The sequence below is a fragment of the Lynx rufus genome, unplaced genomic scaffold (genome assembly GCF_022079265.1).
Source record: "Lynx rufus isolate CCGP_SWC_20201006 ecotype Redwood Valley unplaced genomic scaffold, mLynRuf1.p SCAF_17, whole genome shotgun sequence".
NCBI lineage: Eukaryota > Metazoa > Chordata > Mammalia > Carnivora > Felidae > Lynx > Lynx rufus.
The window spans coordinates 46,853,154-46,925,242 of record NW_025814831.1 but is presented as its reverse complement, the minus strand read 5'-3'; the positions used below and the strand labels follow the sequence as shown (position 1 = coordinate 46,925,242).

The window sequence follows — 72,089 nt, the reverse complement described above, 5'->3', positions numbered from 1 at the left end:
GGAGAAAAAATAGGCCACCTTTAGCGGTGGCCACAGGTTGAGCCCCCCCGCCGTTCCCCCCAAGGATGCTCCCCGGCCCCCTCTGCCCGGCTCCCCTCGCCAGGTAGCCTTGCTCACCATAGGTCCCTTCAGTAGCGGGCTTGCCAGCAGCAGCTCCCGGGGACCTCTGAACGGCTGCAGTGAACCTGGGCAAGGACCGAGGACTGGGGCGCTGCAGGCTCGAGACGGCGCGGACGGGAATCCCATCAGGGAGAGAGGCGAGCTACTCAGCCCCGAGCGGCCGCAGCGTCTCAGGCTCTCGTCCCTCGGCTCGGGTGCCACACTCACCTAGCTTCCGGACAGGGCTCCGCTCTCCTTCCCTCCCTCCCTCCTCCTCTGCCCTCGTGCATCTTCTCCTTCCCCCTCTTTCCCTCGCTCCCTTTCTTTCTTTCCTTCCTCCTCCTCTTCCCCGGCAGCCCCTCCCTTCTTCCCTCCGCCCTCGCTCGCCTCCCTTTCTGAGATGGGAGCCCCGCCCACATCCTCCCATCCAGCCGCCGGGCCTCGCCTCGCAGGCCCGGGTCCCGGAAGCCCGGGCTGCGCCGGAGCCCACAGCTGCTGCCCCGGCCCGGACGGTGCTGCCTCCAGCCCGGGGAAGCGGCCGGGGCTCACCTGGGGACCACGTGCAGAGGTACTAGAAAGCATGCACCGACTAGTCGCCGTTCCTTCCAAAAATACCCATGGGAGTCTGGGCTTCCCCGAGTTTAGAGTAACTGCAGCCCAAACTGATGATTAAAACACTGAGTAATCACCATTTACCCCGAGTAATTAGAGATAATGAAACACCTCTAAAATCAGGTTATGGAAAAAGGAGCTGTTGGATTGGCTTAAAGAGTGGCCTTCCATAAACTGTTAAAGGATTTCCAAACTGAGAAACAGGCTGTGCGCAGAACTGTGCGCGCTAAGAGGTACTTCTTTGGCTATTGAAAGGTCACCTTACTTCCAAAACATTTTTTTAAATGCTTCTTGTGGAAAGCCTTGGCGATGACCAAAACAAGATGGCCCCAATAAACAGTCTGGTTTCCCCTCTGCGACCCCAGGCCTAGCACTTTTGAGGACAGAGGTGGTGTGGAGACAGGCTGGGGCCATGTTTTTACAGTTAGAAAAGTCTGCTTATTGTAACTTAAGAACCACCACAGCAGTAATTTTTGTTGTTATTGTTGTTTATTTGTGGTGTGCCTAGGAATACTGTTAACCTCAGCAAACTGACCTTCTGAGGAGGTAACAACCACTAAAGCCTTTTTGGCCACAGGGAGACAAGAAAAGATACCCTTTGTTCTGTTTTTAAAGGAAGAAAAAGGGTGAAGAGTTGGCCCTGTCCTACGAGAAAGTGTTAGTAATTGTATTAGCAGGGAGGTGGAATGTGTGCTCTAAAACCTTCCCAAACAGGAGCCTACTTTCACACAGTGTCTCTGATGAAGCAGTGCGGGAGACAGCAGCAGCATCCCTCTGGTGTACGAACGCGGAAGGGGAAGGACAGCCAGGTTCCAGGAACTTGCCCACAGCCCTGCAGTAAATCACAGCCTCTGCTCTGGAGTCCTGAGCTAATACTGCAGGGCGGGGCTGAGGGTCACAGCCCAGAGCTCCAGGTAGCCAGGCAGTGCTGGAGGACTGAGCATTTCCTGTCCTGGATTTTTTTTTACCCTGGGATCCGTACTAACTTCGCTGTCTCAGCAAAATATTTAGATCTTTACTTAAACAGGTATTGGTCCTGTGTACCTCACTATAAAACTTTACATTTACACTGTACCTTCAATATTCAGAAAACAGGCACGACTTCCTATGTGGAACACAGATGACCAAGTGGAATTGCACGAAATCAGGGGAACAGCGATGAGGGCAGGGCCAAGATGTCCTGCCATCTTTTCCAAGTTAGGCCTGTGAGGTCTGTTAGCCCCATAATGCCCCAAACAACAAAACAATCTGTATGGCTTTGAGCACTTCCTTTAATTCCCATGGGTCTCAGTTTCCATACCCACTCTCAATTTAAAAATGATTGAACTTTTTTATTGAAATTCGTTAAACATCCATCTTCTTTCATTTTAAATCACTCCTGAGCCCACTTCTTCTAAGAAGCTCTGATTAAACAGGGCAGGGCAATACTACCACCCTGAAAGATGGCTGACAATATACCTCCAGCTTCCAGCATAATCAGAATCACACCCATAAACAATAACAAAATTCAAATTCCATTGAAGAGTTACCTAGTGTCCATCCGGGGGCATTAGGCTCCTTTAGCACACTGCCTAGAGGAAGGACAGAGCAAATGTTCACCACACCCCCTCAAATAATTAGTAGTGTTTAGTATTGTTTTAAATTATTTTTTTTTAATTTTTAACATTTATTCATTTTTGAGAGACAGAGTGTGAGTGAGAGAGGGGCAGAGAGAGAGGGAGACACAGAATCCGAAGCAGGCTCCAGGCTCTGAACTGTCAGCACAGAGCCCGACGTGGGGCTCAAACTCAGAGTGTGAGATCATGACCTGAGCCGAAGTCAGACGCTTAACTGACTGAGCCACCCAGGTGCCCCTTAAATTATGTTTTAACTTTATCTATTTTGAGAGACAGAACACAAGCAAGGGGTGGGCAGAAAGAGAGAGAGAGATTCCCAAGCAGGTTCTGCACTGTCAGCGCAGAGCCCTAAGTGGGGTTCGAACTCAAGAACCATAAGACCATGACCTGAGCCAAAACCAAGAGTCAGATGCTTAACCAACTAAGCCACCCAGGCGCCCCTGTTTAGCATTGTTTTAATCATCAATGAAATGTGTTCCCTAATATTTAAACTCAAAAACAACATGATATGCTGTGTTTAAAAGCAGGGCTTTGGGGTGCCTCTGTGGCTCAGTAGGTTAAGCATCTGACTTCAGCTCAGGTCATGATCTCATAGTTAGTGAGCTCAAACCCCACAATAGGTCTCTCTCTGGCAGTGAGCAGCCTGCTTAGATTTCTCTCTCTCTCCCCCTCTCCCTCTCTCTCTCTCTAAGTAAATAAATAAACTTAAAAAAAAAGAAGACTCTAAAAAAATGCAAGGCTTTATTTTAAGGCATGAGAAAGTGTGTGTGTGTCTGTGTGTGTGTGTGTGTGTGTGTGTGTGTGTGTGTGTGTGTTTTCACTCAAATGCTTTTGGATAACTGCTATTATCTCATGAGACCAAAGCCTAAATACTAAAATGGCCATTGGCCCACCCATGAGTGTGTGAAACTCACAGTCCAGGAGTTTCTAATTAAGCCACCTGACATACGTTGTTTAGACTCCTATAGGAACCTTTAGATGTGTGATGGAAGAACTCAGCTTCCATTCTCTCTGGACAACTTTATACCCAGCCCACATTGTATGCAGTGCAAACCATCTATTACCACCTCCCTTTATTCACTCCTCTTTTCCTTTTTACTTCCAATCTCTCGTGCCAAAGAAGAAATCACTCGTTGCTTAGAGAACTAAATCCATCACAGCCTAGTGATCAGAGTTGGTGAGGGAAATCAGTCCCTATCTGGAGCTTACTTGTGAATCTTGGTGTTTTTATAGAACATAATATAGCTGGGCCAAATGAAACTGTATCTGTTTGAGTCATTTAGATTAGGAGGAGAAATCTATCGTAATTCAAGAGTTGACTATTCCTCTTCTGCTGCTCCTGCTGAATGAAGGGCATTTGTTTGGGTTTTTCCTGGAAAGCATCAAGAAAGAGTAGCTCCACTGCAAGCCCTTAGGACAGTCTTTCTCAAGGTGTGTTCCGAGGACCTTAAACTTCAGAACGAGGCTGGAGGTGCTGATAAAATGCATATCTCCCAGCCTTGCCTGGCTCAGATGTACATCTTTCACAAGGTTTCCTGATAATTCTGAGCACACTAAAGCTTGAGAACTACTGTTGTAAAAGTTATTTCATGTAGGGGTGCCTGGGTGGCTGAGTCGGTTAAGCATTTGACTTCGGCTCAGGTCACGATCTCACAGTTCATGGGTTCGAGCCCTGCATCGGGCTCTGTGCCAACAGCTGGGAGCCTGGAGCCTGCTTAGGATTCTGTGCCTCCCTCTCTCTCTGCCCCTCCCCCACTCGAGCTCTGTGTCTCTCTCTCTCAAAAATAAATAAACAGTAAAAAAAGTTAATGAAAAAAGTTATTTCATGTATATTTTCAAGGCTGATAGATACCATTAAAAGGCTGATACCTGGACATTATTAAACAGGCAAGGAAGATGCCTGGCTTGTGCTTTATAAGCTGTTAAATATGGTAATTATGGTTTTCCTATGTCCAGAATACACCAAATAGGTCTTCGTAAGTGAAAAGATTTCTAACCCTGTCGGTGTAGTGGTCCTTACTTCAAGGCCCTTGATTAAGAACCACATCAAGTCATCAAATCTTTACCAATTAAGTGTCTGCTGAAGCTATGGAGGGATATTTTGAAGGACTCCCCAGTCTTGGTGACTTAAGAAGCAGTAAGATAGATGAATTGGAATTGGAATTGCAAGGGATCTCTGAAACTTTTCTCTTATTAATTCGTTCTTTTTTCTCTTATTAATATTTGCCATTTGTTACGTATTTGCTGTCTAGTCCTCACAACAGCCCTCATAAAATCCTTGTTACACAGAGGAGAATCTGAAATTTAGACAGGTCTTATAAGTCTCTCAAGGTCACAGAGCTAGTAGGTCGGGGACCCAAAATGCAGACCCTGTCAGTTGGTCTCCACCTCCACATGCAGTTAGCTGGGCTTGCGGAGGGATGGATCCCCATGGCCCATCTTCTGAGTAAATAAGTCTCGCCCTGGAGGCTTTCCCAAGGCCAAGGCATCAGCAGATGCTGTATCCTCACAGCATGCTGTTACAGAGAATTTCCGGGTATCTTCCCAGTTCTTAGAAGACAGAACAAAATCAAGACCCAGAAGCTTATCTCCTCCTGATCTTATTACATAGCCCACCTTAGGGCAAGACTTTATGTGACCTGCCCTGGGAGGAACAAGTTGTGATCTTGAGAAAGAAGCACTTACCTCTGCTGGGTCTCAATTTCCTCATTGTAAAATGTGAGGACTGACCAAGTTCTTTCTCAGGTCCCAGGATGGAGAAATCATATATCTACTAGTTAAATCATGGTCAAATGGCTTCACCTCCAGAGTCTTGGGTTTTCTCATTTATAATCTGAGAATAACAATTTCTATTTCTTAATATTCTTACTATAAGCATTAAATGAGTTCATGTAATAAACTGGCAGGCATAAAGCGCTCAGCAAATATTAGCTATTATTTTTCTTCACAAAGGTAATGATTACAGGAGCAAAGTAGGTGAAGAGTCACTCTGGTGCTGAGTTTTATTTACTGTTAGTGATGCACTTTTTAAAGGAAGGGGTTATATCTCACATTTATTTTATAATCATTAAGGGTGGACACGTCTCAGGTATTGATTCTATAAATCCTGTTAATGTGAATCAGCACTGCGCTGAGTTAACACTCATTATGGTTTGAATATATAGATCTGACCCATGAACAAATCTCTGCAAAGATGACTAGTGGCTGTCAAAGTGGACAGGCGTTAACTACTGAGAGCAAAGAAATAATAGGCTAGATGACATAGCTGAAACATTTTCCATCTCTAATTTTTCTGATCTCTAACGTCTCTGACTTTTCACAATTTTTCTCTCTACTTCTTATTGAAATGTAAACCCATTTCCTTTACCCTGGTGTGAAGAAGAAATGTAAGCCTCATTGCCAAGTCTTCCTTCTCTGGTTATTTGAGACTGTGGTCAACCCTTGATACACCTCACTCAAAGCTAAATAATACTGGATTCTAATATTTTCTCATGAATAAAACAAACTGTAATACTATTTCAGTTGCCTGTGCCTTAAATTATTGTCTTGCTACTTTCTGGAATACAGTTCTTTTTTAAAATTCCTTCAAAACAGACCATCAAATATGGACAGAGAATTCTAATCAAGACCCCAGAGAGATCAGACAGATGAAAAGACTGCTTTTATGTCTTAACATATTTAACATGTGGATGGCAGACAGGGCATGGATATTGAAATTTCTCTCTTTCCAAAGAGGATGGCATGGCAAACAATGAAGGATATTTGGCTTGCTGTTTTAAGCTTCCCCTGCTAAAAAGTCATCAACTATACCCACTTGCTTCTATAGCAGAGATGCTCTTTAGAAATAAATTATTATGCAATGTATCGAGAAGGTTAAAACTTTGGAAATTTTCTATCTCAGCATGTACATACTCTCTTTCTCTCCCTGTTGTACCTAAACAGCGTGACCTGGATGAAAATGCAGTGTCACTATGGCATGAGTTTTGGAAGCAGGGACATCACCCTGTACCAAATGAGTTGTTATGGTTTCCCAACCAGATGTCAATTGGCCAATACCATCTAATATTCTCTCCTCAATTCAAGCTAATAGCTTTCTACCCTTTTGCAAGGAAAGTTTTGTCCAAAGGAATATGTGATTCCAGTATTTTTTCTTGTACAAATAAAACTTGGGTGTGTTTACAAATAGTCTAAATATTGCATGAGGGGGGAATCCTTTTCACCAATATCCCCCTCAAGAATAAATGTATATCATTTGTAACCCTTCAGGGATTATGTATAGATAGAACAAACGTTCAAAAATGCTTGTTAATGTTCATTTTGTGAACATTCATCAAGTTGTACCATGAGATTTGTGCACTTTTCTATTCGTGTTATATATCAATAAACGTTTACTGAAAATATCCTTTTGAAATCATTCTTTAACGTTACTTTCTTTGACCATCGTCTGAAGCCCAGAAGAAAGAGACAACGTTTCTTGTCACCTCAGGTAACCAGGGGGTCGGGAAGGGCAAAGCTAAGAGAAGCACCATCTATAGTTCCATGGTGGCCACAGCGCCAAGGAAATGGACTTGTGGCTTCAGGGAATCCACTCTGGGGCCTCCCAAAGAAGAGCAGTTGAAGCAACCAGGGCCTGGCCTCTGGGGAACAGTGCTGCCCAAGATAAGAGGGCAAGATACCTGATGTGCCCCTGCACTCTTCTGAAGCCCAGGGAGGGCCAGAACGGCTGGGACAGAAAAGAAGCTCCTGAAGGCCTGTGCACTTTGGACTTAGCTCTTCCCCTCCCTGGCTTCTCTGGCTGAGAGGCTCCGACAGGGCATTACAATGCGTCAGTCTTGGGGTGGAGGGGCGGGGGGGAGGCAGGGACAGAAGCGCACTAAGCCCAAAGAAAAAATAACAGCTCTGGAGAAAGAAATGGGCTCCATCTCCAGATTCTGGGAGTCCTAGGCTTGGGGACTAGGCTGCAGAGACGGGCTGGGGACCGGATAGTAATGCAGAAGACGGGGCTCCGAAGGAGCGCCTCTCGTGATGCCCAGCTCGGATGCAGACATGGCTATTAGCTGCATGTGGCCTTGCGTCCCCAGGGCCAGGCACCGAGATCACGAGACCGCGCAAGCTCCGGTTAAGAAAGCGTGCGGTGAGAGGCTGCGGGAAAGGGACCAGCCTGCGTCTGCGGAGAGCGGAGACGCACCCGGCCCTCACCCGCGGCAGGCAGACGGAGAAGGAGGCGCCGACACCCGGAAATTCCGAGGCACGCCGTCCCTTCGCCGGCTGCAGGTGCGTAGCAGGCCGGGGACGCGAGCCTCGCCAGCCCCGGTGCGTCCTCCCGGGTCAGAAGCAGGCGTGGGCTTCCCCGCGGACCCTCCAACGAACGTCCGCCGGCGTCCCCGAGGCCCGAGGGCCACGGAGGGGGCGGAGGCTCGGGAGGCTGCGGCCCCTCTTCTCCGGCACTCCCTGCGCGTCGCGGCCCGGGGTGAGCGGCCCAAGGTGCCGGTGCCGGCTGTTGGACGCCACCCCGCTCGCCTCCCAGGGTCCCTCCGCCGCAGCCTCCTGCCGCGCGGCGGCCTCTGGCTCTGGCCTTGGCCCCTCTGGCTCGGCGGCTGCACCTTCCTACCTGCGAGAGCTCGCCCCGCTCTCAGACTCGTTTTGCAAGATTTGTGCTCCAGGTGCCTAACCTGACCCCCACTTAAATAAACAGCGAGCGCCCCCCGCCACCTGGGCTAGCCACCCGCACAGAATTTCCGTGCACCGCGAGAGTGACTCCACAGAGCTCCCACTTCTTTCTCCCTCTACCTCGACCTGGAAACTCTGGACTATTCCTGCAGAAGGAGGAGGGGGTGGGGGGGAGAATAGAAGGAAGACGGAGAGGGAGGGAGAGGAGGAGGACCGTCCTAACGTGGTTCCCGCGACAAGTTTGCTCCAGCTCTCTGCAGCACCCCCCACCCCCACCCCTTAGATATGTTGGGGCACAAGGTACTAGGGTCCTGCTTCCACTCGGTGAACATTAAATTTGGATAGTATTTGTTAACCTTGCCCCTTGCTCCCCACCCCATGCCCTCCCCTACCGGTTCCGTCTTTAGATAGGTTGTCCAGACCGCAGACTCTGGTTTTTCCAATCAGGTAAGGAAAAGAGTGAGCTTCCTCAGGGGCCTAGGCTTCTGGGACCTGCCATTTCTACTTGCCAACCCCAGCAGTGATACCTGCCAGTTTATGCAACACCAGGGAGGGGAGATTAATAAGGCTAGGAAGAGGAGGAGCAGGGATCTGGCATGAAGAAGGCCGGCAAGGAAGAGGCTGCTGGAAGAGGCTTCAGATGGCCTCTGGTGGGGCAGTGGATCATTGCCAAACAACCTGGGGGGCCCTAGCCTTCCCTCAAGAGAGGCCCTAGCCTTCCCTCAAGAGAGTGACAAGGACACTCCTTTATCCAGTACATAGGAATGTCAGGCTGGATTTTGAAGACTTTGCCTCAGAATTCTGATTTCCATTCTGAAAATCTTTTCTTCCTTCGTCACTTCCTACCAGTGTTAGGGTGTCTTCAGTTTGCACCAGAATGTGCTGTGCTGCTCCTGCATCTGATTATTTCTTTAGCTGGAACCCGAGAAAGTTGGATAGTATGGTTTTATGTCCCCACCTTTAGACTGAATTAGGAAGAAAAAAAAAAAACACAACAAAACAGAAATAGAAACTGGAGGACTGAAAAACAAAAGGTCTTAGTGGAATATGAAAGTGAGAGCTAGCATTCTTTGTTGTATTTAAATTAAATGCTAATCTAATTTTAGCAGTAGTTTAAATTAGAGATTCTTAAACCTGCTAAGTGGCATCATTAAGGATCCCTAGATGGATTTTAGGAGATCTGTGAAAACCACAAAATTTAGGAATACAATGATGGAGGTGGATGTAAAAGTGCAGGGAGGAGGCATAATTTTACTGAATTTTTAAAGGGGTTTGGACCCAGGAAGGGTTAAAAACCTGCAGAATATGTTGCATGCCATCCCTTTCTTATCGGAGAACGTCTCCAAGCTTCACACACACACACACACACCTTGACTCAGTGGTACATAGCTTTCACACTCTGGAGCAAAATGTTCTTAACTGTTCATTGAGATAACAGAAATGTCTGTTTAGAGCCAACACCCATAGGGGAAAGGATCCTGGTGGAAAAACAGAAAAGTAACCTGGATCTCAGGTCCCTGCTCTGCTCCGTGTTAGCTGTACCCTCCACTTACCCACCTAAGACTCCTGAGAGTCTTAGTTTATGGAAGTGCTGGGGTGTATGTGAAACTAATTCACAGATCACAAAACATATGGCTAGTGGCATTTACTTATGAAAATAAATGCTTATGTTCCACATGCTAGTTATAATTAGATGAACAATTATGTAAATAATTATAATTAGGTGAATATTTGCATATTTTCTTCCACCATATACTTACATGGAAAATCAACATACTTTGGATTCCTGACCATTCTTAGGCATGTTCGTGTTTCATTATTTCACTTAATCTTTGAAACAGTTTATGACTGGTATATTATAGTTATCCCCTCCCCCCTCCCTTCTGCCCCTTTTTTTTATTTGAAGAAAGAAAGACAAAAAGAGGTTAAGTCAATTGCCCAAAGCCACCCAACTAACACCAGATTTCAACTTCAGATGAGATCCCTACTTTAAAGAAGGGATATTAGGAAAAAAAAAAAAAAAGAAAAAAAGCAAATTTTGTTTAGATTTAGGTAAATTTAATTTCTATGGTACTTGTGCATTCTGTGCAAAGTATAAGTTTTTAAATTAGAGCAGCCACGTCCTTTTCATTTCCTCCATGTTTTGGGTTCACCAGCAAATTAATGGAAATTTTTACACATAGTTTCTTATTAGTGGCACCTATGCTTCAACTAATAAGGCAGCCTTGGAAGAGAAAGAACGCCTCTGCCCTCCACTCCCGTAATCTCTTCCGGTAACCCTCTGTAGGAAGCACTGTCCCCTTTGGCAGCTAACAAATGGCGAAACTCCTCCACACAGTTCAGTGTCTCAGCCAAGTGAGTTAGTAAGAATGTAGATCTTTTTTTGGCTATACCATCAAGTCATAGAGCTAATGAAAACAGAACGGACTTATTTTGCTGTTCCCTGAGTTACAGGTACATTAAAAGAAGTGCTAGAAGCCCTGGTCCACCAGTATTTCTTCTAAACGCTTTCTTATGCCTTTAGCATTTGTATGTGGGTTTGTTCAACAGATAGTTCTCCTATTTTGTTTCTCTTTAGCATAAAACCCATAATACCAAACTCTACACTACTTAGTTTGTGGAAGCTCCAGAGAGCAGGCAGACATCTGTTCTTGATCTTTAATTATGCTTTAATTATGGCTTGAGAACCAGTATCACAGAAAATGAGTTGCTGGAGGGCAAGGCCCGAAAGCAAAAACAAAACAAAACAAAAAATATGGACCATAGTAGGCACCCTGCTCAAAAAAATTATGTATACTGGTATGTTTCTGTAAAGGCCTCAGGTTGCTAGGCTGGAGTAATTGATGAAAACATCTCAGTAACATGCACTTAAATAAGGGGGAATTGACGAAATGATTTTTCAAAGTGCAGTAGCCCATGTAGTGTGATTTTTTAAAAATAGACTTGAGGGGCGCCTGGGTGGCGCAGTCGGTTAAGCGTCCGACTTCAGCCAGGTCACGATCTCGCGGTCTGTGAGTTCGAGCCCCGCGTCAGGCTCTGGGCCGATGGCTCAGAGCCTGGAGCCTGCTTCCGATTCTGTGTCTCCCTCTCTCTCTGCCCCTCCCCCGCTCATGCTCTGTCTCTCTCTGTCTCAAAAATAAATAAACGTAAAAAAATAATAAAAAAAATAAAAATAAAAAAAAAATAAAAATAGACTTGATGTCAGAAAGCCTGGTTTAAGGTATAGCTACACCAGTGCATACTAGATGTATGAACCTGGCTGGATATGGGATTTCATTTCTGGAGGCTGCCATTTCTTCATGAGTTATTATGGGCTAGGATCTCTACACTTTCAGTTGTCAACAAGCTTTTTCTGTAAAGGACCAAATAGCTAATTATTTACGCTTTGTGGGCCACATACTGCCTCTGTATTTCTTCCCCTCTTTCCCTCCCCCCTTATCTTGCCCCCATTTCCTTCTCCTCCTCCTTCCTTTCTCTTTCTTCTCTTCCCTTTTCCTCCTCCCACAACTGTTTACAGATGTACAAACCATTCACGTTAGGTTGTTAGGGCTTCTGTACCAAAGCACCACAAAGTGTGTGGCTTAAACATCAGAAATGTATTGTCTCGCAGTTCTGGAGGCTACAAGTTGACATCATCCGGTCAGCAGAGTTGCTTCCCTCTGGGGACATGAGGAAGAGTTTGGTCCATGGCAATCTTTGGCGACCCTTGGTTTATAGAAACTTCACCCCAGCCTCTACCCTCACGTTCACACGGCGTTCTCCCTGTGTGTCTGCGTCCAAATTTCTCCTCTTTGTCAGGACACCAGTCATACTGGGCTAGGGGCCCATCCTACTCCAGTATGACCTCATCTTAACTAATTATGTCTGAATTGACCCTGTTTCCAAATCAAGGTCACATTCTGAGATGATGGGGGTTAGGTTTCAACATACAAGTTTTAGAGGGACACAATTCAATTCATAGATCATTCTTGGCTCATGGACCATACAAACATAGGTTGCAAGCAATAGTTTGCTTATCTCCTTAGTAAGGCCCCTGTTCATTAAAAAGTCCTATAATTCTCTATTCTTCATGGCTTTAAATCACAAATTGTCTTATGCTATCCATTTACTTAACATTTTTTTTTTATTGAACATTTACATATGCTAGGCACTGTCCTAGATTCTGGTGCATAGCAATGAAAAAAATGGATTAAAAACCCTTGTCCTGGGTCTTACAATCTAGTAGGGAAGGCAGACCACCAACAAGTAACTATGAACAACTTTATAGCATGTTAGATGGAATGAAGTACCAAGAATAAAAATAAAGTGGGAAAGAGATATAGCAATGGGGTTGAATTTTAAGAGTAGTCACGAATGCATCACAGAAAAGGTAATATTTGAGCAGACACCTGAAGGAGACAAGGGACCCGGCCACATGGATATTGGGGGAAATTGTTTCATGAAAAGGAAAAGCACTGTAAATTCTGAGGTGGAAGTGGGCCAGGAAACAGCTAAGAGACCAGCATGCTTAAGTGGAGTGAGCCAAGGAGGGGAGGGGCTGGATATTTGGAGATGGGGTCAGAGAGGCAGAGGAGGTAAGAGGTTAAATGGTGTATGGTCTTGTACACCATAGTAAGAGCCAGTGTCAGGACTTGGTTGAGGTGAAGGAGGTACTCAGGGCTCACTATTTAAGGAGGTGCTCACTCTCACAGTGGTGCAAGTACAGGGTGAGTCCCTGAGAGTGAGAACCTCCTTAAATGCTGTGCCCCAGGTGCCTCCCTCACCTCACCCAGGTCTGGCCCTGGAAAGGGCTTTGGCTTTAATTAGGAAACCTCTGTTGGGTTTTCAGCAGAGGAGTGGAATGACCAGCATTACATTTTATCAGGATCACTCTGGCTGCTGTGTTGAGGGCAAGGATCGAATAAAGGGGGCCAAATAGAGGGCTGTTCGGATAATTTCCAGAGTAAAATGGTGAAAAGGTCCCATGACCCGCCAAGGATTGGACTACCTCATACAGCTATCAGACACATAACCAGTGGGCCTTGGGTTGTCTTTTCTTTTTGTTCTCACTCAACATTCTTTGGAGGTTACCTACATTCTAGACTGTATGTTAGGTGCTGGGGTTCCAATAATGAACAAGAATGGTCACTGACTCAAAACATTAGTAGTTTCTTTCCTTCTTCCCTTTCTTCCTTCCTTCTTTCCTGCCTTCTTATTTCCCTCTTCCCTCCCTTCTTTAAATATTTTGAAATTGAAAACAAAAACCCTGCCTCAAAGCTTATCTTTTAGGGAATTCACCATACATGCTGACGTTTTCTGGTCCAGGCCCTCCATTTCTGTTCCATTTGGAGTAGTATATAGATGGTAGTGAGCATCGAGGAAGGATTTAGGAAATCGGTCATTATTTGTTATGATTCGTCATGGGAATACTACATCTCCCTTTCAGTTGTAAGATTGGGGAACTTTTAGGTCCAGAAGGTTTGCTGTCCTCATACTCAACCTTTCATTTTATAAACGAAGAGACTGAGACCCAGAGAGATCAACCCACAATTAGCTACTTACTGGTAGACTATGGCAGACCGTATTTTTCAAAACTAGCTGCAACGATGTCTTCCATCCCACATGCTCTTGAATGTGACATTGACACTCTTCCCATGGAGAAATGAGTGGTTTTCTATTGCTGCTATAACAAATTACCACAAACTTAATGGCTTAAAACAACACAAATCTATTATCTCACATTTCTGGAGATCAGAATTCCAAACTGGATTTTACTAGGTTAAAATCAAAGATCACAGCAGGGCTGTGTTTTTTCTGGATGCTCTAGAGAACATCTATTTCCTTGTCTTTTCCGGCTTCTAGAAGTTGTTGGCGTTCCTTGATGCCTGGCCAGCATCACTCCATCTTCTGCTTTCACATCACTTTTCCTTTTCTGACTCTGAGCCTTCTGCCTCCTTATTATAAGGACACTTGTGATTATACTGGGCCCACCCAGGTGATCTGGATTATCTCCCCATTGCAAAGTCCTTAACTTAATCACATCACAAAGTCCCTTTTGCCAGGTAAGGTAACCTAGTCACAGGTTTGGGGATTAGGACATGGGCCTCTTTAGGGGATTTGTTATTGTGCCTACCACACTGGGTAAGCCCATGACGAGAGCAAAATTGGGCTGTGGTATTCCAGGACTCAGCCATGAAAGTGATACTGCTTTCAACTGGTTGTCTTGAATCACTTGCTTTTAGAACCCAATTGCCATTGCCATGCTGTTAGGAGACCCAACTAACCCAAGCAGAAAGGCTACATGGAGAGACCACATGTGGGTGTTCTGGCTGGCAGCCAGCATGTGAATGAAGATGCCTCCAGACGATTCCAGTTGCCAGCTGTTGCATTACCCCCAACTTTCAGACATTCCCACCTGAGGCCCCAGACTTCACAAAGGAAAGGTACATATCCTCACTATGCCCTGTTCAAATTCCTAATCTACAGAAAATGTGAGAAAAGAAATAATTGTTGTTTTAAGCTACTAAGTTTGGGGATGATTTGGTGTACAGCCATAGGAGACTGATACAATGGGCTGTGACCAGATCTTCAATTTCTCAGTCCCAGTGCTTTTGACACCTCAAATATTGCCTCTCAGTCAAGCAAGATCAGTGAGCAAAAACCATTTATTGAGCACCTATTAGGAGAAATGCCTTTTGGGAAATTTAAAAGTCTATAAAACTTGCTCTTCATCTTCAGAGAATACTTTTTAATTCTGGCGGGAAAGATGTAGAGAAAGCACCTGTCAAGAGTGAAGTTAGGAGGCTGATGCACTAGTCATGGCAAGAGGTGGTAAGATCCTGAACCTTGGACGTGGAACTGGACAAAAGGAAAAAATTAGAGTCTGAGAACTTTTCTGAGGATTAGTTGACAAGAACTTCCAGGTGATGGACATGCAGAAAGAGAAGTAAGGGTAAAGAGGATTCTGTTGTTTCTAGCCATTAATGCAGATGGGAAATCTAAGAGGAAAGCCAGGTTTGAGGAGTCTTTATGCTAAATAAATTCAGTGTCTGGTAGGAATTTCCAGCAGAATGCCCCCATGCCCATGTGTTGCCATGCCAAGCCCCAACCTCCCTAAGGACCTCGCCCTATGTATCACTTCACCTGGCTGTTGATTTGTATCCTTTAATATTCTTTGTAATAAATCAGTAAACTAGTGAGTAAAAAAAAAATCAGTGCCTGGTCATCCATGAGGCTAATCTATGTTTTAGAAAGCATTTTTACCATTAAATAATGCTTAGTTCCCAATGACAGAACATCTAAAGGACCAACGAGGGTCACTGTAAGAGGTACTACTGTGTAGGCAAGGAGGTAGAATTCCCACCATCCGTTACCATGAGCAAATCTGATCTTCAGTATCATTTCTCATGGGCAGTGCAGTTTTGCATAAATTTGTTGCATTTGTTCATCACAGCAAATCACAGGTTAGGTAGAAAGAGTGGCGGTGTCACCATTTTGCTACTTAGAAAACATTCAGAAGTGGCTGGGCGCCACTCCTTCCCCGTGTGTGCTTCCTCTCCAACGGAGTTTCTCATGTCTCAGGGAAAAGGCAAGTGATTTTGCTTCCATTCTCTGGTGAGCCTCAAGGTATGTTCATGTGAACCGCAAAGATACAAGCAAACAAGAATTTGCTAACAGGAGCATGTCTATTTTATTTCTATAATGGGTCACTTTCACAGTGGGCTACAAAGTTTGCTTCCACATAATTACAAATACAGTATTTCCTACTCTATCTGAGAAACGCAAATCATAATCATGGAATTCTCCATTTTTATCACCATCCACGACTTCACAACCAATTCCTCCGCACTCCTGCCTATAGAAGCTGCTCTAGGAATTTACCCGAGCCACAGATGAATTCTCTATATTTTGTTTTATTCTCCATGTGAGCAGAAGTGTTGTGCCATGACTCCACTGAAAGTTAGGGAAGCTATGACAGAGACACCTGGAACATATTAAAATGGTTGAGAAAAAAATCGAAAGACTTTATACTTTTTGTGGTCTCAGATGGGACATACATAAAAAATAGGGATCTCAGGGGCACCTGGGTGGCTCAGTTGGTTAAGCATCCAACTTCAGCCCAGGTCATGATCCCTCCGCTTGTGAGTTTGAGCCATGTGTGGGGCTCTGTGCTGGATCCTGCTTCAGATTCTGTCTCCCTCTCTCTCTGCCCCTCCCCCATTCATGCTCTTTCTTTCTCAAAAATAAATAAAACATTTAAAATTTTTTTAAAAATAGGTATATCAATACTCCAAATTTAGTTTTATTAAATAACATTTTTTCCTGATTCAAAATGAATACAATTTTATTTGAAATATTTTAGAAAGAATGTGAAAGGCACTAAGCAAAAACAAAATTCCTTTGTGAGCTTTTCACCCAGAGAGAACTATTATCAATAGTTTGATGAAAATACTTCCAGATTCTTTGTTTTTTTGCAAATATACACTTAAAAACATGTCTAATGTAATTTTGCTGCACCTACTGGTTTGCAAGCTGATTTTTAAAAACTAGCCTTTGTACTGATACACCATGGATATCTTCATATGTCAGATTTTATTCTTGAAGCCAATGTGAGAAGTTTTCTATAGGCTGAATGTATTTATTATATGAATATTTTATCTATGACACATTTATCTTTTCTCTCCTCAAGTGTTTATTAATTCAACAAACATTTACTGTAGACCCACTGTAGGTCAAGCACTGTTGCCAACATTGGGGATACAAAGGAGAATGAACCAGACAAAATCATTGCCATCTTTGAGCTTACATTCAAAAAGAGAAGGCAAACAATAGTCAAATAAACAAACAATAGTCAAATAAACATGTGATAGATACAATGTTAGGTGGTGTTAGAATAGTATTTCTCCTATTGTTTTAGAAAAACAGAAAGAATTACAAAAGTTTTGCATACAGACTTCAATTGGTCCTGATTTGTATATTTACCACCAAATCTAATTTAATAAAAAGAAACAGTTTACAGTCCTCATCTGTGGTTTGGATTTAAGTGTATTGTAACTGCCACCAGCAGCCTTGGGGACTCATGAATGTTTCAGTTATCTGGTGCTTCATAATAAATAGCCCCCAAACAGAGTGGCTTAAAATAACAACTTATAGTCATCTCTTATGTACTGTAGATTGACTGGGCTCAGCTGGGCACTTCTTGCCTGGGCTCTTATGCAGTTGCAATCAGATGGGGCCTGGGCTACAGACAGCTGAATGTTCAACTGGGCTGGATGTCCAAGATGGCTTCTTCCCTACGTGTTTGGCACCTCACTGAGATGGCTGAGATTGGTGGGGGTGGGGGTGGGGGAAGGAGGTGGAAAGATGTCCCTTTTTTTCCATGCAGCTTCTCAACATGGATAACTTGGGCTTTATCACGGCATGGTGGTGTCATAGTACTTAGACTTCTTACATGGTAGCTGACTTCCACCAGAGTGAGCTTTCAAAGAACCCAAGGCAGAAGCTATTAGGTTTATTATGACCTAGCCTCAGAAATCACATAAACCACTCATACCATATTCTATTAGTTACATAAAGCCTGCCTAGATTCAGTGAGGGAGGGGTCTATGCAAGGGTGTGAATGCCAAAAGGCAGTGTTCATTGCAGGAGCATCTTTAGAACCTACCTCCAAAGAGATGAGAAAAGTAGCTAAAATGAAACAAAATGGGCACACCTGGGTGGCTCAGTCGGTTAAGTATCCCTCGATTTCAGCTCAGATCATGATCTCACGGTTCCTGAGTTCGAGTCCCACATCTGGTTCTGTGCTGACCATGTAAAGCCTGCTTCAGATTCACTCTCTCCCTCTCTCTGTGTCCTCCCCTGCCCACACACTCTTTCTTTCTCTCTCAAGAATAAATAAATTAAATTTTTATTTTAAAAACAACATTATACTATCAAAATACTAAAGGTTACTCCACAGAGCTCAGCGTACACCAAATGAAGGTCTTTTCTCAAAACAGTCCCAGTACTGAGGTGCCTGGGTGGCTCAGTCAGTTAAGCATCTTGACTCTTGATTTCGGCTCATGTCATGATCTCGTCGTTTGTGGGATCAAGTCCCACATCTGGCTCTGTGCTGATAAAGTGGAGCCTGCTTGGGATTCTCTCTCTCCCTCTTTCTTTGCCCCTCCCCAGCTCTCTCTCAAAATGAATAAACATTAAAAAAAAAAAAAAAAAAAAACAGTCCCAGTACCACAAGCTTGCTCATTCTCTGGATCAATTAATGCAGGCAGTGGACAGAAGTGCTGACATAGCCATTTTGTTCAAAAGGTGCAGCTCCTTGATGCATGGGATTGGTAAAACTAAGGGTCCCTTTTGTGGAGAAAAAACGGACTCTACTATTGGGAGCCAGAAAGTAGCCCCGATTTCCTCTCCAGAAGGACAAAGCACATCTGAATGTCCAACGCTGTCCTGCCCAGTGTATCAAGTATGTTGTCCTCTGGCTACTTTATCAGTTAGGCTGGTGGCAGTCCTGGCTAATAGCTCCCAGGTACTCGGTTTGGACCAGGTGCGAGGCCAGTCTCTATATACGTACTTACTGATGTTTTTTCCATAAGCACCCATGAAGTAACCGTTTACCCCCGTTTCACAGAGGACGAAACCAAGGCACGGAAACTCTCAACTACTTGCCCCAGGTCTCGCAGGGAAGTCCCACCCTGGCGCCCACTCTCCTAACCACCTCACTGCACTGCCTCGAGCCACTCACTTCTCTGTGAGCAGTTTTATCATGTGTAAACCAGCGTGTAAAACAGAACTGACACCCCTTCCCTCACAGACCTGCGCTAAGAGAGGAGTGTCTGCCTAGCTTTGCCACTTGCGGGCTGCATGACCTTGAACAAATTGTTTAATCTTTCAGAGTCTTGGTTCCTTATTTAATAAAGGAGTGTGTTCTTGTGCGGAGTCCATGAGCTAATGCATATAAAGTACAGCGCCTGGCATAGGGGTCTGATAAATTGTATTAATACCATTGGTATTAATATTATTATTGCTTGTGTTGTAGCACAACTTCAAGGTTCTTTGCTTGAACCTAATACCCTCACAAGGCTCCTGCTGAAATTGCTGTTATGTTGTCTGATTTGTACTGTTTCCTTACTTTCCCACCCAGGAAACAGCTGCACATTTGGGCAGAGGGACATAAAAAGCGTTGGTAGATAGTCACGTTGTCACCACAGATGTCCCTGCTTTGGCTGAGGACAGAGGACAGCAGCCAATATTCACAGAGGACTGCAGATGTTCTTCTTTAACTTGGATCAGAGGGACCATTATAGACACAGTGTGGGTACTGCAGACTTTACTGTTCAGAACAGAATATTACAGAATATGCATGCATTCATCCAACGCTTATTGAATACCTACTCTGTGCTGAGTTGCCTTGGAAATACAAAGATGAATGGGACATGCTCCCTGTCCTCTTGGACCTCAAAATACAGACGGGGAGATAAAACCCATGTAATTAACCAGAGTACAGTGTGAGGATTCTAGGTATAGTGGAAATGCAAATGGCAGTTGGTCTCAGAAGGGGAAATTTTGTCAGAGAGGCTTGGAAGAAAACCAGGAAGACTTTTCGGATGAAGTGGTATTTTATCGAGACCTAAACAAAATGAAAGTCCTTCAATAAGCAGAGATGAAGCAGGGCAAAGATCGTTCAAGGCAGAGGAAATGATGTGAAGGCAGGTGAGGAATAAGGTGAGTGAGCTGCCAAAGCAGAGTGGGCGTGTGCGTGGGCGTGGCAGGTACTGCTGACTGGCCCACCTCCATCCTCAACCTTGCCCCACCCCCTGCCACCACATGATACCTTCCACCACGTGACATCCTTCTGATCTCTGAGTCATAAGCAAAAGATCGCTGGCTCAGGGTTCTGGGAAGGTATTCAGTTCACCCATAAAACGAGGACAGGCTCAACTATGTGCTCTTTTCTTCACCTTTGGCCCTTGCCTCCTCCTTGGAATGTGGCTGAGATGCCTGGAAGTGCATCTTGAGGTCATGAGGAAATAAGCAAAAGTCATATGATGGGACGGTGAAGCAGAGACTTATACAGAGCTTGCACCAGCCCTGCACTACAGACCTATTAACTTCTTATGATGTGAGAAAAATAACTCTCCATTTGTTTAAGCCAGCATACGTTGGATGTTCTGTTACTTGCAGCCAAAGGCATTCCTGACTGATACAGGGGCAATGGTGACTCATAGGATGTAAAGCCAGAAAAATGAGCAGGGTCCATATTTCAAAGTCATAGAGTCCGTTTACAGACTGATTGTTCCTTATTTAGGAGGCTGTGAGGAGCCAGTGAAGGTTTGTGAATAGTAAGAGTATTTTAAAAACAATTTAAAAAACAATTCTAATAGGTGCTGTACAAAGTAGGACCTCCCCATCATAATTTCTATCACAAACTTCAGAAATATGTATGTATAATTTGATACATACAATGAACACTTCCTCAGTGTAAGTAAAGTATACTTAGGTAAAACTGCTGTATTAGGGGCACCTAAGTGGCTCTGTTGGTTAAGCATCAGAGTCCTGATTTCCGTTAAGGTCACAATCTCACGGTTCGTGGAATCAAGCCCCGCATCTGGCTCTGCACTGACAGCCCGGATCCTGCTTGGGATTCTCTCTCTCCCTCTCTCTCTGTCCCTCCCCTGCACACACTCACACACACACACACACTCTCTCTCTTTTTCAAAATAAATAAGCATTTTTTAAAATGGAAAAAAATCTTGCTGCATTATTAATTTGTAACATACAATCTAAAGAAAATTTCATATTGCTTTTTGAAGGCGGCTTCAAAACCAGTCCCCTTAACCTCTTTTGCAACCAGACTGTGGCCCTCCTCACTCTTTTCTCTTAAAAAATTGAAGAGCCATCACTGTACAAGTAGGAGAGTAACAATAGGCAGTGAAGGGAATGGGAGATGTGGGAAGCATTTTACAGGCAGGATTGACTGGTCTTGGCAACTGGTTAGATGCTAGGAGCAAGAAACAGGGTGAATGAGGGGTGACTCCAAGGTAAGGCCTATATTGCTCAAAGCTTCAGGAGAGAAGTGTGCAGAAGGAGCAGGGTTGAGGGCGGAGTGGTGGGAGATGGTGGTTCCTCGAGCAGTTAACTGTCAGGAAGGGAAACTTTAAGAACTGTCCACATCAGATGGGGCCACAGCAACCTGCAGATAAAAGAGGGACTCTAATTGGAACTCATTACCCATTGCCAATGGACTCATTGCCCATGAGGGTCTTCCTGGGTCAATTCTAGCCTACTCCCCATATATGACGGTTAATCTTCTGTGCCAACTTGATTGGGCCATGAGGTCCCCAGATATTTGAGCAAACAGTTTTCTGTGTTTGTCTGTGAGGCTGTTTCTGGATGAGATTAGTATGTGACTTGGTAGACTGAATAAAGCAGATTGCTCTTCTCAATGTGGGTGGGTCCCATCCGAATCAGTTGAAGGCCCAAATAGAACAAAAGGGCTGATCCTCTCACAAGTAAGAGGGAATTCCTCCTGCCTGAGTGTCTTTGGGGTGGGACATCAGTTTTGTTCCTGATGTTTTGTTCTGGGACTGAAACATTGGCTCTTCTTGGGTCTCAAGTGCGCTGACATTCAGACTGAACTATACTATGGGCTCTCCTGGGTCTCCAGCTTGCTGACCACAGATCTTGGGACTTCTAACTTTCATAATCATGTGAGCCATAATTGCTTATAATAAATTTCTTTTTATATTGGCTCTGTTTCTCTGGAGAACCTTGACTAATACACCACCCCATCTTTACGTGTTCCATATCCAACCCCCTCTTTGTCCAGCTGGCCCCCAATTGGGTTTCTCTATCTCCAGCTTTAGCATCTCTGTCTGCTGATTCTCTGCCCCATGGCTTGTGACATCCCAACTGCACAGACCACTGGAACTGCCTTCAGTCAATCTGTCCCTTCCTGGTTGATCTCCTGGTACCACAACTTAATTTGGGGGATATAGAGATCAGTAAGACACTCTTGAGGACCTCAGAATCCATTTTATAAACATTTATTGAGTGCCCACTATTTCCAGGCTTTGTGTAAATGAATACAAATACGATATGGTTAAGTCTCAGCCCTTATGACGTTTGATAAAATAGAAAGACAGATAAACTTACAATAGCAAAGCAACAGGTGCCAGACGTGTTCTGGAGAAATGTTGGGACTAAGTGGGAAACTGGAAGGATATCTGGAAGACTTCACGATGGAGAGAACTCACTTCAGTGCCAATGAGAGCCTCCCAGATAGGGAAGACAGCATGTGACAGAGATGGCACCATGCCTACTGCATTCTGCCATCATGCTGCTATGGCTGGCTGCAGTTTGGGGAAAGTATGTGTAATTAAATGGATGAATGAAGCCCACAATGTAATCTACAATTTGCTTAACCTCCCTGAGCCTCCCTTTGCTTCTCTGTAAAATGGAGATTACCTCCTGGGATTGTTACAAGGATTAAATGAGATAATGAATACAAAGTGCTTAACACAATGCCAGGTGCAGGAAGTGCTCAATGGCTCTTGTTATCTAGTAGGTCACAGCCCAGGATTAGACTGGCATTTCACAAAGACCAAAAACAGTGTGCCCCCGTAGACTGTGTGAGACAGGAAGTCCAGATGGGGGCTAACTACAATAGTCTGGGCCAGAGACAACGAAGCCCAAAGTGGACAGTGGTGGTGAGCTGGAAGAAGATGGGTGTATAAATCTTTAGTCAGACTAAATAGCATTTCTTTAAAAAGGAAGAAAAATTTCTCATGTTAAGCTAGCATAATAAATTGTAAGTGAAATGTTGTAAAGCAGCATCAGAAAACAGTAAGCTAGAAAAATGCTTAAATAGTTTATGAAATTAGTCATGAAGAATTTGGCATCTCCCTTAATTTTGGAGGGTGGAAAACTTCACTGGATGCACTACGTATAGCACTTTTCCATTGGATTCTATCACGCTGTAGCCATTTGCCAAGGAGGCTCAGCATTTAATCATGTGTAACAAGTATTGACTACTAAGTGACTACAAGTATGTGCAAAGCATTAGTAAAATTGTCACACTCTTTCACACAAGATCTAAGCTCGTTCAAAAAGACTGTTCTTGTGCTAAAGAATGAACCTTGGAAAAACTAAAATGAGACATAATTTTTTGATTTGAAGATTTAAAAGCAACTGAATTTACAAATGACTGTAAACTCAACCACTGCTTCTTTACAAATGGTATAACATTCAAAACAAAAGAAGGACTCTAAATTTTCTCACAGAATTTACACAGATCCCCAAACCATCCAATATGGTTCTGTGGTGCTCCACTGGAATGTTCTGGCAGGAGAAACAAAGACAAACTCTAGAGCTGTCTGTTTCCTTCAGAATGGTTTGTTCTCATGACACACATGAATTCAAATGTTCACCAGGGCTTTCTGAAGTTCACTTAATCTGATGTTGAGTGCTACATTAAACAATGCCTTTTCTTATGAGTTGATTTCAAAGAGAATGAGATGGTGTGGTCTTTGCCAACTTTTAGACATACAGAATGAATAAATAAGCTCTGTGCTGTGGAGAGGGTTTCCTTTTTTCTAAATGAGGGTGAGAGGAAACAGAACCAGACACCCATACCTGGCAAGAAGGATCCCTCCGATGGGCATCAGAGTAGAGGCTCACATATTTGGGGGAACCTTGTGCATTACATTCAAGTTTCCACACCTAGATCCAAATAGACTCCAATCTACTGCCTCAGCTTTCTACCAGTGGCTAGGGAGAGTCTGTGTATTAGTTATAAGCCAAACATGCAGCAATTTCATCCTGTTTTTCATGTACAAGGGGGAGAAAAGGCCAGGCAGGATATGAAAAGCCTAGAAAGAGCAGTTGCCAAGAACACCCAGTGCCCCAGTATGCCCCTGGGCTGACCATATATGTTGATGCTATTGTATTCTGAGATCAACCGTCAGCAGTGGTAGATGCTTGACCATCCCTCTTGTGTCACGGGCCTCATAACATTTACCTTCACTCTAAGATCCCCAGGCAGCCGTGCCCTATTCTCACATTTGACATCAAGGGTTGCAAACTTCTGTCATATTTTGAGTGGCTTAAATAGCATTTTTAAATATTTGCATCAACATTTAAAACTGGGAAATTTCACACAAAAATCCTAATTTTTTACTTCTCTTGTCGAATCAGAAGATTCTTACATGGAGATAACCAGCTGGAGGGGCAGTCCCCTTGAGATGTGGTGGCTATAGCTCCTCTGCTTCCAGTGACACTGAGGCCACAGGTCAGTCTCTGTTTCTCCTTGCTTTGACACGGCTGTGTCTCTCACAGCAGAGAAACATTTCTCCGTGCTTATATCTCTATCTAAGGTGGGGAGATGAAATACACACACACACACACACACACACACACCCCAAACCAGAGTCAGCAGTATGTTTCTGCAAAAATCCAGGCTCCTTCACGCATTAGATGTCTGCACCATTCCTTGTGTGCTTCCGTGTTTGCTGCTCTCAACAGCCTTTCACAAATGCAAGCTGTACGTCTCGTCCCGGGTTCTAATTTCCATCCTGCCCCAAACTGGTGGTGTGACCCAGAGCAAGTCACTCCATGGTTGACCTTAGTTCCTTCCTCTGTTTGGTGAGGCAGGTGGTCTCAACTCTTTGGCTTTGAAATGGAGTTGGAGCTTTGCTGGCCCAGTCAGGACCAATCTCCTTCTCCCTCTGGCCTCTTCTCCATAAAAGCCTCCTAGGGTTAGGCAGGCAGCTCAGTCCCAAGCAGGGGACACCCTAACAGAAGAGGAGAAAGAGCAGAAGGATGGGAGATGAGAAGAGGAAAAAAAGCAACCTAAGGAGGAACTCAATCCAGAGATGAACGGAGGGATGAGAAGGGGAAAGAGGATCAAATTCTCTCATTTAAAACACCCAAGAATTAAATAACATGATCGGAGTCTTTTTATACTTGAAACAAAATTATATTAAAATTTAAAAGTCATAAATATTAACTATAAGAAAATTGGAAAATTCCAAAAACTGAAAAAAGTAAGAAAAAAAACATCAACTATAATCATACCATTTAAGGTCAAGGACTCCTTAATTCTAGGCATATGCTTTTCCTAAGTTTTTTTTTTAAATTTTTTTAATGTTTATTTACTTTTGAGAGAGAGTGAGAGACAAAGCATGAGTGGGGGAGGGGCAGAGAGAGAAGGAGACACAGAATTCAAAGCAGGCTCCAGGCTCTAAGCTGTCAGCACAGAGCCGGATGCGGGGCTCAAACTCATGAACCACGAGATCATGACCTGAGTTGAAGTCAGACGCTTAATCGACTGAGCCACCCAGGCACCCCTCTTTCTAACTTTTTTTTTGCACTTTTTATAGTTGATATTATATAAAACCTCATTTAATTTGAAAACAACAAAAATCATAAAGTAAAATAGTCAGAACTATCTTATTAAAGTTAAAACTAGATACGCCAGTTACACTCTTGTTTTACTTATTTATGTTTTTTTAATAGGCAGAACTTCCAGCAAAATGCAAAAAAAAATTAAAAAACTTGAGTAAAACCTTTCATTTTCCATTACCTTTTCAATTTACCAGTGTAGTTTAAGGGTTTTGACATCATTATTCTGACATATGGGCTTTATTATAAAAGGGTTTAAAATAAGGCCGATTTGCAGAGTCTTAATAAAGGAATAACTTTCTGCATTCTGACATTTAGGTCTGAAGAGCATTTTCCTACAATCTTTTTTTCTTTTTTTTTAAGTGGGCTTTCCTTTGGCAGGGGTTGGGGCGTCATTTTAGAGGTCAAGCATTCCTTATGTCTATTATTTCATTTCAATCAAGGGCTATAAAGTGTTGGTGATAAAATCCTCTTAAAATTGATGATTCTCCCAGTATTTATGACATAGCCTAGAGACGGTTATAATTCAGTTTTAGATAACCTCTTTTTGATGCACAGAGGAAAGGTAAGAAGATGCGATTAAAAATGTTTATAAAAGTGAAAGAATAACCTCCTTGCTCAGAGAAGCTGGGAAAGAGCCTATCTGTAACTTTTCTTGCCATTAACGGTGCTTGGAGAATGAATGCCCCAGATACAAAGCCCAGGACAGGAGAGGCCGCCTCTGCCCAAGCAAGGGCAGCTGTTTGCAGGTCAGTTTACCTGATTCGCAGAAGATCTGCAATCTTATCAGAATGGAGCTCCTTGGCTTATTCTATTTCTGCCTTGTTGATATCCAAGCTGGCCTTTCTTTTTTTGCTAACTGAGAATGTCTGAAGCCTGGGGCAAGCCTCTGGGTGTCCTCAAGACTTCCATCCCACGCTTAAAGAGGGAAAGATCTCTGGGCTGCAGTAAAAGGATAAGGTGATCTCTCATCCTTGGGAGATGCTCCCCTCGTCTTTTGCCAAAAGAAGGCCTGAGAAACGTGGGCTGCGTTCAAAAGTTTAGGGAGATTCTATCGTACTGAGCCAACGATTAGTATTAGATTTTTAGGCTGGAGAAAGTTTTCGTTGTCATAATTTATCTTGGAAAACAAGAGTTTGTTATTCATTTATCAAGAGCTTAACATTTCCCTCTTAGGAAAAATGCTTTGCGGGATACACTATACCCAGGAAAACACTCACTAACGACATATTTTTGTTTATCAGTTCAAGCTAAAAACCCCTCTTAGAGATAAAAAACCATTTCCAGCACAGAGAGTGGGGGAGGGGTGTCCCATTGGAACTGGCTGTCCCCAGAGTAGAGGATTTAGCCTCCTTTGTATGCGCAGTAATCGCTTGAGCCCTTGCAAGGGGAAGGTTGCCCCTGAGAAGTGTTTTAAAATAAAAGTAAAAAAGATCTCTACCATAGACACCCTGCTTCCAGGAGGAGCCCCGGTCTCTACTTTAGAGGAAGCCACTTGAGGCTTAGTATTTGGAAACTCAGGGCAGAGAGCACTGGAGAAAAGGTGACTCAAGAGTTGCACTGAGGATCATTTAAAAATTCTGTTCAGTTACACTCATCAGGAAAAGAAGAAAAAGAGCAGGGGACGAGAAGTAGCAGAAGGAAGACCCTTTTTAGTAAATGTGGTCAGAAAGTAAGACACACTTATAATATTTTCACCTAAATGAAATACCAGTTTATCTTTTCAAGCCCTTAAATTTCGCTCTAAGTCTCAAATTACAGGCAGGTTGATTCAAGGTTCGGATGATGAAGTCCTGGCTCATCAGTTTCAACCAAAAGATGGCTAACTTTATCCCGAATTCTCTCTTTCAGAATTAGGCGTGCTGAATCCTTTTTGACTGTACTCTGTTTACTCAAATTTTAAATGAAAACCTTTTTGCTAGTGAACCTCACTATGGGTGATTGAAATGTTGGTGGGAGGCAAAAAGCTATGTGCAAAAACATTTGAAAATGAAACACTCCCAGCACATAATCCCCTTCCTCTGCAGTGCAAGGTTTTCAAATAAATGAAAAAAAAAAAAGAAAGAAAAATGCACCAGAGACCTTGCCTAAGAGAAGAAGGTATGTGCATAGGAATCTCCTCCCTGCGAAGTGCTGACATCTGACACCACTTTGAACCCTGCATGCAGCTGGTGTTGGACTCGAATTCTCTCCCACCTTGTTCTTGGCCTCTCACTCATCCCTGTGGCCTAGCGCCCCAGGGCCTGAAGGGCCTCTCCCACCGCAGAGGCTGCAAGCAGGGCAGGGGCCGAGTTGGCATCCTTGCCAGGGTTCCATTAGTGTTCAATGAGGAGCCATCAGAAGGCAGTTTATCAATGACTTCCAAGGAGGCCGCTTACTGACTGGCTGGAGATTTTCTGTTGGTGTGTAACCGGCTTCTGAGAGTTTGCAAATAGTTGCAATTAATTACATCCCAGCCACGGCGCTCTGGGAGAGGTCCTTGCGTGAGGGAATGGCACTAAAGATGTTGTGGCTTCTGTGGTGCGGTAGCTATGGAAGCATAAGGGTGTGGTGAGAGATTAGGCTGCCGCAAGGCCATTGTACGTTGCCAGATAGAATTATCCTTTGATGTACACTGGGGTCTAAATTGTTTTCTTTCCTTTGATACATTTAAAATTAAGATTCGGTGTTAATCTCCAATTAATTCCAAGATCAAGCTTCTATTTTCGCTCCTTGAATGAGTGATATTGGAATGCTTCAAGGGAAGTGAAGCCAGAATAAAATATTTTCCAATTATATTAAATACCTTGTGGGCACGGTTATTAGGCATTGCTGTATTAAGTGTGGGATTTTAAATCAGAATGTTATGATTTAAAATCGGAAATCATTTCAAGTCAGAAATGGGGCACTTAGGATAATAATGTTCCACATTTAAATGGCTACACACACACACACACACACACACACACAAAGGGAAGGCTAGACACTTCTATCAAAAGTGAAAGTCGAACTTAAGGAAACAGAAAATCATGAGTTGTGAAATTTAAGAGGATTAAACATTAAGTACGAAAACTCTGGATAGAACAGGTAAGATGCCCACCAGCTGGGAATGCAAATATGGGAGAAAAAAAAGAAGGAACAGTTGGCCAGAGCTGTTTCTAAGCTGCAATCTGCAGAGAAAATCAACCTCACCCCACATGGGGCTCCTTACAGGCCCTGACAGAGGGTTAAAGGACAGCTGACCTGCGCTGGATCCAGGCCAAACTGGGAGGTTAGTTGGGACTTAATGAGTCACCTTGTTAGACCTCCCCACGAACTCATCCCAGGTGTCTGCAGCTGAGCCCTGAAAGAGGGCGATTCTTTACAGTAAGGAAATAAAGCTTCTCCTGGTGACTTTTTAGCTACCCTATGGGATAGTAAAGCATAGTCATGATTACCAAATGACGTCTGAGATTTGGCCAGCATTTCTCACAAATGTGTAGGACAGTCATGATTTCCAATACTGTGACCTTTTACCTTCATAAATACAGGAACACTTGTTAGGCCATGGGTCTGAGCTGTAGTTTGGAGGGGGAAACAACCTGTCCCCATGCCCATGGAAACCAACCTGCTAATTCAGTCCTTTGACTCTATTTCAAGAAAAGAGTGAACTTGTAATTTTTGGTCATCATTTTCTGTTTACTGTCATTTGTCCTGGAAGTTGGGCAAAAGCAGGTAATTTCCTGCTTCTCTCTTCCACCCCTAATTAGGGGCCCAAGTCCCAGGTGATAACATCTTGAAGGGTACTTTACCATCATCAGTGGGTGGGGGCCAGGGAGTGGGGTGGGGAGCCCTCATCCGCACCAGCTCTGAGGGGACCTGCACCTGTTTTACTGGTTGCTAAATATTCTGAATATTACCTGGTACAAAGACTTCATTTTATGACGCTCCTGGTCAGCCAGTGAAGACAACTGTGGTTCAGTGACACATACTGGGTTTGGCATCATCAAAAGATTTGGGTTTGAGTACCATCTTGGCCAAGATCAAAGAAGATACTAGGTGTGAACACCAGGAGGAAGAGAGTGGGCTCATTTTAGGTGTCACTGTGTATGATGACCCACTCTTAAATATAGTCCTCCTTATGACCTAAATATGGAAGGGAGGCACACTGGAACATCCCAGATAAGGTAACCAGGCTGCAACCAGACTTTTATGCTTGAGTTTCCAAAGCCACTGAGGTCTCATTGGTCTCATTGATTCAGTGCTAAGATGTAGGCCCATCTGGCCTGAAAAAGTATTCACACGTCGTCAGAAAATCATTACTCAAAGTGTAATTCATTTGGGGTGGCCTCTTATTGATTTGTCTGCCAAATGCAGATTCTTAGACTCTGCCCCAGGCCTGATGACTTGGAATTTTGAAAGGTGCAGGGCCCAGGAATTTTGTTTTTAAACACTCCACAAGAGATTTGGATAGACGAATGTAAAGGTAGGAACTACTAGTTCAGTAGCCAAACACTGAAAACCTCTCAGCGCTGACATTATATACAACAGAAGCCAGTTTCTGGATCCCCACACGAATGGTTGTTTGCCCAGTGCTCTATCAATGTAGTTTCTGAAACGATTACTAGAAAAGTGTGCATGTGTGTGTGTTTGAGAGTGCGTGTGTGTGACTGTTTAGGAGCACACGTGATTGTTTGAGAGAGGCTGTGTGCGAGCAGTGTATGCTTACGCTGCAGAACACACGCTACTCTTGGGCCAATCCCTCTGGATTCATGGCGGTATCACTAATTGTATCTGGGTTCCATGACTTTTCTCAGGCCTCCAGAGAACAAAGCCAGACTGACTCTTGTCAAAGTTGACCCCTATGAACTTATTGAACTTCTGACCAGGGCGTCACAGTGGAGTGTGTTGAAAAGTTTCCTTTAGCTCACACTAATCTGCACAAGGAGAGCTGTGTTAGTTGTAGTTTTATAAAAAGCGTCCCAGGGATCTCTGAGCTGGATACAGACTGAAATTTGGGCGGCCCAAATCCCTAAAGTTAGCAGGCTTCCCAGTCCATATTTTGTAAAGGATTATTTGTGCCCCCCCTAGCCTCACTAGGCTACTTGTGCTCACAGGTGCTTGCGGTGTGGAACGCCTTTCATGCAAACACACAGGAGCAGAGCCACAGTCCTGCTTTTGAACAACCAATGGCAGCAAACCCTCATTTTGCTTCTAGCTCTCTGTCTCTTCTGTCCCGAGTGGCCCAGTCTTTGCATTTCAATTCAGTTCAGTTTGATTTAGCAAACATTTATTCAGAACCAGTTAAGTCCCAGTACTATCTTAGGTGCTAGTTGTGATTGCAGCTAAGGTGGGAAGGGTCTGGGAGACAGATGAGCAAGACCCTATTCCTGCCCTCAGAGAGTCCCAACCGAGGGCGGCCCATGAGACAGCTACACAAGTAACTCTCTACCACTCAAAATGTAAGGAATGCTAAACTACTCATTTACCCAAAGCTTAGAAAGAGGGAAAAATAATTCTCTTAGGACATTCAGGAAAGTGCGATTGATCAAGGTCTGGAAGGACGCTAAATGTTTTGAGCCTCATTTCTTTGGGTCTCAAACTATCCAGACGTGCTTTTAATTCTGTGATACTGCTGGACATATAAGTATAACTAGAAATGTATTGGACATGGATTACTATATATATATATATATATGTGTGTGTGTGTGTGTGTGTATTCATTTAGTCCTCACAACAGCCCTGTATTAATAATAAACACTGTTACTACCCCCATTTCTGAGTTGAGGAAGTTGAGGCAAAGAGAGACAAAGCAACAGACCCCCAAGGCCACATAGCCAGTAGGCAGCAGAAGCAGGTTTTGATCTCAGGCCATCTAACTCCAGTGCTGGCCAGCTTAAACACCATGCGCCAATATACACACATTTATAATTTATGCCACCAACCACTTACCCTTTACCTTTTCTGCCTACATAAATATTTTTCTATCCAGTGTAGCATCCTTCTTATTTTCCCTCAATATTTTTATTGTTTGATGAGAAGAGCGACTACAGATTTTTAAATGATTCATTTTACTTTTAATCCCAATATTTTGTGGGTAGTCACAGAAGTCCCAACCTGAAGAATGCACGTCTAAACTGAGTTTCTCCTCCATGCTGCTGGTGTATTGTCCCAGGGGCCCACTGAGGAAGAGTCAAATGAGAAGGCCCACTGAAGAGGGCAAGGCTATGAATTTTTAAATCTAGACTTACATTAGTGATGATAGCATAAATGTGTGTCTAAATGGTTCTAAATATGACTGCTGCCCCAACAGCTGCTAAGTCCTCCTTGGGCCTTCTTAATGATTTAAATTTCTGCCCAAGGAAGGCAAAAGCTTCTTGTTCAGATCCTCTCAGACCTTTGTGTTCTTAGACACTCACACGTGCAAAGTTAACAGCCGGGAAGTGAGCACCCACAGTGGGAAGCAGCACATCACGGGTACTGACAGTCTTAGGAATCGGACAAGACAGGAGTCAAACAAACCCTGGCTTTGCCATTTGGCAGCTGTGTGCCTGTTCAATCTCTCTGCACCTCATTTTACACCTCTGTGAAATGGAGATGAGAATATCTCCCTGACAAGGATTTTTTTTGTGAGGATTAAAGAAAACAATGTTTACTAAATGCTTAGTATAGTGCCTGCCATGTAGTAAAGAAACCATAGTTGTAATTTTTGTGATTTGATTAGAATGGGGAGAGCAGAGTCTGAGATGCTCTGAGGGTCGAAGGGAAGGGGTCAAAAGCAAAAAGCTCGGAACTGAGGGCTCCACTGCAACTGTGCCAGGCCCTTTGACGTTGTTTCCACATCTGGCCCAAGAAAATCATTGCATTTGTTAAAGTGGAGGACTTAGGGGAAGAAAAGCTGGGCAGTCATGCTGGGAACAACAGCACAGGGGCCTCAAATGTTCTCGATACACTGTTCTCCCACCCCAGTGTCCAACCTACACCCACAATGTCCCCTTGCTGAACTTCGTCCCCACTTCTCATAGTGTTCCTTCTCTGAGAGGCCTAAGGGTTTGGCCTCGGCTTCCGCATCACTGGTCGGCCATGCCAGCTTCCCTCACACCACCTGCAGTCCCAGCTACACACAAATGTGCTATCCATGTCCCTGGAGACCTCTTCCCTGACCCATGGGTTACTTAGAAGTGTGTGGTTTAATTTCCAAACATCTTTTTATTGTAGATTTCTAGTTTAATTCCACTGTGGTCTGAGAACATGTTCTGTGTGACTTCTACTCTCTTAGCTTTATGCAGGTTTGCTTTATGGCACAGAATATGATGTATGTTAGTGACTGTTCCACGTGCACTAGAGCAGTAGGCACTGTCGTCAGATGCAGCGATCTATAAAAGTCAACGAGGTCCAGTTGCTGGCTAGTGCTGTTCAGGTCACCTCAATCCTTCTTTATTTTCTGTCTGTTCTATCAACTACGTAGAGAGGGGTTGAAGTCGGCAGTTGTAAGTGCACATTTGTCTATTTCTTTATTTACTTCTGCCGGGTTTTGCCCCATGCATTTCAAACCTTTACAACTAGATGCATATGCATTTAGGACTGTTACGACTTCTTGGAAAATTGACTTCTTTATTTATTGATAATAAAACCCTGATAACGTTTGTGATTCTGCAGTCTATTTTGTCTGAAATTGGTATAGTTACTCCAGCTTTCCTTTAGTTACCCTTTTCATGTTATACTTTTCTATTGTTTTACTTCAATCTTAGTCTTTACATTTAAAGTGGGTTTGTTATAGATGGCATGTAATTGGGTCTTGCTATTTTACTCAGTCTAAATCTCTGTCTTTTGGGGCGCCTGGGTGGTTCGGTCAGTTAAGCGACCGACTTCGGCTCAGGCCATGATCTCACGGTTTGTGGGTTCAAGCCTTGCATCAGGCTCTGTGCTGATAGCTCAGAGCCTGGAGCCTGCTTCAGATTCTGTCTTCTCTTTCTGCCCCTCCCTGCTTACACTCTGTCTTACTCTCTCTCTCTCAAAAGTTAAATAAACATTAAAAAAAATTTACATCTCTGTCTTTTAACTGGTGTTTAGATATTCACTTTTAAGTGATTGTTGGTATCACAAATTCTACCATCTTGCTCGCTGTTCTCTCTCTTGAGTTTGTATACCCTCCTTTTCTACCTTCTTTGGGTTTAATTGAGCATTTTTATTATTCCATTTTACCTCTTATATTGAGTTATTATTTATACCTTTTTTTAAGACTTTTTAAGTGATTGACTAGAATTCTAAAGTATTTTTCAGTGATAAAAAGTTTGATCATTTTGTATTCCCGAAGTTGGGAGAAAGCTATAGTTTTGTTTCTTACTGAAATGGTCTTTGAAATATTTTAGTTAAAATAGCTAGAATTTAAATAGAATACTGCAGTATGGAATAGCATTTTCATTTGAATAGAATTTTTGAAAAATGTTTATTTTTTTCGGGGGGAGAGAACATCTGAAGCAGGCTCTGTACCGACAGCAGCGAGCCCAATATGGGGCTCGAACTCATGAACCATGAGATCATGACCTGAGCCAAAGTCAGACGCTTAACTGACTGAGCCACCCAGGCACCCCTTAAATAGAAATTTAAACATGAATTTCCTTTGTAACCAATGAACTAACACACACTAAAAAAAAAAAAAGATTAAATCTGGATGAACAAAAATACTGTTCTGTAATTTTATGCAATAAAAATTATACAAAAAGGAAAATACAGTGAAGCTTTAACTTGTTCAACTCAACTCTTCTGAAAAAAGTAGCCAGAAATTATTGAATTGTGTTCATTTGGAAAATCCTGGGGAAATATTCCCTTCTAGAGAAGCAGTTCTTATTTTTGTTTTGGGACCACTGCCCCTTTGAGAATTTGATGAACAATACCTAGAAAAACACTTACACTCATCTACACATCAAGTTTTGCATATAATTTCAGGGAATTTACTGAATCCCTTAAGAGTTTCTTGATCCCTGGTGAGGAACACCTGCCCTAGAGTAAGTAGTGAATGTTGTCAACAAGGATTTTGATGTAACCATATATCTTGGTATGTAGGTCAAATAGCAGAAGTATCAGGTTTGACTTGAGCTTCTTGAGCAGGGCAATAGAAACTCTTATTCTCTTAAACTTTTTGTTTAAGCAGCCCCAGATCCAGGTCAGACCCAAGTCTAGCTCTTAAATTTGTCACCTGCCCAGTCCTATACTTTAATGAGATAACACTGCAGCCTCTACAATAGCAAAGGAAGTTCAGATGGTTAGTCTAAATGCCCACCATACTCAGATTGTGTTTATCTCCTTTCATGCTGTAAGACAGAATTGTCCCAGGCACAATTGCTTAAATTGTGACTATAAACATGAAGACAAATTTGTCCATGAGCAAATTTTGACACCAATATCAAAACTATCTTCAGGAGATGGAGAGAGAGAGATGTTTCAAGCAATAGTTGCCTATATTTTTAAAAGAATAGTCTCCCAGGTCGCCTGGGTGGCTCAAGTCAGTTAAGCCTCCAGCTCCTGACTTCAGCTCAGGTCATGATCTCACAATTCATGGGATGAAGCCCCACGTTGGGCTCTATGCTGAGATTCTGCTTGGGCTTCTCCCTCTCACTCTCTGTCTGTCCCCCTCCCCCTCCTCAAAATAAATATATAAACATTTAAAAAAAGAATAGTCTCCCATTTATACTTAAAAAGTCAGAGTCACAAAGCATTTAATGGCCATGAGTCCCAAAGAATCCACCAACTACTCCTCTCTTATTCTGCCAGGTTCTGAAATCTCACTCCAACTATGATACCCTCCTGGGTCAGTCAAAACAGAGTTATTTGACTCTTCTCAGTAAAATTTTTTAAAGCAAATAACACCATTAACTTTATCCATTCCTCCACGAATTCATCTCCATTGGCTTGTATTTCATTTCTTCCTTTCATGTATTTATCTCTTTTAGTGATTCAGTAAAATCCATATCTTCAAGATATTTATATCATTTGCAAAGGAATCCCACTTTTTTCCCAATTAACATAAGGCCATATAGAAGTATTGTTAATATGATTGATCATATTTTTCAATATTGATATGTTTACTTTCCAAATAGTAAAAATAATGGAGTATTTATATTAACCAGATTGAATGGAACCCTTTGGAAACAACCATTAATGAGCTGGTTGATGTGTGGCCTGGAAACTCCCTCTGGCAGCCAAGAAACTCCTTGTGTTTAGAATGGTTATCCCTGCAATTCTGCCTGAGACTCATCAGATGACTTGTCATGCTTATGTCTTCCTTTAGCAAACTGCAATTCTATTATTTAAAAAAAAAAATTTAATGTTTATTTATTTTGAGAGAGAGAGGCAGAGAATGAGTGGGGGAGGGGCATGGAGAGAGGGAGACCCAGAATCCGAAGCAGGCTCCAGGCCCTGAGCTGTCAGCGCAGAGCCAGATGCAGAGCTCAGCTGGAATGAGTGAACCACGAGATCATGACCTGAGCCTAAGTTGGATGTTTAACTGATTGAGCCACCCAGGCACCTCGGAATTCTATTATTTTTAAATCTTCCATATCCAGGGGCACCTGGGTGGCTCAGTCAGTTGAATGTCCCACTCTTGATTTTGGCTTAGGTCATGGTTTATGGGTTCAAGCCCCATGTCAGGCTCCACATGAACAGTGCAGAGCCTGCTTGGGATTCTTTCTCTCCCTCTCTCTCTGCCTCCCCAACTTGTGTGCAATCTCTCTCTAAAAATAAATTAACTTAAAAAAAAATCTTCCATACCCTTGGACGAAATGTTATGTATAAACATTGCCTTTCATCTTGCATAAAGGTGCATGGAAACAAAACAGGTGATATTTATAATGAAAAACCAAAAACACAACCCTCTTTTCCAAATTTCCTAGATAAAAATGAGAAAACTTCACTTCTAGAATATGTTAAAGAAATGCTAAAGGATCTGCAGCCAATTAAGCTAACTGTGCTCTTTCCTCGTGGGGCCCAGTGTTCAATGGCTGTGAACAGCAGCCTCCTCAGTAGTGTATGCAGCCTGTTGGTTGTATGGGTTGCCCTGAGGGACCTTGGAGACAGTTTTTTTCTGGTGGACATTGAGGTTTGGCCTCATGCTTTCTCCAATCTAGGCTCCAGACAGGTATGTAAGGTGCCTTTGGAAAGCCCCAGGGCACAGTGGCCAGGGTCCACATTGGCCAAGTCATCTTGTCCATCTGTACCAAGTTGCAGAACAAGGAGCGTGTGATCGAGGCCCTACATAGGGCCAAGTTCAGTTCCCTGGCCACCAGAAGATCCCCTTTTCCAAGAAGTGGGGCTTTACTAAGTTTAATGCGGATGAATTTGAAGACATGGTGGCTCAAAAGCAGCCCGTCCCAGATGGCTGTGGGGTAAAATACACCACTAATCATGGCCCCTTGGACAAATGGCGGGCTCTTTACTCATGAGAACTTCAGCACTGCCCTTCCCCATTCATGCCCACCAATAAATCCTGCTTCCTGTCTTAAAAAAAAAATGCTAAAAGAATAAAAAGGCATCCTTTTTTGCATGTTTGTGTCTTTTCAGTGCTTTTTGAAATAATCAGAATGTCAAGACTTGGGCATTTCTAAAGGTACTCTAACAAGATAGTTTTAATTCCTCTTTATTCTTTGTAATAGTTTATACTCTACAAAAGATAAGCTTCTCTTTCACTATCGACTTTTCTTTTCCGCCTGATAAACAATGATACTTTTTAAGGTGTTCCCAAAGAAGCTAAAATGAACTTAGATCAATTTCAGTCACTTCCTTATTTATACATCATCCTCATTAATGATATCCTCAAAAATACCATCTAACACAGCTCATCTATTCACCTCTGCCTCCTCCTCTGTCTTGAGCATCTTCTCTCTAAACAGTAGACCTTTTTCAATTGCTTGGCAACATTAATAAGACTGTTTTCTCTTTGCACTAAGGAGAAAAAAAATACATTCCTGGTTTGATTCTGTTGTTCTGAATAAAATCAGACCTAGAAAGCAAACAATTAAAAACTGATGCATAATTTTCTCCTTTAGTTCTTCACCCTAAAATGAGGTGTTGCATGAAATTTCTGATGTTACAAGTTTCCCAAGATTATAGTGTTATAGTAAAAGTCTTGATGGAACATCTAATACGCTGACTTCAGGGTAGAGCAGGGAAAGGTTAGCCACCCTGCCCCAGAGGCAGTAGCCTCTGACAACCATGCAATAATTGCTACTCTGACATCGTAAGTGGCTGGGGTACCCATTGAGAGTCACTTGTCTAATAGTTCTGCCAACAGCTGCAAGTTCAAAGAAAACTATTCTTTCCCTATAGCACCACCACAAAGCCCCTCACTTTTTGCATATTCAAGGATCAGAGTGTAAAGGAAAATAGAGAGAGGGGAAGAAAGGAGGAAGACATACCTACGAAGACAAAGTTTGAAGTGGGAGCAAGATCAAGATTTTAGCTGAGGTGAAATAATCTTTTGTGGATGAGTGAAGAACAAAGGTCAGAAGGAGAAAATTTGGCCATTTTCTACCCTCTTACAATTTAGGGGTTGGATGGAAGGTTTTTCATCATCATTCTTGACCTGTACATATTCCTCATAAATTAAAAACATCTTTGCCATAGAGAAGCTTAAAAATGTTTTTATGTTATCAAATGTATCTATCTTTTCTTCCTTTCATGGCTTCTGGGCTTGTGTCCTATCTAGAAAGGTTGGACTCATTTCATTCATTCCATAATTATAAATAAATTCAACCATATTTTATTCTGGTAGTTTAGTTTTTAATATGTCAATATTTGACCCAGCTTTAATTTAGTTTGTGAAAGTTGGAAACCTTATTTTTCTTTTTTTTAATATATATATTTTTAATGTTTATTTTTTTTAAATTTTTTTTTTTTCAACGTTTATTTATTTTTGGGACAGAGAGAGACAGAGCATGAACGGGGGAGGGGCAGAGAGAGAGGGAGACACAGAATCGGAAACAGGCTCCAGGCTCTGAGCCATCAGCCCAGAGCCTGACGCGGGGCTCGAACTCCCGGACCGCGAGATCGTGACCTGGCTGAAGTCGGACGCTTAACCGACTGCGCCACCCAGGCGCCCCTTTTTTTTTTTTAAATTTTTTTTTTTTTCAACGTTTATTTATTTTTGGGACAGAGAGAGACAGAGCATGAACGGGGGAGGGGCAGAGAGTAATGTTTATTTTTGAGAGAGACAGAGCAGGAATGGGGGCGGGGCAGAGAGAGAGGGAGACACAGAATCTGAGGCAGGATCCACGCTCTGAGCTGTCAGCACAGAGCCCGACACGGGGCTCAAACTCATGAACCATGAGATCATGACCTGAGTCAAAGTCGGATGCTCAACTGACTGAGCCACCCAGGTGCCCTGAAAACTTATCTTTCTTAATGTAATTTCACTTCAGTGCAAATTCTATGCAATTCATACCTGGATCAACCAATCATTGACTATTTACTAACAACCTACTATGAACCAAGCCAGTGAGAGATCCAAAAGAAATGTGAGACATGGCGGTTAATTTCAAACAAGTTACAACTGTGGTTGGGGGAATGAACTACTGCCCTGAGACAGTTCCAGGACCAGACAGACAAGCATATAACTAAGTTACTGAATCCCGAATGCCTAGAATTGGTGTGGGAGCTCAGAGGAAGGAGCGATCTACCTAGGCTGCAGTTGTCAGGGAAGATTTTGTAAGCAAGATGGGGCTAGAGTCGTTTGTGCATTTCACCAAATGCTAAAACAGAAAGCTATCATCTCTGTGCGTGTGTGTGTGTGTGTGTGTGCACGCGCGTGTGTGTGTGATGTGCGTGCATGTGTGTACAGTTTAGGTGGGCACCCAGTTTTCACAAAACAACTCAGCTGTTGGGAAAATATACTTGCCACAGACTAAATAAGATTTAGGTGCACCTGGCAGATCTGAGTCAGGGTTTTAGAGCTAGAATGAAGTAGCCGTGTGGCAAGGGCAGTGGTGGGAAATGTGTGCCCCAGGGAGGAATGTTTGCCTGGGAGTCCTACCTTCTACCCACTCCCCAAGCGTCTGCTAGATCCTCCAGCCCAGCCTGCAGAGTATCTCTGGGGTTTTGCCTACCGTGATTCTGCCAGAGGGTTCTGCCAAGTGTGGGTGGGCATCCCCTTGGGGGCCCTCTCTCTGTCTGTGAGCAACTGTCTGCTGCTTCCCTTCTCCCACTATTTGAAAGAGTCAACCACCCGGCTAAGTCTTAACCAGCCCGACACACCCTCAGGAAAGTGAAGAGCAGTGAGCAACACCTTAGTACACTATTTCCACAAGTCTGTTATGGCCTGTGGGAATAAAAGTTGGTTCAGTCTTTGGAAGGGATGGAAGAGATAAGGATGGGTATATCAATATGTCTATAACAATAGGTATACCAGTATATTTTAAAAGTCTTATGTTTTTACATACCCTTTGATCCAACCACTCAGCTTCCAGGAATTTCCTGTTTGTTTGTTTAACTTTTTGTTAATGTTTATTTATTATTGAGAAAGAACACATGTGAGCATGCATGAGTGGGAAAGGGGTAGAGAGAGAGGGAGACAGAAGATCTGAAGTGGGCTCTGTGCTGACAGCAGAGAGCCCGATGCGGGGCTCAAACTCACGAAACACGAGATTGTGACCTGAGCCAAGGTTTGATGCTTAACTGACTGAGCCACCCAGACGCCTCTCCTATTTATTTACTTAATAAAAACATATTAGTTACTGTATGGCAGGTGCTGTTCTAAGTGCTTAAAATTAGCTCATTTAATCTTCATAACAATCTTTTGAAATAGGCATTATTATCCTACAGGTAAGGAAAATGAGACACAGAGAGGTTAAGCCACTTGTCCATGGCCAACAGCTAGTACGTGGCAGGGCCAGCCTTTAAACTCATGCTGTCTGAGTAGAGTCCTGGGAGTTAACTATATACACTATACTATCTGTGATGGTTAATTTCATGCATGTGTCAACCTGACTGACCACAAGGTGCCCAGATTATACGTTATTTCTGGGTGTGTCCATGAGGGTGTTTCAGGATAAGATTAGCATTCGAATTGGTAGAGACAGAAAACTAGATTGTTTCCACTATGTGGGCAAGTAGGTGGGCATGTACAGTTTGCTGAGGGCCTGACTGGAACAAAAGGCAGAAGAAGGAGGAATTCTCCCCTCCCCCTGCTTCTTCTTTTCTGCCTCACTCATCAAGTTGGGACATTCCATCTTTTTCTGCCTTCGGACTAAGAGGTTCTCCTGGCTTTCAGGCCTTCAGACTCTGATTGAATTGCACTACTGGCTCTCCTGGGTGTCCAGCTTGCAGATGGTCGCCTGTGGGACTTCTCAGCCTCCACAGTTGGGTTAGCCAATTCCTCATAATAAATCTCCTTGTATACATTATAGATATAAAACCAATAGGAGATACACAGTGGACCCTTGAACAACATGGGTTTGAATTGTGCAGCCACCTACATGCGAACTTTTTTCTATAAATGTAATACAGGACTGTAAACACATATTCTCCTTTTTATGATTTTCTTCATAATATTTTCCTTTCTCTAGCTTACTTTATTGTAAGAATACAGTATATAATACGTAACACATACAAAGTATATGTTAATCGACTGTTATGTGACTGGTAAGGCTTTGGGTGGATAGTAGACTATTGGTAGTTAAGTTTTGGGGGGAGTTAAAAGTTATGTACAGATTTTTTACTGTATGGGGGTCAGCACCCCAACCCCCATATTGTTCAAGTGTCAACCGTATATATGAGTCCTGTTGGTTCTGCTTCTCTGGAGAACCCTAATACACTGCCTGAGCTGTCAGCCTGAATGTACACAAGGATTTAGCCATGAGGCTGTTCATGCAACACAAATTAATGCCTACTGTGGGCCAATCACGGCCCCTCCTTCCTTTCCAAATGGAGGGTAAAAACTCATCCATGAGTCATGAAATACATTTAGTGGATTGGGACCAGAATTTCTTTAATAAAATGATACAGAAAAGAATAGAAACTAGCAGAAAGTGAGTTTTGTTTCACAACATTTTTTCACTTCTTTCTGTGAGCACAAGCATATATGTACTGGTGAATGTTGAATCAGAGTACTGTGTACTCACTGTGAGCTGCAGTAAGAAAGGTTTAAAAGGCAGCAGTCTACCAGGAAAGAAAAAATTCAGAGAACTAATTATATGTATGTCGAGTTAGTTTTTTAAAATAATTGCGAAAAGTTGTCTGATAATAAGAGATTATTAAATAGATTATAATATAGACATATAATAGAATTCTACCTAGAAACTAAAATTATATTGTAGGAAAGTATTTAGTGACATAGAAATATGTGCAAAATATAGAGATGGGGGGAAAGTCAGATTATAAAATAACATGTAATATACATTTTAAATAAATTATACACACACACACACAGACACACACACACACATAGACAAATGACTAAAAAGGATAGTTACCAAGATGTTTCTTTTTTGAAGTTTTTTGTTTTTAATTTATTTTGAGAAAGAGAGCAAGCGGGGGAGGGGCAGAGAGGGGGAGACAGAATCTTAAGCAGGCTCTCTCTCTATATATATATGATTATATAAGGATAGTATAAACAAAGAAAATTCTTATAGACAACAAATATAAAGAATTCTAGCAAACAATAAAAATAAAGAATCTTTGTAAACAGTAATAATTAAAAGGACAAACTATCCAATAAAAGAGTGGACAAAGCATGGAAACAGATCATTCAAACATTTCAAGTGATGCTTAACCATACCAGTGATGAGAGAAATGCAAATTAAAACAACAATAAGATAAAAATATCTCTTTTATCAGTTTTGCAAACTGTTAACCCTGCCCTATGAAAACTACTCTAATAAAATTCAATATCTAACAACTTGAAGTTTCAGAATGGAAATAAATGAGTGTCCGCCTTACAAAGGAGTCGGTACACTGTAAATATCAAACTTGCTCAGGGTACTTAATATGTACTTTTATTTCTGCTTCAGATTCCAAGGGCCAGGGATCAGAGAGACTGAAACACTGGCATTGATTAGTAGCCCTACAAAGTCATGAAATAAATAATTAAGTGAGATACAAAGGTTTCCCCAAAAAAGTACAAAAACTTCTAATACAGATAAAAAGATAGTGTTTATCAACATAATCAATATTTTTTCAGTGCTCATTCTACACACACATACACACACACTCACACACACGTTAGTCTCTAATCTCTTAATGTGTATTATCTTATTTAATCCCTGCAGCAACTTTATGAGCTTTAGTTACTCCTTTAGCCCCATTTTTACTATTAAGACACCTGAGGCTAGAGCAGGTTAAGTAACCTGCCCCACAGACAGGTAAGTGGAGGAGATAGGATTTGAGCCCAGATCTCAACACCTCCACAGTGTACAATCTCAGCCACTTGGGTAGTTTCCCACATAGAAAACTAGTGGTTGGTTGTGCATGATGCTAATTTAGGATGCTGTTTTTGAGGTCAGAGGATTTCAAAGAAAGGCGTGGGGATTATTGGTGATGGATACAGGTTCTCTTAAGTTTCTAGTGATTGTTTCTTAGAGTATGCATTTATAAAACGGTCATGATTGTTTTTGTTTTTGTTTTTGCTGATGAAAATTTGAATGTCATCAAACACAATATGTCTTGTTCTGGCAAGAATCCTTTGTTAATGTGCATGATAACAAGGAAGACTCTATTGTGGTCTTTTTCTATGCTGACATAATTCAAATAAAAAGACACTGAAATCATTGTCCTGGGTTCTTTCTGCCACTTTATAAAATATGGTTATCATTCTATATTTGGCCCACGAACTTCTTAGTATTATAAATGTAACAAGATAGTCATCAGAATTATGACAATAAGAATAATGACAAAAACAGGGGCACCTGGCTGGTTCAGTTGATGGGCAGGTGACTCTTGATCTTGGAGTTGTAGGTTTGAGCCCCAGATTAGGTATAGAGATTACTTAAAAAAATCTTAAAAAAGAATGATAAAAACAAGAATTATATTAATAATAGTAATGTACTGAGGGAAACAACGATAACTGAGTGTGAGACTGTCTATTGGAGAGATATATTTCAGAATGGAATATGAACTTCAGGTTTTTTCTCGTATCATTTTTGGGAGATAAGGCCCATCTGGGCAGGATGCAGTAACTAGAAAATATGAATCACTTCTTTTTGAGAGAGAGAGAGAGAGAGAGAGAGAGCACAAATGAGTGATGGGCAGAGAGAGAGAATCCCAGGAGGGACAAAGAGTGAGAGAGAGAGAGAGAGAGAGAGAGAAGCAAGGCTCACCCAAGGCAGGGCTCGTGCTCTCCCAATGTGAGGCTTGAGCTTACCTGATGTGGGACTCAAACTCACAAACTGTGAGATCATGACCTGCCAAAGTCAAATGCTAAACGGCTGAGCCACCTGGGTGCCCCTGAATCCCTTTTAATTAGACATAAGACACATGTGGCCATTCTCAATGGTTTCTGACAGGAATGTGATTTAGCCCTTGTGTTCTTTAAATATTCCATTTTTGCAGTAGCAGTGGTAATGGATGAGTGTACTCTACCGTTGACTAGTGTCTTTCACGGACACTCATTTCTTGGGCTGTCTTGCTTGTCCTACCGTCCTTCCCCCTTTGTCCTGATTTCTTCATTGTTTTATCTTATCTACTTTATAAACCAGCATAAAGAACTTGGGGAATAAGACTGAGATAAATACATGTACAAAGAGTCAAACAAACTTTCTCATCCTATAAGGCAGCCTGAATTTTTTCCCCATAGACAAAGAGTTCCAGGTCAAATGGCTTAGCTAATGGCTTATAAGTGGCCTCAAAGTAGGAGTCAGGGATTAAGGCCTCAGGTGCTGACATGATGACAGCAGGCCACATCTTCATATCCCAGAGAATTGAGCCTCATTGTCCCTGTGGTTGTCACTGCCTCCTTCCTTCTCTTCCGACTGTCATTGTCGTCATTTCAATCAAGCCCAGTAGAATGTCGTCACTGAAGAAAAGTGGGGGGAGTGTGAAGCTCGGGGCAGAGCAGAGGACGAATTTAGTTTGTGCTCTGCACAGACAACCCTTTTCAACATAAAATCTCTTCTGTCCTATCTTTTTTATCGGGGCTTCTGAAAGTAATAATGATACTTCAGTTACCTGTCAGGTGATAGCACAGGATATATTTACTTCTAGATTTTAAACACACACATGCAGAGAGACATAAGGGAATATGCCATCACATCTAGCTGGATTTAAAGATTTTCCCAATAATCAGTTCACAACAGGTGATTAAGCAGTTGTTAAATATACTTTAAGTGAATCTGCAAGGGTAAATGAAGCGTTTTAACCAACAATAACATCATAGCAGCTAAGTATGTAAATAAATGAAAACAAAGGAAAATGAAATTAGATAATTACTAAGACAGATTTCTTCCGCAATTTCCGTTACTCATTGGGTCCTGCAGGGCGGAGGGAGGACCACAGTTTAAGGCCATCGTTGGTGTCCCGGGGCTGCAGCAGTGGTGGCAATATGACACGGAAAGCCAGCTCAGCCAGGATGTGTTTCCGGTTCACTGTCCTCACCACTGTGCTGGGACAGAAGTGAACAGTACAAATCACCATAAAAAAGGGATGTTTTTATATTCTGGGCTGGTGACCGGCCACACACAGGGGGAGAGCGGCTGGAGCTAAGAAGTTCCTTCAACATCACTGCTGCTTCGACTCTTCTTTTTTTATCTTTGTATCCCTCACCCCGGGCCCCCCCACCCCAGAGTCCTAAGAGCTGGAGATCAAATTCAGTGTTGAGCTAATAGAGAGAGGGAAGGCAAGAGGTTAAACCAAACAGTTAACTGTGTCTCTTCAAAACTGACATTTAATACAGGGTGTAAATCACTAGGGGAGCCTGTTATTCCTTCAGGAATGCAATTACATAGGGTCAAATAAAACATGAAAGAAACCAACAAGTTTTAAAATGTAGTATGTTCTCAAAAGTAGGCAAGAAGGAATGTGAAGCAGTTCAAATATGCTAACACTCCCTGCTGTCCTATAGGAGAGGATTACAAGGAGAGGTTTCTGCTCTTTAATGATTATGTGGTTAAGCACGGGTATGGGAGCACATTGCCCAATCTGGCTGTTCCCCACTGGACCCTGAGCTCCCCAGAGCTCCCTGCATTCATTCAAAGCAGGTGGAGGCTCTGCTGTTCAGCCCATCACCATTACAGTCCCATTACCAGCCCTGCCCTCCACTTAACACTTTTCTAAAGTGTTTATATGGCTGGACAGAATACACTGTGGGTATTTTTTTCTGTTTCACTCATTCATATGAAAACAAAACAAAACAAAACAAAAACAAAAAACAAAAAACACACCAGGAGAATCCTTATTTCTGTGATTCAAGATAGGCAAAAAATAATGTTGGACTTCTGCTAAAGGCTTTCTAATATTTGTGGCTACTTGCAAATTGTGTTAGTGCTAATTTACTCCATGGGGAGGTGGAAGGTGGACTTACGTTTCTATTCTGGGAAATGTCTGTTAACAGTTTAGTGCATTTCAAACAATTTGATGCCTGAAAAATTGGGGTTGGCTCACCCTCAGTTTAACATCCTCATGAACTAGGGGTGAGCAACTCGCCCAAGTCTACCCATTGCCCTCTTGGCTCTAGCACTGAAAGTCCCATAGCCCAAGAAGCTTCTGGTTCCCCAGCAAATCAGGCTGACTGGCCATCCTATTCCACACACATAGCACATGTTCTCTCTTTGCCTCTGTGCTTCTAGCCCTGTGTGCATCTCAGGTGTGAGTACTGGGCATGTGTGCAAACAGGCACACATGTGAGAGGCAAGTGGAGTCTGCATTAAACAGAATTTGTAATTAGTAATTTCTTTAAAGTCTTGCTTTTAAGCCTATGCAACAGCATGGTGGAAACTGGGTATAGATTGTGTGAGGAGAGGGGATAGCTGGGAAGGGACACTGCAATCACTACTAAACTAATTATAAAAGAATTCAAACAAAACAGACAGTTCAGCTGGGTTCAGATTCCTGTATAATCACTAACTTTTATAAGCTAGTTCTTACTTCTCCAAGAAAAATACAGTTTCAAATGAGTTGTGACTCAAACTTGGTTTTCCTTATCTTGCTTACAAAGTGCATCATACTACAAAGCTGACTTCTCAGAGTCTAAATCCAAAGGCTGCAGATTCTATCTGGTTGGTTGAATCTTGGGAGCTTCCTCTCCTCCACCTCTGCCTTCCCAACCATCCTCACCCCCAACCAAGAAATGGTGGCCACAGGCTGGTCCTTTTGAATCCTGCCCAGGGACAGGCAGCTATCAAGGTCAAGCTCACTGACTAGCAGGCACCATGGGCTATGTGTCTGAGGTACACAATTTCCTGAGCTCCTTGCCACATTGGCAGTTCTACATGCTCCCAGGTCTTTCCAGAAAGTCCTTGGCAACTCCACAGACTGCATGGCTGCCTCGGCACATAAGATATACCATTTTGACTGTAAGTTGAGTTAGGAAGTCTTGGGGTTCAGCTGGGCTCCTGAGAGCAGCCAAACTGAGAACACCCAAGACGAGAGTAAAATTTAGTTCATCTTACACATGTAGGTCTTTGGCCCTTTCATTGAGTCTTCTCCTGACAGTGCAGTTGGAAATCTATGTGTCCCAAGAGAATTCATATTTATTCTCTCTCTCTCGCTATTTTCTTGTTCTGTCAAAAGATGCCAAACTGATACATTCACCAGAAATAACACAAAATAAAGCAAGAAGTGATTATAATTAAAGTTTTCTCTTGTGACTTATCACGTAAACCTCTTACCTCAGAGGCTCTCCTTTCCTGTGCTTAGAAAACTTGTCTGTCCAGATCAGACACACTATAAGCATCAGTCTCAAAACTTAGTCAAATGCAAAGAAACTGGTAGTAGACAGGACAAATAATGGCTCACAGACTAATGGACCAGACCTGGAAGAGTAGAATGTGCCTCCCTGCAATTTTCAAATGAGCATAAGGTATGCACTGGGGGACAGGACCTGGGCTTGGAGGCAAACAGATCCAGGTTTGAATTCCAGCCCAGGCACTTATTAGCTATGCGATCTTGGACAAGATACTTCACCACTGTAAATTTCAGTTCCTCATCTGTGCCACGAGGATCATTCTAGTTTTAGTGTGAAGACAGGAAATAACATATGCAAAGCACTCAATACATAGGTGATGCTTAATAAGCAGCTTTCACTACCATGGCGATGGATTTCACAGGAAAAAGTGACCCCCTCCACCAGCCCACAGTGCCCTCCAGGTTTTGACCCCTGGGCTTCGTCCCTAATGGACATCTCTAGGAACTCTGAGCTCTTAATCTCAGCCCTCCACCCACGCTCCCTACCTGGCCTGAGGCAAATCACTTACCTGCCTCAATTACTCTTCATCTGTAAAGAGAAGGATAATAATATTTACCTCCCTCAGAGGAGTGTTGAGAGAATTAATGAATGTTTGCAATGTACTCTGAGATCTACAGATGAAAGGCAGTGTAGAATCACAAAGTATTATTATAAATATTAGTGTTATTTTGACACATCTGCATGCATGCATGTGTGAGCAAATTTGCACCTAGGGCACTGGATGAGAGTATGTGACTTTTAAGTATCCTCCTGTGAGTACCCCTGGCAGCCCATGGATGTTTATGCCTGTGTAATTTATCCATAATAAATTGATTGGTCCCAGAATAAGGATTTGCTCAGAAGGGGAAGCACTGCTTTGGGCAGCTGGTATAAAATCAACCACAGTTTATGGTTAAGTATTTTCTAGAAGCCTTTTTGGCCAGTGCCACTGACTCTGGCCAGTGACTATGGGATCAGCTCCCTAAAAAGCAGCGAAATGTAATTCTCAGACTTCTGTATCCACCAGTTCGGAAAAACCACCTTAAGCCTACAAGTGTTTGTTCCTGAGCTGTGTCCGCTTGCAAAACACGCAGTCATAAAATCAGATTGCAAAGAAACACCTGCTCCAACCCACCTCGCAGCCGCATCCTCTCCCTTCTGCATCAGCAGTGCCAAGCTCCAGCTCTTGCTGCTCCTCTTCTCTTCCCATTAAGGTCCCTGCTTCCTCCTGCTGGTCCCTGCTCCCCACCGGCTGCATTCCCTCCCATTAAGCGGCCTGCGGTAACGTTACAGCATCATCCGCCATAACATCACATCACGTAGCTCCCCAGAGACCACGTCTGTGACCTGTGCTTTTAGAAAGAAAAGTACAGCAAAAGTAAGGACAAGTGGAAGTTGCACGAGGAAGTGAGGAAGTTAAAATTCCCTCGTGCCCTGGGACTGAGCCCTCTGCTGCCATTGCTGCCTGTGTGAGGATGTGGTCTCCTCCTCTGATTCCAGATACAGAGTGAGCCCATACATACGGGCATGAGCAAGACGTACGTCTGGTCTCCACCATAAACCTTCGTAGCCTGGCAAGAAACAGCAAGGCTTATTCCAGACCCAAATTCTCATTCCTGCTACAGCCATCATAAACGCCTGCTGACACCAAAGAAGAACAAGGCTGTAATCCTCATAAAAGAACATTTTTGAGCCCTGGAAACCAAAGAGGGATATGAATGCCAGTTTTTAAACTGACATTCCCTCTGTTCTTGGGCTAGATTGGACGTTAAGGAAGCAGGTGACGGCCTTCGAGTCACGCGTTAGAGGCTGCACCCCGGCCTCCCTGTTATGAACACCTCCCCCCACTGCCTGGGCAGGTGGCCTGAAGTTCCCACAACTTGTGGTTATGATACTGTATCCAGAAGACTGTGTGTAGAATGGAAATATGTGACACGAAAATCAACAGGTTAAATCATTCCAGCAGTGTGCTGGACCCAGCTCACAGTGGCTTGAGAGAGCCAACTCTGTGCATCTATTCCTAATTCTATCCTCACATCATTCCGAGAGCCTGAAATCAGCCAGTGGTGCCTTGAAATCATGCTAATCGGGGCTTTTCTCCCCGCTTTGAGAAAGGTGATGGTGAAAGCTTTACTGCACACCACCAATTAGCACCCACTTTTATCCGTTATCATTTGGTCATAGACAGGTTTATGCCATTGCCAAGGAATGAAGTCCAGTTTGGTTCTGAGTATGGAAAGCACAGGGAGTTGACCGGGGAAGCAGGTGAACTTGCTGTTGCAATTGTCTGGGAGCAGCCAGAGGGTAGTGAGTGCCTTGGGGAGGAGTGAGCGGAATGCCTCCTTGAACGTTTTGCCAAGGTTGGCCTGCCTTGTAGATTTTAGCAGCAAGTAGAGGATGCAGCAAGCATTGCATTCCCTAGGATGCTAGCAGACGAAATCTGGGTTTTAGACCCTTTGTGGCCCTAACAAACTACATAATCTCGGAGCCTCACTTCCTTTAACTATAAAAATCAACTAACTATACTCCTTTGATGGGATTTGTGAAGGATACAGTGAGATGATATTTGTAAAGTACTTGCCCTTGACAGTAGTTCTACTATTGATAAATTGATGGGCATTTCACTGCGCTCTTCTTATTCTGTTTCTCACAGGGTTTGTCATGTTCAGGCAATCTGGACCTGAAACCTTCAACCCCTCTGGCCTCTGAAACTCCATGCTCTCTTGGTTTTCCTTCTTCTTCTCTGATCCTGCCTTTACTCTGATCTTTCTTCTCTAATCCTCCTCAAAACTTAATCCAGGGCCTCCTTCTCTTATTTCTCTGCACAGCCTCATTAGGCAATCTCATCTAGTCCCATGGATTTAAATGTTATCTTCATGCTGATGACTTCCAGACTCCTAGAATTATCCTCTGTCTAGACCAGTGATTCTTCAAGTGGGAACCCTGGACCAGTGGCATCAGCGTCACCTGGGAACTTGTTAGAAATGCAAATTCACAGGCCCCACCCAAACCTTCTTAACCAGAAACTCTGGGGGTGGGTCCAACAATCTGGTTCATCAAGCCCTGCAGGTGTCTCTGATGCTCCCTGAAGTTTGAGAACCATTGGCTCAGGCTAACAGATTTAATAGCCTTATTTACATCTCTACAGAAATATCAAACTTAATACACCCAACACAGACTCCTATTCCCTCGCTAATTCCTCCTCAACTCTGTGCCCCCCTACCATGTCCTCAGAATTGCTCCCCTGAGACAATGGCATTATCATCCACTCATTTGCTAACCTGGAAGTCAAGAAGATCCTTTCTTTCTCCCAGCTTCTTCATCCCACATTCCCACATCTAATCCATTAGCAAATACTATTAATTCTATCTCTGAGTTATACCATAAATTTGCTACTTTTTCCACAGTTCCATCACCACACCACCACCATAACTGGGACCACCATCAACTCTTGCTTGTTGAAGTAAGACCAACGCAACCTTTTCTACCTGCTTCCAACTCTGGCCCCCTTTAACCCCTTCTCTCTGTTGCAGCAAGAAAGCCAGATCTTCTTAAAATGGAACTTGGCTCATGTTACTCTCCATCCTAAGATCCATTTAATGGTTTCCCTTTACACCTAGAAAAAAAATCCAAACTCTGTACTATGGTTTCTAAGGCCCTGCACAACTTGACTCCTATCCATCTCTCTATTACCTCATTGGTGGCCCTCTCTCCCTCCCCTGCTGTGTCCCTCACGGGTTTTCTCTCACTGTCTCTGAATGGGCCAATTCCTTTCTGCCTGGGGGACTGTGTTCTTCTGTCTGGAATTTTTTCTTCTTTACCCTGTGGGCAGATGGCTCCTTCCCATCCTCACAGTTTCAGGTTAAATGTTACCTCCCCTTTGTGTCCTTCCTTACTGCCTATTAAAGTCCCCTCCATGCCCCATCATTCTCTCTCATCACCTTTTTATTTCTTTCCCAGCACATCTGCAGTTTGTTAGTTTTCCATTCAGATATTTACTCTCTTGATGTTGGCTGCGTTTTGTTTTTCTCTGTGTCCCTCACCCCACCACCCTGAATGGGTCACAGGGGAAGGGGGCTTGTCAATGTTCATCACCCTCAGTGTCTGGCATAGTGACTGAGGCAGGGTGGGTAGCGGTTAATGTTGCTGTTATTAACGTGGAAAAGACGGACATCTGCTTTACCGGGTCTATGGACTCAAATGTTAATCTCATGCAGGAACATCCTCACAGACACACCCAGAGTAATATCTGACCAAATGCTGGGCACCCTGTGGCCTAGTCGAATTGATACATAAAATTAACCATCACACCACACTAGTGATAAAACTCAGAAAGATAAAGACACTTGCACAATAGTGAAACCAGGATTCAAATCCATGTATTCCTCACTCCAAAACTCCATTCCATAGATGTTGCTGCTCAGTTACTATCGTTTTTACCCATGATTCCCAAGCTCACTGTATGCTACAAAGAAGATGCTCTTTCTTCATTTATTTCTTTGTCCAGAAGTAAATGTTATGATCACAGTTAAACCAAATATATTTTGTGGTACAAGGGCTACTGCTCCAAGAAAACAAGACAAAGCAACAGTGGGGGGAAGGAGAACCAATGACATTTCTGAACTTGGGTCCCTAAACACAGATTGAAGATAAACTATGGTTTCAAGTTAAAGCTCTCAAATGATTCATCACTGCAGCTATGGTTGACATTATCAAAGGTGCTCGATAATTGTCTGCAACAACAGACAAACAAATAAATGGAAATAGGATGTTACTTTGAAATTTTCTACTGAGGCAACAACATGCAACAGAAAGGAAATCCTAGCAGAAAGTGCACACCAAGATGTAAACACTTAAAGAGAGCTAACAACTAATATCTCAACACTGGATACGTTCACCGATAATGGGGATTTAAAAGGGCAGAGACAAGGCCTCCATGAGGGTCTGACTCACTGGGGTTCAGGATCCATCACTTGAAAGTGCCTAAAGTGAGGCTTTGGAGGGGAACCTGGGTGATTGTTGGTTAAGCATCTGTCCCTCGATCTCGACTCAGGTCATGATCTTACAATTTGTGGGTTTGAGCCCTGCATCAGGATCTATGCTGATGATATGGACCTGTTTGGGATTCTGTCTCATTCTCTCTCTCTGCTCCTCCCCCGCTCATGTGTGCTCTCTCTCTCTCAAACTAAATAAACTTAAAAAAATAAAATAAAATAAATAAAGAGGGTCTTTGGAGAAGAGGATTTCCTGGGGCCACTTCTGACTGCAGCTCCCACTGCTTAGCTCTCCTGCCACCAGGGGAGAGATAGAGGACTACCTGCCCCTGATCCCAGTTCTGGTGAGAGGGCTCCAAAGGGAGCATCTCGAGAGCCTATTGTGTTTTTCCAGGTCGTGAGATAGAAAAAGCAAGAGGCTGGCTAACAGTCAGTGCAACGAAGTACTAACGGCAAGCCAGTGCTGTGAGAGCCCCACAAATGTGTGAAACCCACAGAAGAATGTTGTCCTGGTGTCATTAAAAATGGGGCCCCGCCCTGCCTAAATAAGCTCCTGCCAGAGGTCAGAAGAAAGTGGAAAGTTGCAGAAGCCAAGTGACCAGTGAGGCTACAGAGTGACCAGCCAAAGAAGGGACACTGCCCACATCAAAGGAATTGAACTTGAAGAAGCCCTGCAGGGGAGCCTCTGAGGAGCCCACAGAAGAACTTATCAGGTCCAGAGACAGCCAAGTCAGCTGATGACAGCAGCAGCCAAGTAAGAACTCACCAAGTCCCCTAACGTCCTGCTTCCGGCTGGGGCCCCTGCATAGGAAGTGGGGAGAGAAGAAGTGCTAGGAAGGTAACAAAGAAAGGAACAGCATCTCTCTTCACTCTGAAGGGTCAACCTGAAGCCGGATTCAACCTGGAGAAGAGAGGTGATTTAACATTACACAAATGCAGAATTTGATACTTCATAGGACTAGACTAATGGCTGAATTGCAGCCATGATTATGACACAAGTAACTGCAGGATATTTTTTGCCTGGAGTGATCAGTGAGGTAATAGGACCAGCCCAGCTCTGCTAAATAAGTGTTTACCGTCCAGGAGTCAAGCTTGATTAACATACTATTTACAGAACGACGAATATCTGAATAAATAAGCCCAAACCCAACAATTCCCAAAGCTCACCTGCCCATGTGGGGACACAATTCTGAACGTCGTGCCCTTTCAGACCCCTCTTGTTTGTAGCATCTGCTAATGGAGCTGAGATAAATCCACGAGAAAATCCTAGAGACACGAGGAGGTTATTTTGTTGAGGATTTAGCCAAAAGCTATGATAGCTGAAAAGCTTTTGAATTACAGGAACCAGATAGCTATAAACATAACCCTCTTCTCCAATATTCTAACTCCCTTACCAAAAGATGACCCAAAGTCAGCAATTTGGTCTGTAAATTTCTAGTCCTTTTTCCATGCATTGGCAAAAATATAGGGACATGTAACCATATATATTTTGGTGGGGTTTTTTTTTTTTTTTGCTTTTATAACAGATTCACAATATATGTGTTATTCAATACTATTTGTTTTGACTGAACAACATGTTTTACTTTTTAATGGGTGCACATAATACTCATAATACCTCATAATTTGTCCAACCACATTTCTACTGATGGGCATTTAAGGTGTGTTTAAATTGTTATCAAAGTGATACAGAGGAATTTTTTCTAACATCTCTGTTGCAGGCACAAATATTTTTTTTCAACACAGAATCCTAGAAATGAATTTGTTGGGTCAAAGATCCATTTAAATGTAGACAGATATTGCCAGAAAGATATTAATTTACATTCTCCATGACTGATGACATTTACTTCCCCCCATATACTTGCTGATGCTGGATATTATCAAGTTACAAATTTTTTCCAATCCACTGAGTAAAAAAATGACATCACAGTGCTGTTTTTATTTGCATTTCCTTCATAAGGACCAAGGCTCAACATCTTTTTATGTTTGTGGACCATTTGTACTTTTCTGCTGTTAATGACCTATTCATATTCTTTCCCCATTTTTAATTGGGTTGTTCGTATTTTTTTGTATTTGTGAGGTAGTATGTTTTTATTTTGTGGACATTGTTAGTTATGTTTGACAAATATTTTTTACCTCAGTCTATTATTTGTGTTTTAACTTTTTAAATGGTGTCTTTGAGGAAAACTATATTTTTATGGGGGGAGAAAAGGTAGTATTTTTTCCTTCATGGATTCTAGATTTTGTGTTTTGCTTAGGGAGACCTTAGCCCAGTTGAAATATATCTCCATCTTTCCTTCTAATACTCTTGCAATTTTATTTTTGCAACTTGAAGTTTTGAATCCATTTGGAATTATTGTAGTATGAAGTAGGTATCTATATTTATTTTTCCAAACTGTGCCAACACCATTTATTGACAGTTCATTCTTTCTTCTTTGATTAAAAATACCATTTTTATTATAAACTAAATTCTAATTCATTTCTTCATCTGTTTGGATATTTTCTATTCTGTTCAAAAATTCTCTTTATATAGGAGCTAACAATACTTTAATTACTATAGCTTTATAGAATAATTCGATATTGCATAAGTCAAGTTCCACCTCATTTTTCCTCATTCGTTTTTTAAAATCTGATATGTTTGAAAATTACTTTTCAAATTTCATAAAAATTTGAATTTATTAATTTGTGACCGATATGACAGTTTTACAGTGTTAAACTTTCTCTCATCCAGAAACATAATTTCCATCTTCATTTTCTAAGGTCTTCTTTCATGTCTGTGAATAAAGTTTTAAAGTATTATTTATGTAGGTTTTACATATTTCTTGACAGATTTATTCCTGGTGTTTTTTAGTTTTTGTTCCTTTTGCTATTATATTTCCTAATTGCTGATGTAGAGATACTACAAATGTCTCATATATCCAGACATTTTATTAAAAATTCCCTTAGCTAATTCTCTTTGCTCCTCTCTGGAAACTCTTGTTAGTATGACTGACATTTTGACCTCGGAGCCAAAGGTGTGAAATATATTCATGTGTCCTTTAAATATCTGTAAGATTTTACATCCAACCAGAGAGAAAGAGCATGTAAAGAATATAGAATTCAATCAGGCAGTAAAGAGTTTAGGTGAACAGAGTTATCAGCAACCTCAATAGGAGGTTGTGGACTTAAATCAGATGGAAGAATTCAGTATTTTGTAACTTGAACCCAAGAGAAATGAATCGTATTTGAAGGGTTTATGCTTAGAGTCCGTGTTGTCATAGCAACAATTAAAGGAGCTAAAGGTGTCTATTGGTAATGAGGGGAGAATCATGCTAAATCTACAGATCCCAGGTTCCCTTCTCTTAACCTATGCTTACGTGAGATGATAAAACCCAGTTCGTTAGCAGTGGTAAAACTGACTCCTTGGGGTAGTGTGTTTCCAATCTCATGGAAGTTTAGAATTTAATATATTCTGAAGATAATCAAACTCAAATTACTGACACTTTTGTGTTATATTTAGGATAATTTGGGTAAATTTGGGTTTTGAACTGGCATTAGGTTTCTGACAGATTAGCCTTGTGATTTCAATTTGAAATGTGTGCCTGAATAATGGAATTTAAATTTAGAGATTTATTTTGAAATATGAAAGAGAATTTGACAAAATCTACCAACAGTATTGAATGCTATATAACATTAGCTATAATGCAAGCTACACTTGCAGGTTTAATTTATTAGATTCATAAAAGTTGTATACATATTTAGGAAGGTTTTGCTTATTAAGATAGGCATGTTTCAGGCTTCGGAGAAAATTAAATTTATCAAAGTTATAAGTGCATTTTATTTCCTTAAGAGAGTGTAAGGTGTAAACAGAACTGTGTTTTAAAGAATTTAATCTATAAAACTTAAGTTACTCAATTGTTATTTTTTTTAAAAAGTGAAGGTGCTTACAAAAAGAAAAACATGATTTGTAAATTGAACTCAAAAGTTAGAACTAAATTTTAAAGCTACTTACCCTAATAAATTGAATACTCATTTTTAAACACACCAGTTGGTTTTTCTGTGCAAAAAAGTTAGTAATGCATGGACATCACAAAATTCATGCTGACTATTTTCTTAAACTTTTAAGTTAGATGATTGTTTCACTGGAAATAATGTTAGTTTTGTTGCTTCTTTCCCTGTATTTATACTTTTTATTCTGTTTTCTTGTTTAAATATCAGCAAACATTAGTGCAGATGGTAACTATGTTTTGTTCTGTCATGGTAATATTTCACCATTAAGTATGAAGCTTTGTTGTCAGTTATACTCATACTTTATCAAAGATATTTCTTCCTATCCTTAGCTTAAAGATTTTTTTTATCATAGATGGGTATTGAATTTTGTCTAACATTTTTTTCAGCTTCTTTTGAAAAGATCATGAGGTTTCTTTTTACTTACATTTAATCTGATAACAGGGAATTACATTAATACATTTCCTAATAGCAAAACTTTCTGGCTTTACTATGATAAATCCCAATTGTCATGATATATTATTGGATTTTATTTGGTAGAATTTTTGGAAAGATTTTTATACTTGTATTTGTAAGTGAAATTGGTCTATAATTTTATCATATATTATTTTTGTTTCTTTAACCACGTCTAAAAAACTTTAGTTTTTAGAGCAGTTTTATTTTGACTGGAAGGTATAGAGGTTGAGTGGAAGGTATAGAGATGTCCCATATACCTCCTGTCCTAACACATGCATAACCTTCCCCACTATCAACATACCATACCACATTGGTACATTTGTTGTAATTCATGAACTTCCATTGACATGTTATCACCACTCAAAATCCATAGTTTACATTAGGGTTCACTCTTGACGTTGTATATTCTATGGGTTTGAACAAATGTATAATGACATGTATCTATCATTATGGGATGATACAGAATATGTTCACTGCCCTCAAAATCCTCTGTGCTCCATCTATTCATCCTTTCCCACTTCCCCCACCAGCCCCTAGCAACCAATGGATCTTTTCGTTGTCTCTTTAATTTTGTCTTTTCCAGAATATCATATACTTGGAATCATACAGTATATAGCCTTTTTCAGATTGGCTTCTTTCTTTTTTAGTGTTGAGTAATATTCTAGTGTCCGGAAATGCCACAGTTTGTCCATTCACCCACTGAAGGACATCCTGGCTGCTTCCAAGTTTTGGCAATTATGAAAAAAGCTGCTATAAACATCCATGTACAGGTTTTTATGTGGACATAAGTTTTCAATTCACTTGGTTAAATACCAAGGAGCACAACTGCTGGCTCATATGCTAAGAGTATGTTTAGTTTTATAAGAAATTGACAAACTGTCTTCCAAAGTAGCTATACGATTTTGCAACCCCATCAGCAATAAATAGCAATAAATGAGAGTTCCCATTGCTCCACATTCTCATCAGCATTTGGTGTTGACTGTGCTTTGGATTTTGGACATTCTAACTATGTATGTGGTATCTCATTATTGGCTCAATTTGCAATTCCCTAATGACACATGATGTGAAACATCTTTTCATGATGCCGATTTGCCATCTGTATGTCTTCTTTGGTGTGCTCTGTTTAGGTCTTTGACTCATTTTTTAAATCGAGTTGCTTATTTTCTCATTGCTGAGTTTTATGAGTTCTTTATATATTTTGTTTTTTGGGTTGTTTTTTTTTTTTTTTTAATTTTTTTCAACGTTTTTTATTTATTTTTGGGACAGAGAGAGACAGAGCATGAACGGGGGAGGGGCAGAGAGAGAGGGAGACACAGAATCGGAAACAGGCTCCAGGCTCTGAGCCATCAGCCCAGAGCCCGACGCGGGGCTCAAACCCACGGACCGCGAGATCGTGACCTGGCTGAAGTCAGAGGCTTAACCGACTGCGCCACCCAGGCGCCCCAATTCTTTATATATTTTGGATAATGATCCTTTTTCAGATGTGTCTTTAGCAAATATTTTCTCCTAGCCTGTGTGGCATGTCTTCTCATTCTGTTGACACTGTATTTCTCAGAGCATAGGTTTTTAATTTCAGCAAAGTCAACTTTTTTTTTTTTTTAATTTTTTTTTTTTCAACGTTTATTTATTTTTGGGACAGAGAGAGACAGAGCATGAACGGGGGAGGGGCAGAGAGAGAGGGAGACACAGAATCGGAAACAGGCTCCAGGCTCTGAGCCATCAGCCCAGAGCCCGACGCGGGGCTCGAACTCACGGACCGCGAGATCGTGACCTGGCTGAAGTCGGACGCTTAACCGACTGCGCCACCCAGGCGCCCCCAAAGTCAACTTTTTAATTATTTCTTCACAGATGATTTCCTTGGTCTTTTATCTAAAAGGTCTTTGCCATACCCGAAGTTATCTAGATTTTCTCTAAGATTACCTTCTAGGAGTTTTACAGTTTTGTGTTTTACATTTAGGTCCATAATCCATTTTGAGTTGACTCTCATGAAGGGTATGAGGTCTGTGTCTACATTCCTTTTTTATTGCTTGTGGACATCCAGCACTATCTGTGGAAAAAACTCTCTGCTCCACTGTATTGCCTTCACTCCTTTGTCAAAGATCAGCTGACTACATTTATGTAGACCTATTCTGGTCTCTTTCTTCAGTTCCATTGGTCTATTTTTCAGTTCTTTCACCAATACCACACTGTCTTGATTACTATAGATTTATATTAAGTTTTGAAGTCAGGTAATATTAGTCCTCTTGGTTCTTCTTTTTTTTTTTTTTAATTTTTTTTTTCAACGTTTATTTATTTTTGGGACAGAGAGAGACCGAGCATGAACGGGGGAGGGGCAGAGAGAGAGGGAGACACAGAATCGGAAACAGGCTCCAGGCTCTGAGCCATCAGCCCAGAGCCCGACGCGGGGCTCGAACTCACGGACCGCGAGATCGTGACCTGGCTGAAGTCGGACGCTTAACCGACTGCGCCACCCAGGCGCCCCTCTTGGTTCTTCTTTAATATTTGGTTGGCTATTCTGAGTTTTTTGCCTCTCTCTCCACATAAACTTTCGGATCAGTTTGTTGATATCCACAAAATAACGTGCCGAGATTTCAGTTGGGTTGCATTAATCTACATAGATCAAATAAGGAAAAACTGACATCTGACAATATTGAGTCTTCTTATTCATGAATATGAAATTTCTCCCCATTTATTTAGTTTTTTGATCTCTTTATTCAGAGTTATGTAGTTTTCTTCAAAAAAGTTTTGTACAAGTACATCTTGTAAGATGTGGTAAGATTTATATCTGAGTATTTTGTTTTGGGGGGGGCTAATATGATAATACATTTTTAATTCCAAATTCCACTTATTCATTGTTAGTAGATAGGAAAGTGATTGACTTTTATATATTAACCTGTATCCTACAAGTCTTCTATAATCCCTTATTAGTTCTAGGAGTTTTTAGGTAGGTTCTTTTGAATTTTCTATATAGAAGATCATGTCATCTGCAAACAAAAACAATTTACAGTTTCCTTCCCTATCTGTATACCTTTTATTTCCTTTCCTTATGTTATTGCATCAGCTAGGAATCCCAGTACAATGTTGAAAAGCAGTGAAAGGAGGGCACATCCTTGCCTTCTTCCTGATCTTAATGGGAAAGCTTTGAATTTTGTACCATTAAGTATGATGTTAGCTGTAGTTTTTCATTGTCGTTTTGTTTTGTTTGTTTTTTTGGTAGACATTCCTCATTAAGTTGAACAAGTTCCCCTCTATTCCTACTTTGCTGAGAGTTTTTATCATGGGTGGGTGTTGGATTTTGTGAAATGCTTCTGCATCTCTTGATATGATCATATGATTTTTCTTTTAGTCTGTTGATGTGATAGATTACATTAATTGATTTTTGATTGTTGAACCAACCTTGCATACCTGAAATCCCACTTCACTGATATGTATATTTAATTTTACACATTCTTGGACTTGATATGCTAATATTTTGTTGAGGATTTTTGTATTTGTGTTCAGAAGAGACACTGCTCTGCAATTTTCTTGTAACGTCTTCATCTGGTTTTGGTATTAGGGCAATGCCAGCCTCATAGAATGAGTTAGGAAATATTCCCTCTTGCTACTATTTTTTGGAAGAAATTGCAGAGAATTGTTATAATTTCATCCATAAATGGTAGAATTCACCAGTGAACTCATCTAGGCTGGGCTGGGTACTTTCTCTTTCAGAAGGTTATTAATTATCGATTCAATTTCTTTAATATATACAGAATTATCCAAATTATATATTTCTTCTTGAGTGAGTTTAGCAGATTGTGTCTTTCAAGGAATGAGTCCATTTCATCTAGGTTATTAAGTTTATGGGCATAGAGTTGTTCATCATATTCCTTTATTATCCTTTTAATGTCCATGGTATCTATAATGATGTCCTGTCTTTCATTTCTGATATTAGTAACTTATGTTTTCTCCCTTTTCTTCTTAGTTAACTGGCTAGAGGTTTATTTATTTTATTGGTCTTTCCAAAGAACCAGCTTTTGATTTTGTTGATTTTCTCTGACTTCTTTTTAATTTCATTGATTTCTGCTCAAATTTTTATGATTTTTTCCCTTTTGCTTACTTCAGATTTAATTTGCTCTTCTTTTTTTCTAGTTGCCTAAGGTGGAAACTTAAATTTTTAATTGTAGATCTTTCTGGTTTCTAATATATGCATCCAATGCTATAAATTTCCCTGTAAGCACTGTTTTTACTATCTTCCACAAATTTTGATAAGTTGTATTTTCATTTTAATTCTGTTAAAAATATTATTTTTAATTTTTTTAATGTTTATTTTTTGAGACAGAGAGAGAGAGAGAGAGAGAGAGAGAGAGTATGAGCAGGGGAGGGGCAGAGAGAGAGAGAGGGAGACACAGAATCCGAAGCAGGCTCCAGTCTCCGAGCTGTCAGCACAGAGCCCGATGCGGGGCTTGAACTCACAAGCTGTGAGATCATGACCTGAGCCACAGTCAGACGCTTAACTGACTGAGCCACCCAGGCACCCCTGTTAAAAATATTTTTATATTTTCCGTGGGATTTACTCTTTGACTCATGTGTTACTTGGAAGTGTGCTGTTTAATCTCCAAATATTTTACATTTTTCAGCTATATTTCTATTATTGATTTCTAGTTTAATTTCATAGAGTCTAAAAGTAGACATCGTATGATTTCTATTCTTCATACTTGTTAAGTTGTTATTTTTGGCCCCAAACTGTGGTCTCTATGGTGAATGTTCCATATGAGCTCGAAAAGAATGTTTAATCTGATGTCATTGGATGAAGTAGTCCATAGGTGTCAATTATATCCAGTTGATTGATGGTGCTGTTGAGTTCAACTCTGTCCTTACTGATTTTCTGCTCTCTAGATCTGTCCACTTCTGATAGAAAAGTGTTAAAGTTTCCAACTATAAGAGCGGATTCATCTACTTCTCCTTGCATTTCTATCAATTTTTGCCTCATGTATTTTGATGCTGTACTTTTAGTCACATACACATTAAAGATGGTTGTGTCTTATTGGAGTATTAACCTCTTTATTATTATATAATGCTTCTTTTTATCTCTGATAATTTTCCTGGCTCTGAAGTCTGCTCTGTCCAAAATTAATATAGTTACTCCTATTTTCTGATTATATCTTTCTCCATTACTTTATTTTTTTTTTTTTTTTAAATTTTTTTTTTTCAACGTTTATTTATTTTTGGGACAGAGAGAGACAGAGCATGAACGGGGGAGGGGCAGAGAGAGAGGGAGACACAGAATCGGAAACAGGCTCCAGGCTCCGAGCCATCAGCCCAGAGCCCGACGCGGGGCTCGAACTCACGGACCGCGAGATCGTGACCTGGCTGAAGTCGGACGCTTAACCGACTGCGCCACCCAGGCGCCCCTACTTTATTTTTAATAGACACATGTCTTTATATTTAAAGTGGGTGTAGGGGTGCCTGGGTGGTTCAGTTGGTTCAGTGTCTGACCCTTGATTTAGGCTCAGGTCATGATCTCATGGTTTGTGAGATAGAGCCCCACGTCAGGCTCTGTGCTGGTAGTGGGGAGCCTGCTTGGGATTCTCTCTCTCCTCTCTCTCTGCCTCTTCCTCCTTCCCCAAATAAATAAACATTAAAAAAAATAAAGTGGGTTTATTATAGACAACATATACTTGGGTCGTGTTTTTTTTTTTTTAATCTACTTTGACAATCTGTCTTTTTTTACAAGAGGTTATTTTTAGGTAATCTCTACACCCAACATAGAGCTTGAACTCTGAGATCAAGAGTCTCACACTCCACTGACTGAGCCAGCCAGGAGCCCCAGTCTCTGTCTTAATTGATGTATTTAGACCATTGACATTTAAAGTGATTATCGATATAGTCGGGTTAATATATACCATATTTGTTGCTATTTTCAGTGTGTTGCCCTTGTTTTTTTATTCTTATCTTTGTCTTCCACACTTTTTCTACCTTTTGTGATTTTCACTAAAAACCATTTTATTCTTTTATTAGCCCATTTCAGATACTCCACCTCCTTCAGTCAATTTTATAATTACCTAGAAAATGATACATCCCATCAAAATTTCAAGTTCGTTTATATATTTTTTGTGTAGATAGAATTTCCAAATAATTCTTTCCTTTCTGCCATTTTGTTGCCTTTCTCACTCCAAATATATTTGGTGTTCTCTCTCTGTTAAACTTATAAATGGAATAGCAAAAGTTTTTGTCTATTTCATAAGTCTTTTCATTTTGTGTCCTCCTGATTTTATTACTGAAATCTTTTTGTGGTTTTTATAGTTTAAAAGTATTTCTACTTTCATCTCTATTATGCTGTTCTTAAATTTCATTCATTCATTCACTCACTCACTCATTCATTTATATCTTTCTCACTTTTGTAAGTTGACTGCTTTAAGCAAGACTATTTCATTTAAGACTATCTGTTCCAATGATGATACATTCCTGCCCCCACCAATAATAGGAGTCCAATATCATTATTCTGCCACCAGGTGGCTGGCTAGTGATACTGATATGGTGACATAGCAGGGCTCAGGGTTGACATCTGCTATTGGTGCACTGGGTACTCTTCAGTGGTAGGGGCCAGATCCCATACATAACTTCCATCCCTACCACCATACTTTCCATGAACTCATTGAGTAATCACTGGAGTGACCAAGGAAAGTGGCTGCTGATTGACATCCATGGAGCAGGTCATCTGGTCCATCCTTTGGCCATCTGATTATTGAGAAAGTCCTCAATCCTTGGTTAGCATTCATAACTATTCACAAATATTGTCATACTCTGGGTCAAAGTCAGGGCAATGGGAGTGGCTCACCAGGTGCAGGTGATAAAAGGGTGCATTGTTTGCGGAGAATTTAAAAATAATAATAAAGCCAACTATAAATTAGTCTTCTTTTTATTAGCAGCATGTGCTGGCAATCCTAAACAATGTCAGTGATACAATACTCCTCCCTCAAAAAATCTTTTGTTGATTTATGTTCTAAAAATTGCTTGCACCTGGGGTAGACCACTCCAAACACCTGCCCTTGGTATGTCAAAAGTTTCCATCCACTTACCCTGCCCCTAGACCTTCATATTGTCAATCCTCCAATATTATTTTTTTCTAGTCTCTGCCTACACAATCATTAGCCCCTGACTATCAGTTTAGACTCAGAACACAGGACATCTCTGTTTCCAGGAAATGTGAACAAAAAGATGTACCATTTACAATTCTGCCCATAGGGAGAATTTCTCTTCATCCTTGTCAGTTGTCATCATTGTCAATTCATCATTATCTTCATACACAATTGAGATTAATAAGTACAGAAGTCTGCATATAGTGCAGAATCATCATCCATAAATCAGGTTTCATGTTTTGTTTCCTTATTTAAATGGCCTTAGGGTGCTCTTCCTACCCATAAGGCTACATCAATGGGTCGAAGGAGATATGGTTATGCATCAAGGGTTGGAACACTCAGAATGGGCACCATATGCTCACACAGCTTACTGTTACCTTTAGACCTGCTAGAGCTCAGTTTCACAGGTCCCACTTACCCTATTGAAGAAATGCTGCTAGGCACACTTAATCTTATGGCTTGATAGATAACACCCAATTCATGATAGGCAGTTGATAGCAAACTAGATAGAGCCCACATCTAGGACAGCAACTGATTGGATTTCCTAATTAATTTTTCAAGAATCCAGTAACATTCTCCAAAAAGATTTGTTGTCTTCACAGGTCATGGGATAGAAGAAGTCACCACTCCTGCATCTTTCAAGTTTGTAATGAAGTCAAATAATCTTTGCAATATCTCCAAGAGTGAGTATTACTTTTGATTTACTGTTCATTCATGTTCTTGAAGTTATTTCCAAAAAACTGTTCATAATAGTCCTTTACTATCCTTTTATCTCTCTCTCTCTCTCTCTCTTTTTGGGGGGGCAGGGAGAGAGAAGAGAACATGAGCAGGGGAGGGGCAGAGGGAGAGGAAAATAGAGAATCTGAAGCAGGCTCCACGCCCAGCACAGAGCCGACTCTGGGCTCCCTCTCACGACCATGAGATCATGACCTGTGCCAAAATCAAGAGTTAGAAGCTTAGCCAACTGAGCCACTCAGGTGCCCCTACTATTCTTTTAATACTTCTAGGATCTGTAATGATGAACTCTCTTTCACTCACACAACAGGGGCTTGTATTTTCTTTCTTTTTCCCCATTGCCCTAACCATATTTTATCAATCTTACTAATCTTTTCAAAGAACAATTTTTTTACTTTGTTACTTCTTCTAGTGTCTGTCCATTTTCTGTATCACTGATTTCATTTTTCTACTTAATTTTGGTTAAGATTCCTCTTATTTTTTCTGTTATCTTAGGGTGGAAGTGTGGATTCTTGACTTTAAACCTTTTCTAATATAAACACTTAAAAGTATAAATTTCCCTCTGTGTACTGCTTTAACTGTTTCCTTTTAATTTGAAATATCTTCATTACCATTCAGTTTAAAACATCTTCTAATTTCCACTGTGATTTATTTGTTTTGATTCATAAATTATTTGGAAGTATATTGTCTAATCCAAGAACTTGAGAATTTTTTAGACAGTTTTTTGCTATTGATTTATAATTTAATTCTGTTGTTTTTAGAAAATATATTCTGAATAATTTTCTAAGCTCTATAACCTATGACACTTGTTTTAGGTCCTGAGAGTACAAGCTTAATCTTACTATTTGTAGTACAATAGGGTGTGGTACAAAATAGGCACTCCATAAATATTTGATGAATAAACAAATGAATGAAGAGTAGCCACATTCAAACAGAATAAAGTGATGCACAAGTTACAGAGGTCAAAAGAGAGTAGTGAAATCTCTACTCTAGTAGTGAAATGATGGGGCAGCAGCATTTAACTTTTCTACAGATGAGAGTGCAAAGTCCTTTTTCTGTTACAGTTGGATTTTGAGAAAGCACAGAAAGAATGTGAGAAATCCTGTAGCCAAAAGATGAGAACCAAGGATAAAGTCTTAAGAAACAAATAGCAAATGCTGGGGATAGAAAGAAAATAAGCCAAAGGGATCAGAATCTAAAGTGAGACTTCACCTCTCCAGGTACTCAAGATTTGACTAGTTTATTAATTGTTATTTGTGGACTACCAATGAGTTTAGAAAGCCTCATCGGAATTATGTGTATTTTAACAACTGACATATGGCCTAAGATACCTCTAAGTAAACCTATGTATTGGTTCTTTGTTTCTAAACCAATGACTGTTGCTTTCAATGTCTTGAATGAAGTATCCCATAAAATACAACCACCAGCTAGGTGTCCTAGTAGATGCTCCAGACATTTCAGTCCACCAGAGCCCCATCCACACAGAATGATTATGTAGAGCTGGGACACTCCCTGATTTAATGATTTAGATTGGTCAGTCTTACAAATAGTAGAGAAACAATCTCTCATATGGGAGCACCAGCTGGTCTTGTTACAGCATAGAATTTCTTTACCCAGAAGGAGTTTAAACAAGAAAGAAATAAAGCATTTCATGATTAACTCCTTCCCCCAGGAAAACTGCTTTCTGAAAGCACATGTTTTGGAGTTTCTTACCTATACCATTTCATCCAGTTAAAAATTAGAAGAAAATTGGACAAATTTTCATAGAATGCTTTTTTTTAGTGTAACTTTTTCTGTGTGGATACAACAGAACTATATCATTGGTTTCCATTCTTATCTTTAGTAGTTTAATTTTTCTACTTAATTTTGATTAAGATTCCTTTTAATCCCATAGTGATGGTTGTTCAGATTGTTGGCAGTGTTTTGCTATTGTAATAAATACTACAGTGACTACTTTTCTTATTACGCTGTTATGATATTTACCCTTTAAAATAAATGTTAAAAAGTGGAATTTCATTTCTGTAGCCTGACTAGTTAGCAAAATTCCAAGCAGAGTAAATATTATGATGAGTTCTTTGACACCATTCAAAGAAAAAATTTTCTGGTTTTGTAAATTTTCTAACTTCTTATTTAAATTTCTTTAAAAATAGGGGCACCTGGGTGGCTCAGTCGGTTAAGCGTCCGACTTCAGCTCAGGTCATGATCTCTCAGTCAGTGAGTTCGGGTCCTGCATCGGGCTCTGTGCTGACAGCTCAGAGCCTGGAGCCTGTTTCAGATTCTGTGTCTCCCTCTCTCTCTGCTCCTCCCTCACTCATGCTCTGTCTCTGTCTCTCAAAGATGAATAAATGTTAAAAAAAATTTTTTTTAAATAAGTAAATTTCTTTAAAAATAAAAAAGCAACTTCTTAAAAGAAAAAAAAAAAAGAACTCTAGGCCGAGGTTTGCAGCAGCTAGAAGCTTCTGGGGCAACTCTATTGACCACTGTGTCTAAAACTCACCTCTGCAGTTTGGAAGACAATAACTTAGGACACAAAAGGCTTCCAAGTCCCCACAAGGCTTTCTTTTTCACCTGGAAGAACGGAAAATACAGAATTCGGTAAGAGACATCTGTTTCCTCTATTTGGCTTTCCTTGGATTAAGATACTGCATTTTCTAATTGTTTTTCTCCCATTCAAGAGCTGCCTTTCCTTGACAGGCAGAGCAGGGAGAGGTCTTTTTTCAGTCTTTGCTTCTGAGGCTTGGCGAGCCAGTGTCCTTGCTGCATCTGGAGGTCACCTTTGCTGCAAGCTGTTCATGTATTTGACATGCTTAATCTCATCAATCAGACCTGAAGAGGCCTTCAGGCCTTCAACGATCCTGAAGAGGTGTTCAGACTCTTCTGGAATTAGGCATATATCAATATGGGGGACTATTACACCACAGACCAAATGATTTAGTATACATACACAACCTTTTAAGGTTAACTGCATGTTACACAAAATATTTTGTGAGAATATATGTTGACTGTATTCCCCTAACATCAGACTGTAAAATGTTAAATAAGGGGAAAAAAGTGCTATTTTGGAATAATTATTGTTACTTTTTGGAGTGTGGTTGGGAAGTGAAGTAGAAAAATAAGAAAATATGTTAGCTTACCAAGCACTCAAATAAATAGTATTTTCATGTTCTTTAGGTATTTAAGTTAATATTAATATATAAAAATTATATTTTGATACATTTTCTTACTTGTCATCAAGCTTCAAAATTTTCATGAAAATTCAGATTTATAAGAAAAAGTTAATTTCAGACGACATTATGGAAGGATTCATAATAGCTCCTTGCCCATGACTGCATACAGTCAATTAATCTCCCTGGGTCTTGGGTTCCTCATCAATAAATGTTGAACTAAACAGTTTCTAAATAACCCTCTCACTCTAAATTCCATGATTCTATGTATTTGGAATGGAAAGATTCATTGCTCTATAAGTCACATATCTCTCTGAGGAATGCAAGGAGTTAACAAAAAAATCTCAAGATACAAATACGGACTTTTTGTGAACTGCCAATAATCTATTATTTACTTGAAAATACCATACAAATAGTTTATTGATATAGTCCTTTCTACAAGAGTTTCAATTTAAGAGGAAAACACACACACACACACACACACACACACACACACACACGCAAAGAGGAAATCACTATTCTAGCTCTATGTATGTAGTATGGCAGGGTTGGGAGAAAACTTTCAAAAATCTTCCTCAACATTGAAAAGAGTAAGGACAAGCTTGGAAGACTGGAAAAATCTGGACTTTGAATCACAGATGAAAAAAACTTCAGTTTAATCAAGTATGAGGTCACGTTTCATGTGGTCTATTTATTTTCTTCTGCTGCTTTGTAATGCAGTTGTAGATGCTGAATTTTAATGAAACTCTTCATGGATTGATTGGTGATAATGCTAATCAATTTTGAACATTACATCTAATTGTTTTATGACCCAGTTTGACTATTTCAGACCCAGAATAAAGGCAGCAGAATGGTGAAAGAACACCAGATAAAGCCAGGGAGACCTGGATTACAGGCTATACTCTATGACCTTGGACAAATGGATTAACCTTCTGGGTCTCAGTTTCCTCTTTTATAAAATGAGAATATTGAATTGCTTAGGTCTCTTCCTACTTTAAGACTCTATGGTTCTATGAAAGAGCTGGCCAACAGTTCTTCTCATTGCCTATCAAGATTCTAATTCATCCCTGATTCTAATTCTAATAGAATTGATTTACAATCAGAATTTCTTGCTTTCACAATAATAATGACAATAATGACAACAAACCATCACTCTTTTACCCCTTCTGGCTCGTGAGTGTCTCATTCTCAAATATAGGATCCAACTCTAGAAATGGGAAGAGAGGCTCACAGATAGAAAGAAAGGATAGAGAATTTGAAAAAGCTCAAGCACAGATTTTCACCCCAAGGGATAAGGAAATGGAATAGGCATATTAATGTAGATTCTTTACTGAAGATGACATTAGCCTAACTCAAACAAATGCAGGCAAATTAAGGGAATTTATTAACTCTCGTAAATAGAAGGTTTGGAAGATTCATCTGGCATCAGGTACACCTGGATTAAGGCTCATAAATGGCAATATCAGGACTCTGTCTCACCCCCTTCTTTGACAGGGTGTTCTACAACAGGTTCTTTCCAGATCACCAACAAGATGGCAGCTGAAAGCTGAAGACTCTAAATCTATATAAGCTTAATAACCAAGAAAGAGAAACATGTTTTGTTTTGTTTCCCAAATAACCCCAGGAGAAAGTGCCAGAAATGAATAATCTGTTGATCTGACTTGATCACATACTCATCTCTGTACCAATCAGCATGGCCTATGGGATGGGTTCCCTGATTTATGGGTACAGTGTAGGTGATGTTTCCACTTCTGTAGCTGAAGAAGAGAGTGTACCCAGGCCTATGAAACACACATGGAATGGGCTGCTCATAGGAAAGATGGGTTTTGTATTCTAAACAAGTGGGGAAATCATGCTAGAAAGATCACAGATGGAAGGTCACTAACATAGATTTCACTGGACATTGCGAACCAAGGGTAGAAGGTAGTTACCTTGGATGATGAGTTCTGATAAAAATGATTCTGAGCTATGTGAAGTCTCACTATCGACGAGTGTGAAGACTGATCAGCAATGTCTGCGGTGGACACTGTGCCACTGAGCCAACAGAGGTACACAAACCTCACACTTGCTATCCCTTCCTAGTGTGAACTCATGATTCATTTCCTACCAAGTATGGTCAATTCAACCACCAGCTCTTTAGAATATCATAAGGATAGGCCCTTCTTTTGAAAATTCCCATTTGTTCATGCTTATAAAGCTACTGGGATCCTTAGAGATGGGAACCCCTCCTATGTTGGAAATTTTGACATTTTATTTGAAGTTATGCAAACCTTTAGGACACAAAGAATGATCCTAGCTAGCAACGGTTCTTAACAAAGAATGTACATCAGAATCACCTAGGTAGTTATTTTTAAATTTTTTTATGTTTATTTTTATTTTTGAGAAAGAGAGACAGAGCATGAGGAAGGGACGGGCAGAGAGAGAGAGAAGGAGACACAGGATCTGAAGCAGGCTCCAGGTTCTGAGCTGCCAGCACAGAGCCCAAAGCGGGGCTCAAACTCACGAACCATGAGATCATGACCTGAGCCAAAGTCGGTCACTCAACGGACTGAGCCACCCAGGCACCTCTAGGTAGTTATTTTTAAATATATATGACTGGCCTCTAACCCCAAACTTTCTGATCCAATACAGCTTGGTAAGATCCTAGAATAGTGAAACAGAACTATTATCTATGAAAGTTATACATGCTCATAGTAAAAACAAACAAAACAGGACAGAGAGGTACAACATGAAAAGTAGAAAGTCCCTTCCCAAGGAAGGATTTAGGTGGGGAAGGGGGGAAAAGGAAATTTTCCTTTGTCTTACATAAATGTCTATATTGTTTGAAATGCTTTTTTATAACACGTCTGAATCACTTTTGTATTTTACAATGAGCGTGATAATCTAAAACACTTATTTCTATCAGAAACTACAATGTCCCTGCCAGCCAAATTGTCATCACTGAGACTATTCTATTTGCAGGTAACAAAAATGGCATAAAATACTTTTAAAAGTTCTCTTGGAGGGGCACCTGGGTGGCTCAGTCAGTTGAGTATCTGATTTCGGCTCAGGTCACAATCTCATGGTTCATAGATTCAAACCTGCGTCAGGCTCTGTGCTGACAGCTGAGAACCTGGAGCCTGCTTCAAATTCTGTGTCTCCTTCTCTCTCTCTGCCCCTCTCCCACCCGTGCTCTGTCTCTCAAAAATAAATAAATGTAAAAAAAAAAAAGTTCTTTTTGAGACAACATGCTTTTCTTACTCCCCTGAAGTTAACCCTGTGGACAGTTTATATATTCTTTCAGAAGCTTCCTATACATATAAGTATATATATATATATCACAAAGGAGGCACAAACCCAAAGTGTGTGTGTGTGTGTGTGTGTGTGTGCACATGCACGTGTGTGTGTATACCTCCTTTTATTATGGTAAATGATGGAATTATATACCTCCTTTTATTATGGTAATTGATGGAATTATACTATTATGCATATCCTGTTCTACAATTTGCTTTATTTCCTTAATTATTTGGGCCTCTTTCCCATAGGATCTACCTATATTTTCATAAAATCTACCTCCTTTTAGTGACTTCATAATATTCCAAGATTTTTCCCATTTACTAATAATGCTCAGCCCACATTCTTTTAAATATTTATCTAGTCGCTGTGCAAGTACAGCTATGGAATATATTCTTACTTAAGTCACATTAGTATATATATATATATATATATATATATATATATACATTTAAAATTTTTGATGAACACTATTGAATTGCCCTCCAAAAAATTACACCAACTTACAGACCCACCTACACTGTACAGCAATATCTGTCTTCTCTATTCTCAGATGTCAAGTATATTTCAAAGAAAGCTTCCCAGGTCACCTTGAAACAATCCTGATCAAGAACCACTGTGCTTGAAGGCTGTCACCTAAAAAAAACCTGTTATTTGTTTTTAGAATTGTTTTATATCTTAAGATACCTCTTAGAATAAGAAGTCATATGTAGAAAGACTAAATTCTAGGACTCATATCCATTTGGATCTCTTTATATCCTATAACTGGTATTGAATGCTAGGGGCCTGTGAGACTTTGGATGAAGTCTCCTGCATTAGCATTTCTGGCCATGGAAGCCACCCAGAGATGCAATTTAGTGGCTGCAAGATGAAGCTTTTCTGTCTGGACTTTTCTCTGGCCTGGGAGCCATAGTGTGATTCTGACTGCTCAGAGATGGCTTAGGCAAGGCTGAGCACATCCAGAGGAACAAAGCATTTAGAACTTTCTTTTTAAAAAAAAAAAAAAAAAAAAAAAAAAGCTTTTTTTGTGGGGAGGAGGGGCACCTGGGTGGCTCAGTTGGTTGAACGACCGACTTCGGCTCGAGTCATGATCTCGCGGTCCATGAGCTCGAGCTCCATGTCGGGCTCTGTGCTGACATCTTGGAGCCTGGAGCCTGCTTCAGATTCCA

At 41.3% G+C, this 72,089-nt stretch overlaps 1 protein-coding gene and 1 non-coding gene across 2 annotated transcripts in view; one reads left to right on the top strand and one right to left on the bottom strand.

The window, feature by feature from the left end:
- The window catches only part of BMP4 (bone morphogenetic protein 4), a 6,996-nt gene extending 6,674 nt beyond the window's left edge, over window positions 1–322 (bottom strand). Inside the window, exon 1 of the mRNA XM_047079827.1 lies at window positions 118–322. The gene's annotated coding sequence lies outside the window, so the exon portion shown is untranslated. The remainder of the gene's footprint in view (window positions 1–117) is intronic.
- Window positions 323–36,276: 35,954 nt separating this feature from the next.
- Window positions 36,277–36,409, top strand: LOC124512750 (small nucleolar RNA SNORA70). Its single transcript, XR_006962255.1, has one exon. It is a non-coding gene; the product is annotated as a small nucleolar RNA SNORA70 (small nucleolar RNA).
- The last annotated feature ends 35,680 nt before the right edge of the window (window positions 36,410–72,089 follow it).